The 72,089-nt window shown below is 39.6% G+C and overlaps 3 protein-coding genes across 3 annotated transcripts; 2 read left to right on the top strand and 1 right to left on the bottom strand.

Moving 5' to 3' along the window:
• The first annotated feature begins 12,442 nt into the window (after positions 1-12,442).
• On the top strand, positions 12,443-13,366 carry Vmn1r129 (vomeronasal 1 receptor 129). Its single transcript, NM_001166725.1, has one exon. The coding sequence runs from the start codon at positions 12,443-12,445 to the stop codon at positions 13,364-13,366; it is 924 nt and encodes a 307-aa protein (NP_001160197.1).
• A 10,071-nt stretch (positions 13,367-23,437) lies between these two features.
• Vmn1r128 (vomeronasal 1 receptor 128) lies at positions 23,438-24,361 on the bottom strand. Its single transcript, NM_001166739.1, has one exon. The coding sequence runs from the start codon at positions 24,359-24,361 to the stop codon at positions 23,438-23,440; it is 924 nt and encodes a 307-aa protein (NP_001160211.1).
• Positions 24,362-53,872: 29,511 nt separating this feature from the next.
• On the top strand, positions 53,873-54,790 carry Vmn1r127 (vomeronasal 1 receptor 127). Its single transcript, NM_001166726.1, has one exon. It carries the CDS (start codon positions 53,873-53,875, stop codon positions 54,788-54,790), a length of 918 nt encoding a protein of 305 aa, NP_001160198.1.
• Positions 54,791-72,089: the final 17,299 nt, after the last annotated feature.

Here is a 72,089-nt window from a genome sequence, read left to right as displayed (position 1 = left end):
CAACCACTCTGGAAATCAGTCTGGCAGTTCCTCAGAAAATTGGACATAGTACTACCGGAAGATCCTGCAATTCCTCTCCTAGGCATATACCCTGAAGATGCTCCAACTTGTAATAAGGACACATGCTCCACTATGTTCATAGAAGCCTTATTTATAATAGCAAGAAGCTGAAAGAACCCAGATGTCCCTAAACAAAGGAATGGATACAGAAAATGTGGCATATTTGCACAATGGAGCTACTAAAAACAAGGAATTCATAAAATTTTTAGAGAAATAGGTAGATCTAAAGTATAACATCCTAAGTGACTTAACACAATCACAAAAGAACACACATGATATACACCCACTGTTAAGTCGATATTAGGCCAGAAGATCCAAATACCCAAGATACAATTTGCAAAATATATGAAACTCAAGAAGAAGGAAGACCAAAGTGTGGACACATTGATACTGTTTAGAATGGGGAAGAAAATACGCATGGGAGGAGTTACAGAGACAAAGTTTGGAGCAGAGACTAAAGGAATGACCATCCAGAAACTGCCTCACCTGGGGATCCATCCCTTAAACAACCACCAAACCAGATACCATTGCAGATGCCAACAAGAGCTTGCTGACAGGAGACTGGTATAGCTGTCTCCTGAGAGGCTCTGCCAGTGCCTGATTAATGTAGAAGTGAATGCTCAGTCATCCATTAGATGGAGCACAGGGTCCCCAATGAAGAAGCTAGAGAAAGTACCCAATCAACTGCAGGTGTTTGCAGCCCCCTAGGAGAAACAACAATATGAACTAACCAGGAATCCCAGAGCTCCCTGGGACTAAACCATCAATCAAAGAAAATTCATTACGGGACTCGTGGCTCTAGCTGTATATGTAGGAGAGGATGGCCCAGTCGGTCATCAATCCGAGGAGAGGCCCTTTGTATTGTGAAGGATCTAAGCTCCAGTATAGAGGAATGCTTGGGCCAGGAATCAGAAGGGGGTGGATTGGTGAGCAGGAGGAGGGGGTAGATGTTAGGGGATTTTGTGGGGAGAAACTAGGAAAGGGGATAACATTTGAAATGTAAATAAAGTAAGAAAATATCTAATAAAAATAAAAGTGATGAATTCATGAACTTCTTAGGCAAATGTGTCGTACTAGAAAATATTATCCTGAGTGAGGTAACCCAATGGCAAAAGAACACACGTGGTATGTACTCACTGATAAGTGGATATTAACCCAAAGCTAAGAATAACCAAGATACAATTCACAGACCATAGGAAGCTCAAGAAAAATGGAGACCAAAGTATGGGTGCTTCGGTCCTTCTTAGAAGGAGAACAAAATACCCACAGGGGCAAATATGTAGATAGAGAGTAGAGCAGAGACTGAAGGAAAGGCCATCCAGAGACTGTCCCACCTGGGGATTCATCCCATATAACTTACCAAACCCAGACACCTTTGTGGATGCCAAGAAGTGCATCGAGAAAGAGGCTGGTATGGCTGTCTCCTAAGTGACTTGCCAGAGCCTTACAAATACAGAGACAGATGCTCAAAACCAATCACTGGACTGAGAGTGGGGTCCACAACAGAGGAGTTAGAGAAAGGACCAAAGGAGTTGAAGGGGATTTCAACCCCACAGGAAGAACAATATCAATCAACTAGTCCCCCAAGAACACCCAGGGACTAAGCCATCATCTAAGGAGTACACAAAGCTCCAGCAGCAGAAGTTGCAGAGGATGTCCTTGTCATGCATCAGTGGGAGGAGTGGTTCTTGGTCCTATGAAGGCTCAATAGATGGCCAAGTGTAGGGGAACTGAGGACAAATAGGTGGGAGTTGGTGGGTGGGTGGGTGGAGGAACACCCTCATATAAGCAGGGGGAGAGGGGATGGGATAAAGGGCTTGTGGGGGAGGGAGATAACGTTTGAAATGAAAATGAAGAAAATATCCAATAAAAACTTATTAATACCTGAAAAAGTTACAAAAAATAGAATTAAAGAACTTTACATTATTCATCATGAGATGTCTACAAGGGGTACTGTCCAACTAATATGGTACTGGTTTATTTTAACTCCTTTGAAATATGCATGTGAACCCTGAGATTACACCTCACACCAGTCAGAATGGCTAAGATCAAAAATTGAGGTAACAGCAGATGCTGGCGATGATGTAGAGAAAGTGGATGTGGAGAAAGAGGAACACTCCTCGATTGTTGGTGGGATCTAGCTTGTAAAATCACTCTGGAAATCAGTCTGGCAGTTACTCAGAAATATTAGACATAATACTACCAGAAGATGCAGCAATACCTCTCCTGGGCATATATCCAGAAGTTGTTCCAACTGGTAAGAAGGACACATGCTCCACTATGTTCATAGCAGCCTTATTTATAATGGCCAGAAGCTGATAAGAATCCAGATGTCCCTCAACAGAGGAACGGATACAGAAAATGTGCTTCATTTACACAATGGATTACTACTCCGATATTAAAAACAATGAATTTATGAAATTCTTAAGCCAATGGTTGGATCGGGAGGGTATCATCCTGAGTGAGATAACTCTATTACAAAAGAAGTCTCTTTTTTTCCAATTTCTTTTTTTAATTAGGTATTTATGTCATTTCAATATCCAATGCTATCCCAAAATTTCACCCCAAGCTCCCCCACCCACTCCCATTTCTTGGCCCTGGCATTCCTCTGTACTGAGGCAGAAAAAGTTTGCACGACCAATAGGCCTCTCTTTCTACTGATGGCTGACTAGGCCATCTTCTGATACATATGCAGCTAGAAACACGAGCTCTGGGGGTTACTGGGTAGTTCATATTGTTGTTACACCTATAGGGTTGCAGATCCCTTTAGCTCCTTGGTTACTTTCTCTAGCTCCTCCATTGGGGGACCTGTGATCTATCCAGTAGCTGACTGTGAGCATCCACTTCTATGTTTGCTAGACCACGGAATATTCTCACAAGAGACAGCTCTATCTTGGTCCTTTCAGCAAAATCTTGCTAGTGTACACAATGGTGTCAGCATATGGAGGCTGATTATGGAATGGATCCCCGGATATGGCAGTCCCTAGATGGTCCATCCTTTCGTCTCAGCTCCAAACTTTGTCTCTGTAACTCCTTCCATGGGTGTTTTGTTCCCAATAATAAAAAGGGGCAAAGTGTCCACACTTTGACATTCTTTCTTCTTGAGTTTCATGTGTTTAGCAAATTGTATCTTATATCTTGGGTATTCTAAGTTTCTGGGCTAATATCCACTTATCAGTGAGTACATATCATGTGAGTTCTTTTGTGATTGGATTACCTCACTCAGGATGATGCCCTTCAGGTCCACCATTTGCATAGGAATTTCATAAATTTGTTCTTTTTAATAGCTGACAAGTACTCCATTGTGTAAATGTACCACATTTTCTGTATCCATTCCTCTGTTGAGGGGCATCTGGGATCTTTCCAGCTTCTGGTTATTATAAATAACGCTCCTATGAACATAGTGGAGCATGTATCCTTCTTTCCAGTTGGAACATCTCAGGATATATGCCCAGGAGAGGTATTGCAGGATCCTCCGCTAGTACTATGTCCAATTTTCTGAGGAACCACCAGACTGATTTCCAGAGTGGTTGTACAATCTTGCAATCCCACCAATAATAGAGGAGTGTTCCTCTTTCTCCACATCCTCACCAGCATCTGATGTCACCTGAATTTTTTTATCTTAGCCATTCTGACTGGTGTGAGGTGGAATCTCAGGGTTGTTTTGATTTGCATTTCCATGATGATTAAGGATGTTGAACATTTTTTCAGGGGCTTCTCAGCCATTCTGTATTCCTCAGGTGAGAATTATTTGTTTAGCTCTGAGCTGCATTTTTAATGAGGTTATTTGATTATCTGGAGTCCACCTCTTGAGTTCTTTATATATATTGAATATTAGTCCTCTATCTGATTTAGGATAGGTAAACATCCTTTCCCAATTTCTTGGTGGACTTTTTGTCTTATTGACGGTGTCTTTTGCCTTGCAGAAGCTTTGCAGTTTCATGAGGTCACATTTGTTGATTCTTGATTTTACAGCACAAGCCATTACTGTTCTATTCAGGAATTTTCCCCCTGTACCCACATCTTCGAGGGTTTTCCCTACTTTCTCCTCTATAAGTTTCAGTATCTCTGGTTTTATGTGGAGTTCCTTAATCCACTTAGATTTGATCTTAGTACAAGGAGATAGGAATGGATCAATTCACATGCTTCTACATGATAACCGCCAGTTGTGCCAGCACCATTTGTTGAAAATGCTGTCTTAATTCCAATGGATGATTGTTGCTTCCTTGTGAAAGATCAAGTGACCATAGGTGTGTGGGTTCATTTCTGGGTCTTCAATTCTATTCCATTGGTCTACTTCTATGTCGCTATACCAGTACCATGCAGTTTTTATCACAATAGTTCTCTAGTACTATTTTATGTCAGGCATGGCGATTCCACCAGAGGTTCTTTTATCCTTGAGAAGAGATATTGCTATCCTAGGTTTTTTGTTATTCCAGATGAGTATGCAGATTGCCCTTTCTAATTCGTTGAAGAATTGAGTTGGAATTTTGATGGGGATTGCATTGAATCTGTAGATTACTTTTGGCAAGATAGCCATTTTTACTATATTGATCCTGCCAATCGATGAGCATGGGAGATCTTTCCATCTTCTGAGATCTTCTTTGATTTCTTTCTTCAGAGACTTGAAGTTCTTATCATACAGACCTTTCACTTCCTTAGTTAGAGTCATGCCAAGGTATTTTATAATATTTGTGATTATTGAGAAGGGTGTTGTTTCAATAATTTCTTTCTCAGCCTGTTTATCCTTTGTGTACAGAAAGGCCATTGACTTGTTTGAGTTAATTTTATATCCAGCTACTTCACCGAAGCTGTTTATCAGGTTTAGGAGTTCTCTGGTGGAATTTTTAGAGTCACTTATGTATACTATCATATCATCTGCAAACAGTGATATTTTGACTTCATCTTTTCCAATTTGTATCCCCTTGATCTCCTTTTGTTGTCGAATTGTTCTGGCTAGGACTTCAAGTACTATGTTGAACAGATAGGAAGAAAGTGGGCAGCCTTGTCTAGTCCCTGATTTTAGTGGGATTGCTTCCAGCTTCTCACCATTTACTTTGATGTTGGCTACTGGTTTGCTGTAGATTGCTTTTATCATGGTTAGGTATGGACCTTGAATTCCTGATCTTTCCAAGACTTTTATCATGATTAGGTGTTGGATCTTGTGGAATGATTTTTCCGTGTCTAAGGAGATAATCCTGTGGTTTTGTCTTTGATTTTGTTTATATAATGGATTACGTTGATGGATTTCTGTATATTAAACCATCCCTGCATCTCTGGAATAAAACCTACTTGGTCAGGATGAATGATTGTTTTAATGTGTTCTTTAATTCTGTTAGTGAGAAATTTATTGAGTATTTTTGCATCAATATTCATAAGGGAAATTGGTCTGAAGTTCTCTATCTTTGTTGGATCTATCTGTGGTTTAGGTATCAGAGTAATTGTGGCTTCATAGAATGAGTTGGGTAGAGTACCTTCTAGTTCTATTTCGTGGAATAGTTTGTGCAGAACTGGAATTAGATCTTCTTTGAAGGTCTGATACAACTCTGCACTAAAGACATCTAGTCCTGGGCTTTTTTTTTTTTTAATGACTGCTTCTATTTCTTTAGGGGATATGGGACTGTTTAGATTGTTAACTTGATCCTGATTTAACTTTGGTACCTGGTATCTTTCTAGAAATTTGTCCATTTTGTCCAGATTTTCCAGTTTTGTTGAGTATAGCCTTTTGTAGAAAGATCTGATGGTGTTTTGGATTTCTTCAGGATCTGTTGTTATGTCTCCCTTTTCATTTCTGATTTTGTTAATTAGGATGCTGTCCCCGTGCCCTCTAGTGACTCTAGCTAAGGATTTATCTATCTTGTTGATTTTCTCAAAGAACCACCTCCTCGTTACCTTTATTCCTTGAATAGTTCTTCTTGTTTCCACTTGGTTGATTTCACCCCTGAGTTTGATTATTTCCTGCCGTCTACTCCTCTTGGGTGAATTTGTGTTGTCAAGCTGCTAGTGTGTGCTCTCTCTAGTTTCTTTTTGGAGGCACTCAGAGCTATGAGTTTCCCTCTTGGAAATGCTTTCATTGTGTCCCATAAGTTTGGATATGTTGTGGCTTTATTTTCATTAAATTCTAAAAGGCCTTTAATTTCTTTCTTTATTCCTTCCTTGACCAAGGTATCATTGAGAAGAGTGTTGTTCAGTTTCCAAATGAATGTTGGCTTTCCATTATTTATGTTGTTATTGAAGATCAGCCTTAGTCCATGGTGGTCTGATAGGATGCATGGGACAATTTCAATATTTTTGTATCTGTTGAGGCCTGTTTTGTGACCAATTTTATTGTTATATTTGGAGAAGGTCCTGTGAGGTTCTGAGAAGAAGGTATATCCTTTTGTTTTAGGATAAAATGTTCTGTAGATATCTGTTTAGTCCATTTTTTTGTAACTTCTGTTAGTTTCACTGTGTCCCTGTTTAGTTTCTGTTTCCATGATCTGTCCATTGATGAAAGTGGTGTGTTGAAGTCTCCCACTATTATTGTGTGAGGTGCTATGTGTGCTTTGAGCTTTACTAAAGTGTCTTTAATGAATGTGGCTGCCCTTGCATTTGGAGCATGGATATTCAGAATTGAGAGTTCCTCTTGAAGGATTTTACCTTTGGTGAGTATGAAGTGTCCCTCCTTGTCTTTTTTGATAACTTTGGGTTGAAAGTCGATTTTATTCGATATTAGAATGGCTACTCCAGCTTGTTTCTTCAGACCATTTGCTTGGAAAATTGTTTTCCAGCCTTTCACTCTGAGGTAGTATCTGTCTTTTTTTTTGAGATGGGATTCCTGTTAGCAGCAGAATGTTGGGTCCTGTTTGTGTAGCCAGTCTGTTAGTCTATGTCTTTTTATTGGGGAATTGAGTTCATTGATATTAAGAGATATTAAGGAAAAGTAATTGTTGGTTTCTTTTATTTTTGTTGTTAGAGTTGGCATTCTGTTATTGTGGCTGTCTCCTGTTTAGTTTGTTGAGGGATTACTTTCTTGCTTTTTCTAGGGTGTGATTTCCGTCCTTGTATTGGTTTTTTCTGTTATTATCCTTTGAAGTGCTGGATTCGTGGAAAGATAATGTGTGAATTGGGTTCTGTAGTGTAATACTTTGGATTCTCCATCTGAGTTAATTGAGAGTTTGACTGGGTATAGTGGCCTGGGTTGGCATGTCTGTTCTCTTACAGTCTGTATAACATCTGTCTAGGCTCTTCTGGCTTTCATAGTCTCTGGTGAAAAGTCTGGTGTAATTCTGATAGGCCTGCCTTTATATGTTACTTGACCTATCTCCCTTACTGCTTTTAATATTCTCTCTGTATTTAGTGCATTTGTTGTTCTGGTTATCATGTGTCAGAGGAATATCTTTTATGGTCTGGTCTATTTGGAGTTCTGTAGGCTTCTTGTATGTTCATGGACATCTCTTTCTTTAGGTTTGGGAAGTTTTCTTCTATAATTTTGTTGAAGATATTTGCTGGCCCTTTAAGTTGAAAATCGTCATTCTCATCTATTGCTATTATCCGTAGGTTTGGTCTTCTAATTGTGTCCTGGATTTCCTGGATATTTTGAGTTAGGATCTTTTTGCATTTTGCATTTTCTTTAATTGTTGTGCCGATGTTCTCTATGGAATCTTCTGCACCTGAGATTCTCTCTTCCATCTCTTGTATTCTGTTGCTGATACTTGCATCTATGGTTCCAGATTTCTGTCCTAGGGTTTCTATCTCCAGTTTTGCCTCACTTTGGGTTTTCTTTATTGTATCTACTTCCCTTTTTAGGTCTTGGGTGGTTTTATTCAATTCCACCACCTGTTTGGTCGTGTTTTCCTGCAATTCTTTAAGGGAATATTGTGCTTCCTCTTTAAGGTCTTCTACCTGTTTAGCTGTGTTCTCTTGTATTTCTTTAAGTGAGTTATTAAAGTCCTTCTTGATGTCCTCTACCATCATCATGAGATATGCTTTTAAATCCGGGTCTAGCTTTTCAGGTGTGTTGGGGTGCCCTGGACTGAGCGAGGTGGGAGTGCTGGGTTCTGATGATGGTGAGTGGTCTTGGTTTCTGTTAGTAAGATACTTACGTTTGCCTTTTGCCATCTGGTAATCTCTGGAGTTAGTTGTTATAGTTGTCTCTGGTTAGAGATTGTTGCTCTCATGTTTCTGTTAGCCTCTATCAGCAGATCTGGGAGACTAGCTCTCTCCTAGTTTCAGAGGTCAGAGCACTCTCTGCAGGCAAGCTCTCCTCTTCCAGGGAAGGTGCACAGATATCTGGCTTTTGGACCTCCCTCCCGTCCGAAGATGAAGACCCAAAACAGGACCTGTCCCAGATGCTGTGTTACTTTGGCCTGTCACAGAAGTTGTTAGCTTCTGTAGTCCACACTCTCACAAGCACAGACTAGTCTCGAAGGATCTGGGAACCAAGATGGCTCCCCCAGGTACTCCTGTAAAGCCCTCCTAGGCCGGGCAGTCACCTATCCTCTGGCAGGGAAGGTGCCCGGATTTCTGGAGCCCGAAAAGGGGCCTGCCTCAGAAGCTTGTGGCTCCCATGTGTCCCAGAAGCTGTTAGCTTCTGTAGTCCACACTCTCACCTGTGCGGACTAGTCTCGGTGGTGTCCAGGAACCAATATGTCTCCCGCAGATGCTCAGGCCAAGAAGTCTCTTGATATGGACTCACTGATAAGTGGATATTAGCCCAGAAACTTAGAGTACCCAAGATACAAGATACAAAGCACATGAAACTCAAGAAGAACCATAGTGTGGATGCTTTGTCCCTCCTTAGAATGGGGAACAAAATACCCATGGGAGTAGTTACAGAGACAAAGTTTGGAGCTGAGACAAAAGGATGGACCATCCAGAGACTGCCCCACCCGGGAATCCATCCCATAATCAGCCACCAAACACAGACACTATTGTATATGCGAGGAAGATTTTGCTGAAAGGACCCTGAAATAGCTCTCTCTTGTGAGGTTATGCAAGTGCCCAGCAAATACAGAAGTGGATGCTCAAAATCATCTATTGGATGGAACGCAGGTCTGAAGGGGTCTGCAACCCTATAGGTAGAACAACAATATGAAGTAACCAGTACCCCCAGAGCTCGTGTCTCTAGCTGCATATGTAGAAGAAGATGGCCTAGTTGGCCATCATTGGGAAGAGAGGTCCCTTGGTCTTGCAAACTTTATATGCCCCAGTACAGAGGAACGTCAGGGCCAAGAAGTGGGAGTGGGTGGGTAGGGGAGCAGGGTGGGGGGAGGGCATGGAGGTCTTTAGGGATAGCATTTGAAATGTAAAGGAAGAAAATATCTAATAAGAAATTGAAAAAAAAAAGAAATATGCATGTGAACATATTACAGGAAGCCCCAACAGTACAATGTTACTGTACAGATTTTCGAAAGACACTTAGTGTTAGTTATTCCTCTCAATATTTCCTCATCTACTTTCCCTCCTACACACACCCAAATCTAACCCTTCATCTTCCATTATCACCCTTTCACCCTTTATAAGACTGTATTCGACAAGCCATGACTCTTAAAAATTCCTGACTTTGAAAGTTATTCCAATATAAGTATGTATTAGGCTAATAAGCCATATGTAAATTGTGGAACACGAGTCTGTGGGAAACCAGACCTTCAACAGCTCCCACCCTGAGAATCAATTGACCCTTTGTTGGGAGCTGAGCCACCTCCTCCTCACACAAGGCTGATAATGAGAATCAACTGACCCTTCTCTTGGACAGACACCTGGGGCTGTTTGGGCAGAACCAGCATCCAAAGATAAGCCACAAGATATTTCAAGCCTGCACTTAGCATCTGCCCCAGATGTCCCCCCTCTCTCTGTGATTTGATCCCCCTCAGACACTCCCTATTTGCTCTCACTGTGTGCTGATAATCAGGCTTCAAGCCTCCATTAGAGTAGACCTTGACAACCCTTTGCTTGATCTCGCTCCCTTTTCTTGCCCATTTCTATTTCAGGCTTGATCCCCCTTGATCCCCGAATAACTAGGTCCCACAGGTCGGGATAATAAATGTCAATTAGCCAACACAAATTTTACAGATGAAATCATGGATATGTACTCATCCTAGACAAACATAAGGTATCTGAGCAATTAAAGATAAGTTATTCTTACTTTTTGTCCTATTTCCACATATATCCCATTCTAAATACTGGTACTTTCATTTGTAAAAATATTGTACAGTGATATCTTAATTCTCACACATGAAAGTATAAGTTCATTGTGCCTGAGACAATATTGTTACAGGCTTAAATATCAATAAAGGTTTGGAACATACAATTCTTAGATTTATAACCTGAATTTTTACTTTTCATCATTGAAAATCAAGACTAAGTCCCTAGTTTTTTATTATACCTAGAGCAGAAATGAGTTGGAGCTATTTATTTCTTCATGATTGCTCAATCCATATCTTTGCTTGTATGTCCCGGATTACTTAATTACAAATGAAATTCTCTAGATACTACCAAATTACATTAGACCTGTGATAAGGATTCATGAATATATCAGAAAACAAGGCATGATCTAGCTGAAAATAAGTGAATATGGGAATAACCCCAGGATTCAGGTGGGAAAGACCAGTTTCATTTAATAAATTCGTCATTTATAAATGTCCTGGGTCCAACATGGGAAAAGTTGTAATGAAGCAACTTCCTGGGAAATTACAGAATCTGAATGACACATTGCCAGTTTTCTGAGAGGACTTGGTGTCAGAATAATTTTGCAGAAGTGAAATAGTAGGGAGGAAAGTACTCTGTAGAAACTCATATAATGAGTCCCTTGTTCTACCCTGGAGCGCCCCAATTCACATCTGATGACAAACTCAATTCAGAACTTAGATTCTCCCGAAGGAAACATGAAAACCCTTCCCTAACTTTTGCCCAGGTACTCATTAACATATAACAAACTTCTAGACATCATCAGTAAGCATCAGAAAAGAATGGAGATTTGCTCTGGGGATAAATGATAAATAATAGACTCTCTGAAGGATGGCATGTCCCAGTGCCCTATTATTTTATGAGACTGGAAACCTGGACTTGTTAGGTTACCTTCACAGCATTGCATGGAGAATAAGAAACCATTCTGAATTTCATTGCATTCTTTCTCAGGCAAAGAGTGACAAAGAGAAGTTCCTCAATTAAAGCACTACGAAATATACTTCTACAGAAACTATGCTCTGCAGCTGGCCTTCAGATGATCATCTTCATCCTGACTGAGGCTCAGAAGGTGGAATTCATCTACCATAGACTTCTGCTTAAAATTCTTTTCTCTTTTCTTCAGTGAAAAGTGTCTTCTGAAGCCAACATGAAACATTATTTCTTTCTGAAGTCTGCAGTTTGATTTAAGTAGGTTAATATTTTGCTTTCATCTCAAAGAAATGTCTGTGTCCCAGATTAGTAATTAACTGTAACATGTATGTGAGATGTTGAATTTTATCTGGTACATGGAGACCCTTGTGTTCCTAAAGAAAATATATAAACAAGTAAAATGCAGGCTAAGCATTAGCTTGCAAAGGGTACAAGACTGACTGTGTTAATAATTTTCGAGGGAAGCTGGAGATGACACAGCTAAGACTCTAGCACCTGACATTTTAGAACAAAAATTAAGGTCAGAAAAACTATGAATAAATGAAACTTGTTAGCAAGTTGGGGTTTTTTTCACATGGCATAAACATATGTAAGCCTGTGTTCATCTGTGTGATCAGAAGACAGTTGACTCTATCAGAAATATGTGGTGGCTTTTGTGTGTGTGTGTGTCTGTGTTTGTGTGGATGAATAGTATAAAATTTTCTCAAAAGCCAACATCTTAATTTTCTACAGCAGAATTCTGTTACACAACTTTATTATTATGTACAATCTTACATGTTATTCCCATACACACTATTTTTAATATGTTACTATAACATAAGGATATTCAATTAATTATTTTTATGTTGCATTTATATATTCTTTCATTTTTTATTGATTAAGGTACATTCCATTTGCAGCTTCCCCTCCTTGCTAATTGAATTCTGATGATGGATTCACAAATTCATACTAGACTCTTTACTGTCTGTATTCATATACAAAGCCCATGGTTTGTTAAAATGTGTGTTATTGTGCTCTTGACCTACTGAACCAATAAAGATGTAGTTGCAATACAAAATGTATCTTGAGTCAGGAGTAATTCAATACGTATAATATTTTACTTGAGTTATTATACATGCATTGTTTTCCCTGCAATTTACCTGTAATGTGTAACTAGAATACTGTCTCACTTATCAAGTGAAGAAATTGTCACAAATCAATTGGTAAGTGTGGAAAATAGAACAGAGACCCACAGAGAGTACTGTTCTATCTATTCATCACTGTAGGATTGGGAAAAGCCCTCTCCATGTCTGCTCATGGTAACTCCCTGAAAACCACTGAAGAAGTGGCTCTTCAGATCCTCTTGCTTTGCCAGTTTGGGGTTGGGACTGTGGCCAATGTCTTTCTGTTTGTCCATAATTTCTCCCCAGTCTTGACTGGTTCTAAACAGAGGCCAAGACAGGTGATTTTAAGCCACATGGCTGTGGCCAATGCCTTGACTCTATTCCTCACTATATTTCCAAACAACATGATGGCTTTTGCTCCCAAAACTCCTCCAACTGAACTCAAATGTAAATTAGAATCCTTCAGTCACCTGGTGGTAAGAAGCACAAACTTGTGTTCCACCTGTGTCCTGAGTGTCCATCAGTTTGTCACTCTGGTTCCTCTTAATAGAGGGAAAGGTAAACTTGTACTCAGAGCAAGTGTCACAAACATGGCAAGTTATTCTTCTTGCAGTTGTTGGTTTTTCAGTGTCTTAAGTAACATTCACATTCCAATTAAGTTCAGTGGTCCACAGATAACAGACAATAACACTGACTCGAAAAGAAAGCTGTTCTGTTCCACTTCTGGATTCAGTGTGGGCATTGTCTTCTTGCAGTTTGCGTATGATGCCACATTCATGAGCATCATGGTCTGGACCAGTATCTCCATGGTACTTCTCCTCCGTAGACATCGCCAGCGAATGCAGCACATCCTCACTCCCAATCAGAACCCCAGAGGCCAAGCTGAGTCCAAAGCAACCCATACTATCCTGATGCTGGTGTTTACATTTGTTAGCTTTTATCTTCTAAATTGTATTTGTATCATAGTACATGCCCTTTTTATGCATTCTCATTTCTTCGTAAGGCTTGTCAGTGAGATTTTAACTGCAATCTTCCCCAGTATCTCTCCTTTACTGTTGATCTTCAGAGATCCCAAGGATCCTTGTTCTGTGCTCTTCAACTGTTGAAAATCAGAGTGGCTAAAAAATGCATAATACAAAAGACAGCTTCACTAATACGATTAAGGACTTTATTCCATAAATATGTATTCAACATTTTGTATGAACAAGGTGTGATGCTCTCTGCTGTAATTTTAAAAGAATAAGGCTATACACCTCTGTTGATGTGAAATGATTTCTGGTTGGAATCTGACTGACATGGTAAGTGAGTTATTCACTACCCTCTGTACTTTTGTATATAACTGCCTCCTGCTGCAGGCTGGTCTAAAACTGATGCAACCTATCTTCCCTAAACAGTTTAATGTGTTAAATGGTCCTGATCAAATGCATATTCTCGCTCCTTCTTAGTTAATACTTTAAACTTCGGATAAGAACAGAATCCATCTCTATATTTCCCTATTTGAATAAATGAGAGTGCTTTGCTATGATTAAATATTTTCAAGGATGAAATTTATATAAATAGTAAGTATATTGCATGTCATTCCATTTTAGTTAGGAGATATATGCTTAGCTACCTTGGGTCCTACTCAGGTGAGAGTCAAGCACTGAAAATCAAAACTTTGTGCTCTCTAGAGCAATATAATCTGCTGATCACATCAAGAGTAAATAGGAAAAAAGGCAAAAACAGCTCACGTTCCGAAACTTTCAGAGATTTAAAGTCTTAGGACCAGGGAGGAATCCAGGATCCACACTAGAGATCTTCTCCTGAAAGACTTTGGTAAAGACTTCACTCTGCGTCATGGTGAAATTGTTTTCCAATCATCACAAACACCTACCAATCAGACAGGAGATAAGATATATCAGAACAATGGTTGAGGCAAAGTTGTCACTCCATCAATCAGTGGCTTTCTCAGTCACAAAATTATTTTCTCAGAATATCAAAATCAAGCATCTAATATTTTCAGCTACCTGAGAATGACCCAGGCAAGAAAGACCACAAGATAAATATCTGGAGTGCTTATACCTGTCAGTGTGATGAAACTTATAATCTGACTTGTGGTACTTAGTCCTATGAACAAAGAATATTTTACCATTCATTTTTTGTTCATGTGTATTGGGTATGTATGTATTTATGGGGATTCCCTCCTCTTAAGGAGAATAGGTGTCATACCCCTAGAGCTGGAGTTACAAACTGATGTAAGTCTACAAATATAATTTCTCAGAATCGAGCTCTGATCCAATGTAAATGTGGCCAGGGTTCTAACCTGCTGATCCATCCCTCGAGGCCCACAATGAGAAATTTATCCAACACACTTAACTCTTCACTTCCAATTTGGGGGAGTAGGAAATCGTAATGAAATGTTGAAAGAGCTTGAAATAATAGAATAGGAACCAACAGTTTGTATGTTCTATATTGAGGATAGATTCACACTGAGTTATGAAATTAATACTGAGACTCTTCATGTACATTTTCACAGACCTCTACCAACCATAAAAATGACAATCCCACAACACCAAGTCTTGACCATACCACTGGCCATAATAAGAATCAGCAAGACAGCTCAGCAGCTAAAGCACTCACAGCTTAGAAATGATTATCCCAGGTCCTACCTAGTGGAGAGAACAAACTCATACAATTGTACTCTGCCTTCCTCAAATCTGTGCTTGAACATGTCCACAATCCGAAGAGAAGAAAAGTATATTTTCTAAGTTCAGTTTAATCAGTTCAGTGTATCCTATAACACTGATCTCTGCCTGTTAATCTGTGTATCCCCTTACTTCTAAGCATTATTTTGGGATACTTTGTTGGGTTCTATTATCTACCACCCGTCAAAAACTTTTCAATTCAATTACTTCCAACAAACTAACACCCAGTAGTAGAGGAAAAAGTTAGAGAGGAAAATGAGTCTAGACCTCTTAATGCTATGTCCTTCTTATATTAAGTGGGATGTGAGGACTGCAAGCAGAGCAGAACTCCATAACATCATGAAGTTCTTGGGGCCATGACACAACAAGATTAACCCATGTGGCTGTGGTAATCAGTGGGGTGACCACATTCCCTGAGTTCTAAAGCCATTGGTCATTCCTACTGCATGACCCTTGGCAATATTTGGACATCAGGAAAAAGGAAATGAAAACTACATTGGGATTCTAACACCTATTACAATGGCCAAGATCAACAACACAGGTGACTGCTCATGCTGGCAAGGGTGTGCAATAAGGGAAAGGCTCACCCATTGCTGGTGAAAGTAAGAACTTGTACAGTCACTATGGGAATAAGAATAGAGGTTCCACAGAAAGTAGGCAATAGATCTATCTCACCACTCTTGGATATATACCTGAAGGGCACTTCATCCTACTACAAGGACATGTGCTCAACCATGATTTTTTTTTTTTGCTGCTCTATTCATTCACAATATGAATAAATCTGTTATCAACCAAGAAGTGTCAACAAAAGAAAGGATAAAAAGTATGGCACATTAGCACAATGGAGCATTACTCAGCTGTTTAAGAACAGGCATCATGATGTTTGTAGGAGAATTGCGGTATGTATTCACTTATACAAACATTCCTCTTACCTGGATTTGCTTGGTCAGCTGATGGAGCTCTGTGAGAAGCTCTGCAATTCGATAATCAGCAGACACAAGGGCCATGGGATGGGCCTGTGAAGGGCATCTGGTCAGAGAGGGGGAATGAAGGGAAAGCTATCATTGCCTGCTATGGGTTGGACAGTATTTCTGCTATGTAAAGTCCTGGTCCATGAATGACCTATTTGGAAAGCCACAAGTAGAATAAAACCTTTAAGAGTGACTGTGTCCTTATAAGAAGCAGCAAACACATACAGAGGGAAGACAGCCATATAACCACAGAGGCAGAGATTGGAGTGATGTGGCTTTGAACTTGAGAGTTTTTACTTGGCTTTCAGAGTAGCCAGAATGATAGCCAAGGACCACCACACACTACTTTAAATAAGACTTTATGTGAAGATGGTTTCCAAATCAAAGGAATATTATTTTCTTATTACAGTACAAAGATAAATTACACACACACACACAAACTTGCTCATAACAAAGTAAATGTATTATAGTGGTATTGTGATGAAAATAAAATGTTTTTATTTAACAAAAAGTAATCCGGGCAGTGGTGGTCCAAGCCTTTGATCCCAGCACTTGGGAGGCAGGGGCAGACAGATTTCTGAGCTTGTGACCAGCCTGGTCTACAGAGTGAGTTCCAGTACAGTCGAGGCTATACAGAGAAACACTGAGTTTATCACTCTCATCACAACCACCAACATCAATATCACGATCACCACCAGCAGCAGCATCTCACCATTCCCACTTTACCATCCTGATCACCATTACCATAGCCACCATTACCATCACCACCATTATCACATTTTTCACCATCATCACCATCACAGGCATCACTATTATCAATCACCATCACTTATACATAGTTATTAGCCATTAAATAAATAATAATCAACCTACAAAGGAGATTGATACATAAAAATGTTCTAGTGAGGGACACGAGGATTTCATGAAAGGAGGGAAGAGATTGACTCTTCTGAGTGGACTAGGGGGATGAGTTGGAAAAGGGCCAGAAGTGCAAGGAGACATAGGGTTGAGAGATGGAATGAAGAGAAAGAGCTGGAATTGGAGGGCATATGAGAGATGTTATGAAAACCTATGGCAGTGGAAATTTCTAACATATAGGAAAGTGATCCTACTGAAATTTTCTAATAACTGAGGATACAGAGTCCCAACTGACCACCTCTTTTCAACTAAGTGGTCTTCAAGAATTCAAAATTGACATGATTGATTTTTATGTAAAAGTTTAGATTTGTGATTCCTTTAAGCTTTTTTCAGATTATTTTAGAGATAAATAATAAAATTCTTGTCCCTTTCTTTGTAATTTCTGCCTTCCAAGAAGAGAAACTTGATGAGAAAACTGCCTTGCTTGTGTACACTTTGTGAATTTATAATAAGTTCCTTACTTATAAATGTACCTAGGTTATATGCCAGCAAGATTTTGATGAAGGGACTCTGGTATATCTGTCTCGTATGAGGCTATGCCAGTGCCTGGCAAATACAGATGTGGATGCTCACAGTCATCTGTAAGATGGAACACAGGGCCCCCAATGGAGAAGCTAGAGAAAGCACCCAAGGAGCTGAAGGGGTCTGCAACCCTATTGGTGGAACAACAATATGAACTAACCAGTACCCCCAGAGCTTATATCTCTAGCTGCATATGTAGCAGAAGATGGCCTAGTCAGCCATCACTGGGAAGGGAGGCCCCTGGTATTGCAAACTTTTTATGTCCCAGTACACAGGAATGCCAGGGTCAAGAAGCAGGAGTGGGTTGGTAGGGGAGCAGGGCATGGGGGGAGGGTATAGGGAACTTTCGGGATAGCATTTGAAATTTGAAATGTACATAAAGAAAAATCTAATAAAAATAAATAAAATCTAAAAAAAAATGTACCTGGGTGTTTTGGGGATAATTTGTTTTCTTTACCTTTACGATATAATGTTATTTCTCATAACAGTATTGTGTAACACACTGTTTTTCATAATCATTTACTAGAAGAAAACTAAAACATACTCACATTGTAGTTTTATACTGCTTGAAAATTTTTGCTGGGATATATAAGCTATGGAAGAAGGAATAAAAAGTGGAGAGCTGAAAATTGTTCCTTTTATACAAGAACTATGTGTATGTGTGTATATGTGTAAAGTTTGTTTGAGTGGAAGTTTGGAACAAAGTTCATTGAGCGGAAGTATCTGTATATATACATATATATAAAGCTTGTCTGGGTGTGTGTTGGAGCTTGCTCCATCCACCAACTGTTTTTATATATGTAAGTGTGTGTGAAAGGCTCGGTTAGTTAGTGCTTGCTCTAACTATTCCATGTATTAATGTGTATGTCTCTCTGTAGGTCTGTATGCATGTAAGTTTGTATGAACATATGTATGTATGTATGTATGTATGTATGTATGTATGTATGTATGTATGTATTTGTATGAGTTATTGGACTACTTTATTTCAGCCATGCAGTGTGTGTGTGTGTCTGTGTGTGTGTGTGTGTGTGTGTGTGTGTGTACTGAGGCATCATCTTGCTGCATTTTTCCTTTGATGTATATAAGGTGTCCTTCTCCATCTCTTTTCATAACTTCTGGTTGAAAGTCTGTTTTATTAGATATTATAATGGCTAGGCCAGCTTGTCTCCTGGGTCCGTTTGCTTGGAAAACCTATTTCCAGTCCTTTACTCTGAGGCAGTGTTTATTTTTGTTGCTGAGCTGTATTTCTTGTATATAGTAAAATCATGGATTCTCCTTGCCTATCTACTCTATTTGTATTGGTGACTTGAGTCCATTGCTGATAGGAGATACTAATGCCCAATGATTGTTACTCCTTGGTGTTTTGTTGTTGGAGGTGTTATTGTCTGTATATAATTCTATTCTTTTGGTTTTGCTGTTCAATGATTAAGTTCTTATGTTTTCCTGGGTAGTTAAACTCCTTGAATATAAGTTTTCTTTCTTATATCTTTGAAGGGCTCTATTAGTAAATAGATATTTCTTAAATTTATTTTTGTCATGGATTATGTTTACTTTTCTATCTATGGTAATTGAACATTTTCGTGGATTGATACTGTGGTCTCTTAAGGTCTGCAAAACTCTTGTCCATGCCCTTCTGGCTTTTAGAGCCTCTGATGTGAAGTCAGGTGTAATTCTAACAGGACTACCCTATATGCTACTTGTCTTTTTCTCCCCTTCATCTTTTAAATTTCTTTCTTTGTTATGTACATTTAATGTTTTATTATATGGTGGCAGGATTTTCTTTGTCATCAAATCTATTTTGGTTCTTGTAGTTTTATAGTTATCTCTTTCTTTAGGTTAGGGATGTTTTGTTCTATGATTTTGTTGAGTATATTTTCTGTGCCTTTGAGCTGGCATTATTCTCCCTTTATTTCTACCATTCTTAGTTTTTGTCTTTTCCTAGTGTCCCAAATTTTCTGAGTGTATTGTATTAGAATCAATTTATTTGGCATTTTCTTTGACCAATACAGCAATTTTTCTATTGTATCTCTGATGGCTGAGCTTCTCTCTTCTTTCTCTTGTAGTCTGTTGATGATGCTTGTGGCTTGTAATTATCTTCTCTAGGTTTTCTTTCTCCAGGGTTGGCTCCTTTTTTTGTTTTCTGTATTACATTTATTTCCATTTTCAGGTCCTGAACAGTTTTATTCATTTCCTTCACCTGTTTGGTTGCATTTTCCTGTATTCTTTCATATTTATTTGTTTGCTTTTTAAATGCCTGTTTGATCCTGTCTTCCTGTATTTTAAAAAGATATTTACTTATTTCCTCATCAAAGGCCTCTATCTTCTTCATACGATGAGATGTAAGGTCATATTCTTGCTCTTCAGGTGTGTCAGGGTACCTAATGCTTGCTAGAGTAAGATAGCTAATTACCGGTGGTGCCATATTTCACTGGCTTTTCCTTATCATATTTTAGCTCATCCTTTAGCCATCTTGTTGTCTCTGGTATTAGCTGTCCTGGCCATACAAGGTCACAGTAGGCCTCTGGGACTGATTGTACCACTTGGTAACAGGTCTACCAGGAGGCATGCAGAGCTGTGGACAAGGGTGTGGAGTGCAGGTTCTCAATTGCATGTAGAAGTGTGGACAGGAAGATAGGGCATAAAAAGAATGGAGAGAATTGGGCAGACCTCACAGCTTCTGGGAGTAATAGAGTTCAGCACATGGGAAATAGGAGAGTGAGTTGTTCTTGGTTGTTCTGGATGTCAGTAGGCCTCCTGGTGACAAGGACCAGCCTTGGCTTAGAGGGGGGTTCTGAGGAAGTGGTGTTTGGGAGCAACAAAAAGAATGGCTTGAAGTCAGTTCTGGGGTACAAGCTGATAGCCTTGTGTTCTGCTAAGACAGCTTTCTGAAGATGACCAGAGAGATAACCTCTAACAGACAATAGCCCATTCTTTTATTTTCATGTCAATGCAATCATGCACCCCACATACTCTTTTGATTACATCACAAATTTTGAACTTAGCCCCTTATCCGCTAAGAAAAGACAGCAAGCACATTTTTCTTAACATGGCAAACAAACTCAGAAATCTGCTTGCTTTGTAAGAACATACAATAAGCTATGAGATCATTACTCCCTCATGCTGGGTCTAAATTTCCTCTGTTCCAGGATGTCCTTGAACTCAGAAACCTGCTTGCTTTTGTGTCTGCCCGCCTTTGCATCTTTCTGACAAGCTTGCTCATAGTGCAACTGCTTCTGTACTTTTTTTGGTACATGAAACCCCTCTTGTAACTCATATTACATCTTTATTTTTTGAATAGTTGAGAAATCCTGTTTATATATTTTTAAATTCATGTATTCAGTGTTCTTTCCTATATCATTAAGGGCTGCTGTGAAAGCCACAGCATTTATAGTTTTTGCTAAGGCATAAACTTACCCTCCCATCCTAAGAGGTATTAACCTTCCCAGAAAGGACAATCCACAATAAACTTGTCAAGTATCATATTTCCTGATAACTGTCAACACTTGTGGAGTCCTATGTCCTACTGGCTCCATCCCAGAGTTGCGATCATGTCCCACCATCACCCTCATGACCATGCAGGACTCAGCATCCTGGAAGGCAGGCAGAACTATGGGCCAGGGAGAGGAGTATGGATCAGAGATTGCAGACTGGTGTGTGGAACTTTAGATGGAACAAAGAAAGGCCATGCGTTTATTTGTTTGTTTGTTTGTTTATCTATCTATTTATTTATTTATTTATGCATGTTTTCTTGAAATTTTACCTGCTAATTTCTGCCCTTTGCAAAGTTATCTCATTATAATTCATGCCTCCTTTGAATTTTCTTAACATTTCAGTATTTGTTCTTTATTTTGATTGATGTGATAATTTTCATTTTGTCAAAAACCCAGTTATGTTACATGAATATGTTTTTGTTTTAATCTCTGATATGGGATATGGGGCTGTTTCCAATTGTCCACAACGAATAATTATGAGTGTCTCATGCTTTAGGAGGGGTATGATTTTTTCCAGCTGCAGACAGTTTTAGTTTGGAATTCTTGGGGGTCTTGAGAAGGTATTTGTGTGAGATCCCCAAGATGGCCTGTGGTGGCTCCTGCTTTGCCTGCTGCTGTCAGTCCCCTTTGCTGCTGTACCTGCTCCTGATTTTGCTATTGATGAATTATTGTTTGGCTGTCTTGTTTGACTTCTGGTTAGATATATCATGATGATAGATTTTGGACTTACCAAAACCAACATCAGAGGTCTACACTCCTTTTCCTCTCTAACTATTCTTTACTACTGAGTGTTGGTTGGAAATATTGTGCTGAAAAAACTGTTGGAAGGGTAGTAGATAATACAGTCCAATAACGTACACCAAAATAATGCTTAGAGATAAGGGTATATACAGATTAACAGGCAGAGATCAGTGTTATAGGATACACTGAACTGATTAAAGTGAACTTAGAAAATACACTTTTTTTCTTTTCAGTGTGTGGACATGTTCAAGCACAGATTTGAGGAAGGCAGAGTACAATTGTAGGAATTTGTTCTCTCCACTAGGTAGGACCTGGGATAATCATTTCTAAGTTGTGAGTGCTTTAGCTGCTGAGCTGTCTTGCTGATTCTTATTATGGCCAGTGTTATTATCAAGGCTTGGTGCTGTGGGATTGTCATTTTTATTGTTGGTAGAGGTCTGTGAACATGTACATGAAGAGTCTCGGTATTAATTTCATAACTCAGTGCAAATCTATCCTCAATATAGAACATACAAACTGTTGGTTCATATTCTATTATTTCAAGCTCTTTCAATATACCTGATATTGATGATTTCCTACTCCCCCAAATTGGAAGTGAAGAGTTAAGTGTGTTGGATAAATTTTTCAGTGTGGGCCTCAAGAGATGGCTCAGCAGGTTGGAAGCCTGGCCATATTTACATTGGATCAGAGCTCGATTCTGAGAAACTATCTTTGTAGGCTTACATCAGTTTGTAACTCCAGCTCTAGGGGTATGACACCTATTCTCCTTAAGAGGAGGGAATCCCCACAAATACATACATACCCAATACACATGAACAAAAAAATGAATGCTAAAATATTCTTGTTCACAGAAGTAAGTACCACAAGTCAGATTATAAGTTTCATCACACTGACAGCTATAACCACCCCTGGTATTTATCTTGTGGTCTTTCTAGCCTTGGTCATTCTCAGGTAGCTGAAAATATTAGATGCTTGATTTTAATCTTCTGAGAAAATAATTTTGCGATTGAGAAAGCCACTGACAGATGGAGTGACAACTTTGCTTCCTCGTTGTTCTGATATCTCTTGTCTCCTGTCTGATTCATAGGTGTTTGTGATGATTGGAAAAACAATTTCACCATGGCTCAGAGTGAAGTCTTTACCAAGGTCTTTCAGGAGAAGATCTCCAGTGTGGATCCTGGATTCCTCCCTGGTCCTGAGACTTTAAATCTCTTAAGGCTTCTGAGCAGGAGCTGTCTATGCCTCTTTTCCTATTTACTCTTGATGTGATCAGCAGATTGTACTGCTCTAGAGAGCACAAAGTTATGTTGTTCAGTGCTTGACTCTCACCTCCTTAGGGCCCAAGGTACAAAGCATATATCTCCTAACTAAAGTGGAATAACATGCAATATATTTACTATATACAAAATGTTCATCCTTGAAAATATTTAATTAGAGCAATGCATCCTTGTTTGTTCAGATAGAGAAATATAGAGAGGGATTCTGTTCTTGTCCGAAGTTTGAAGTATCAACTAAGACGGAGCGAGAGTATCAGTTTGATCAGGACCATTTAACACATTAAACTGTTTACTGAAAATTGGTTGCATCAGTTTCAGTCCAGCCTGCAGCAGAATGCAGTTATATACAGGAAAACAGAGAATGGTGAATAAGTCACTTACCATGTCAGTAAGATTCCAACCAGAAATCATTTCACATCAACAAATGAGTATAGCCTTATTCTTTTAAAATTACAGCAGTGAGCACCACACCTTGTTCATACAAAATGTTGAAAACATATTTATGGAATAAAGTACTTAATGGTATTAGTGAAGGTGTCTTCTGTATTTGGCAGTATTTAGGGGCTCTTATTTTCAACATTTGAAGAGCACAGAAAAAGGATCTTTAGGATCTCTGAAGATCAACAGTAAGGGGCAGATATTGGGGAAGACTGCACCCAGAACCTCACTGACAAGCCTTATGAAGAGACGAGAATGTATAGAAAAAGCATGAAAGATGATACAAATACAATTTAGAAGATAAAAGCTAACAAATGTGACCACCAGCATCAGGATAGTATGGGTTGCTCTTGTCTCAGCTTGGCCTCTGGCGTCCTGATTGGGAGTGAGGATGTGCTGCATTCGCTGGTGATGTCTATGGAGGAGAAGTACCATGGAGACACTGGTCCAGACCATGATGGTCATGAATGTGGCATCATGGGAAAACTGCAAGAAGACCATGCCTACAATGAATCCAGAAGTGGAACAGAACAAGTTGCTTTTAGAGTCAGTGTTATTGTCTGTTATCTGTGGACCAGTGACCTTAATTGGAATGTGGATGTTACTTAAGACACTGTAAAACCAACAACTGTAGCAGGAATAATTCCACAAATTTGGGACACTTGCTCTGAGTATAAGTTTACCTTTACCTCTATTAACAGGAACTAGAGTGACAAACTGATGGATACTCAGGACACAGGTGGAACACAAATTTTTGCTTCTTGCCACCATGTGACTGAAGAATTCTAATTTACATTTGAGTTCAGTTGGAGGAGTTTTGGGAGCAAAAGCACTCATGTTGTTTGGAAATATAGTGAGGAATAGAGTCAAGGCATTGGCCACAGCCATGTGGCTTAAAATCACCTGTCTGGGCCTCTTTTTAGAACCAGTCAAGACTGGAGAGAAATTATGGACAAACAGAAAGACATTGGCCACAGTTCCAACCCCAAACTGGCAAAGCAAGAGGATCTGAAGAGCCACTTCCTCAGTGGTTTTCACAGATTTACCATGAGCAGACATGGAGAGGGCTTTACAGGACCCTGGAGTGATGATTAGGTAGGACACTACTCTCCTCGGGTCTATGTTTTATTGTCCACACTTACCAATTGATTTGACACAATTTCTTCACTTGATAAGTGAGACACTATTCTATCACACTACAGGCAAATTGCCTGAAAAACAATGAATGTATAATAACTCAAATAAAATTTTATACTGATTTTATTACTCCTGCCTCAATGTAAATTTTGTATTGCAACTACATCTTTATTGGTTCAGTAGGTCAAGAGCACAATAATACACATTTTACCACACCAAGGTCTTTGCATATGAATACAGACAGTAAAGAGTCTACTATGAGTCTGTGATTCTATCATCAGAATTCAATACAATTAGGAGGGAGGAAAGGCTTCAATTTGGATGTAATTAAATCAATAACAAATAAAAGAATATATAAATGCAACATAAAAATAATTAATTGAATTTCGTATATTATAGTAACATATTAAAAATAGTATGTATGGGAACAATATGATATTGCACTCAATAATAAAGTTGTGTAAATAAATTCAGTTGTAGAAAATTAAGTTGTTGGCTTTTGAGAAAATTTTATAATACTCATCCTCAAAATTAAAAAAAAAACACCAAATACTTCTGATAAAGCCACCTGTGTTGTAATGACACAGATGAACATAGGCTTACATATGTGTCCTCCATATGAAAAAAAACTACGTGCTAACAAGTTCCATTTATTCATAATTTTACTGATCATAATTTTTGTTCTAAATGTGAGGTGCCAGAGTCTTACCTGCATCATCTGCAGATTCCCTCCAAAATTATTAACACAATCCCTTTGCAGTAATATAATATGATATAATATAATATAATATAATATAATATAATCCCAATACAATTTGCAAGCTGATGCTTAGTCTGCACTTTACTTGTTTATATGTTTTCTATAAGAGCAGGAGGGCCTCCATCCACCAGGTATAATTCATTATCTCACATGTATATGTTACACTAAATGCTGTTTTCTCCTGAGTACTAATCTAGGACACAGACATTTCTTTGAGATGAAAGCAAAATATTAACCTATTCAAGTTAACCTGCAGACTTCAGAAAGAAATAATGTTTCATGTTGGCTTCAGAAGACAATTTTCACCGAAGAAAGGAGAAGAGAATTTTAAGCAGAAGCCCATGGATGGAAGAATCTCACCTTCTGAGCCTCAGTCAGGATGAAGATGCTCATCTGAAGGCCAGCTGCAGAGCACAGCTCCTATAGAAGCATATTTCCTAGTGCCTGAATTGAGGAACTTCTCTGTGTCACTCTTTGCCTGAGAAAGAATGCAATGAAATTCGGAATGGTTTCTTATTCTCCACGCAATGCTGTAAAGATAACCCAACAAAGTCCTAGTTTCCAGGCTCATAAAATAATAGGGCACCGGGGCATGACATCCTTCAGAGAGTTTATTATTGTATCATCTGTGGCATCCGCACATTTGTCTGCATGGTGTCTTTGGGATACCTCCAATGAAGGAAAATCATTTATCCCCAGAGCAAATCTTCATTCCTTTCTGATGCTTGCTGATGATGTCTAGGAGTTTGTTAGATGTTAATGAGTACCTGGGCAGAAGTTAGGAAAGGGTTTTCATGTTTCCTTTGGGATAATCTAAGTTCTGAATTGATCTCTTGGTCAGATGTGAATTAGGGCACTCCAGGGTAGAACAAGGGACTCATTATATGAGTTTCTATAGAGTACTTTCCTCCCTACTATTTTACTCTTGCAAAATTATTCTGACACCAAGTCCTCCCAGAAAACTGGCAATGTGTCATTCAGATTCTGTAATTTCCCAGGAAGTTGGTTCATTACAACTTTTCCCATGTTGGACCCAGGACATTTATAAATGATGAATTTATTAACTGAAACTGGTCTTTCCCACCTGAATCCTGGGGTTATTCCCATATCCACTTGTTTTCAGGTAGATCATGACTTGTTTTCTGATATACTCATGAATTCTTATCACAGATCTAATATACATTGATAGTATCTAGAGAATTTCATTCGTAATTAAGTAATCCTGGACATACTAGCAAAGATATGGATTGAGCAATCATTGAGAAATACATAGCTCCAACACATGTCTGCTCTAGGTATAATAAAAAACTCGGGATTTAGTTTTGATTTTCAGTGATGAAAAGTAAAAATTCTGATTATAAATCTAAGAATTGTATGTTCTAAACATTTATTGATATTCAAACTTGCAACAATACTGTCTCAGGCACAAAGGACTTATACTTAAACGTGTGAGAAATAAGATATCATTGCACTTTATTTTTCAAATGAAATTACCAGTACTTAAAAGAGATATATGTGGAAATAGGACAAAAAGAAAGAATAACTGGTCATTAATTGCGTAGATACCTTAGGGTTGTCTAGGACAAGCACATATCCATAATTTCTACTGTGAAATTTATATTGGCTAATTGACAATTACATATCATTTATTAGCCTAATAAATGATTATATTGAAATAACCTTCAAATTCAGGAATTTGTAAGAGTCATGGCATGATGAAAAATGAGGAGGTAGAATACAGTCTTATAAAGGATGAAAGGCTATAATGGAACATGAAGAGTTCGATTTGGGTGTGTGTAAGAGAGAAAGTAGACCAAGAAATATGGAGAAGAATAACTCCGACTAAGTGTCTTTTGAAAACCTATACAGACACTTGCTGCTATTGGGGCTTCCTGTAATACATTCACTTGCATATTTCAAAGGAGTTTTAATAAATCAGCACTATACTAGTTGGACAGTCCCTCACGTAGACATCTCATGATAAATAATGTAAGCTTCTTTGATTTTTATTTTTTGTAATTTCTTTTTATTTGGGTATGAGTAATTATTTTGGATATTTTTTATCTATATTGTACATGTTATACCCTTTCATGGTCCCCCCCCCCCGGAAACCCTCTATCCCATCCTCCCTCCCCCTGCTTTTATGAGGATGTTCCTCCACCTACCCACCAACTCCGACCCCTCAGACCTCAGTTTCCCTACACTGGAGCATCTATCGAGCTTTCATAGGACTGAGAACTACTCCTCTCACTGATGCATGACAAGGACATCCTCTGCAACTTATGTACCTGGAGCTTTGTGTACTCCTTTGTTGATGGGTTAGTCCCTGGGAGCCCTTGGGGGACCAGTTGGTTGATGTTATTCTCACTGTGGGGTTGCAATCCCCTTCAACTCCTTTGGTCCTTTCTCTAACTTCCCTATTGAGGACCCTGTGTTTAGTCCAATGGATGGTTGTAAGCATCCATCTCTGTATTTGTAAGGCTCTGGCAGGGTCTCTCAGGAGACAGCCATATCAGGCTCCTTTCAGCATGCACTTCTTGGCATCCACAATAGGGTCTGGGTTTGGTAACTAACTGTATATGGGATGAATCCTCAGATGGGTCAGACTCTGGATGGCCTTTCCTTCAGCCTCTGCTCTACTCTACTTTCATATTTGCTCCTGTGAGTATTTTATCCTCCTTCTAAGAAAGACTGAAGCACCCACACTTTGGTCTTCCTTCTTCTTGAGATTCCTGTGGTATGTGAATTGTATCTTGGTTATTTGGAGCTTTTAGGCTAGTATCCACTTATCAGTGAGTACATAACACTTGTGTTCTTTTGAAATGGAGTAATCTCACTGAGGATATTTTCTAGTTCTATCCATTTGCCTAAGAATTTCATTAATTCATCCTTTTTACTACCTGAGTAGTACTCCATTGTGTAAATGTACCACATTTACTGTATCCATGTCTCTGTTGAGGGACATCTGGATTCTTTCCAGCTCCAGGCTTTTATAAAAGGCTGCTATAAAAATAGTGGAGCATGTGTCCTTATTACAAGTTTGAGCATCCTCTGGGTATATGCCCAGGAGTGGTATTGCTGGGTCCTCAGGTAGTACTATGTCCAATTTTCTAAGGAACTGCCAAACTGATTTCCAGAGTGGTTGTATCAGCTTGCAATACCACCAGCAATGAGGGAGTGTTCCCCTTTCTCCGCATCCTCGCCAGCATCTGCTATCACCTGAGTTTTTTATTTTAAACTTTCTGAATGGTGTGAAGTGGAATCTCAGGGCTGTTTTGATTTGCATTTCCCTGATGACTAAGGATGTTGAACATTTCTTTAGATGCTTCTCATCCATTTGATATTCCTCAGTTGAAAATTCTTTGTTTAGCCTTGTATCCAATTTTTAATTGGGTTACTTGATTTTCTGTAGTCTAACTTCTTCAGTTCTTTGTATATATTGGATATTAGCCCTCTATTAGATGTAGGATTGTTAAAGATCTTTTCCCATTCTGTTGGTGGCCTTTTTGTCCTACTGACAGTGTCCTTTGCCTTACAGAAGTGTGTAAACTTCTCTTTCAGGTTTAGGTGATTTCTTTTTCTAGTTGCTTGCCAATTAACTCCCAAAGCACTATCTAAGCCACAACCAAAACTCACAGGCTATTACCCCTGGTGCTGGTAATTCTCCAAAACTTAGTGGCTGAAGACAGCACATACTAAACACACAGAACATGAAGAAATCAAACTGGCACTTACTTTGAAGATTTGTATGCCGCCCATCTGTCCATAGGTGGTATAGAAACAGGTTGAAAAGTTAAGTGGAAATCATTCTTTAAAGGTGCCACATACAGTACTGCAGGAGAAAAGGACTCAGCAATACCATCCTTCTGTGAACCCTGACATGTTCAGCAATTATGGGCTTGATGAGATCTATCCATTGATTAAAGCTGGAAGAAGCTGAGGAGGAGGGCAACCCTATAGGAAGACCAGCAGTCTCAACTAACCTGGACCACAGAGATGACTCAGACACTGAGCCACCAACCCGGCAGTATATACCAGCTTATGTGAGGCACCCAACATGTATATACAGCAGAGTACTGTGTAATCTGGACTAAGTGAAAGAAGATGCCCCTAACCCTGGAGAGACTTGAGGCCCCAGAGAGTGGAGAGGGTAGAGGTGGAGACATCCTTTTAGAGAAAGGGGACAAGGCATGAGATGAAGAATAGTCAGAGGGCAAACCAGGAGGGAGATAAAGACAGAATTATAAAAAAAAAAAAGTTTGAAGAAGAAAAACATAGAAAAAAAATGTTATAGAAGAGACCAACTACTTTCTTCTTAGGCTACAGACCCTGTCCACAAGCTAGAACTCATAAATGTCACTGTTTATATTTTCTGTGGGCAGATGGATACTAGGAGGGAATCCAGGACTGTTTCCCTTAATGGAACTAGAACTGAAATATTTTTTTAATTTTATTTTTTTTAATTAGGTATTTTCTTCATTTACATTTCCAAGCTATCCCAAAAGTGCCCCATACCCTCCCATGCCACTACCCTACCCACCCACTCCCACTTCTTGGCCCTGGCTTTCCCCTATAATGAGGCATATAAAGTTTGCAAGACCAATGAGCCTCTCTTTCCAATGATGGCTGACTGACCATCTTCTAATACATATGCAGCTAGAGACAGAAGCACCGGGGGTACTGGATAGTTCATATTGTTGTTCCGCCTATAGGTTTGCAGATCCCTTTAGCTCCTTGGGTACTTTCTCTAGCTCCTCCATTGGAGGCCCTGTGATCCATCCAGTAGCTAACTGTGAGTATCCACTTCTGTGTTTGCTAGGCCCCGGCATAGTCTCATAAGAGACATCTATATCAGGGTCCTTTCAGCAAAATCTTGCTAGTGTATGCAATGGTGTCAGCTTTTGGATGCTGATTATGGGATGGTACCCTGGATATGGCAGTCTCTAGATGATCCATCCTTTCGTCACAGCTCCAAACTTCGTCTCTGTAACTCCTTCAATGGGTGTTTTGTTCCCAATTCAAAAAGGGGCAAAGTGTCTACACTTTGGTCTTCATTCTTCTTGAGTTTCATGAGTTTCCCAAATTGTATCTTATATCTTGGGTATTCTAAGTAACTGGGCTAATATCCATTTATCAGTGAGTACATATCATGTGAGTTCTTTTGTGATTGGGTTACCTCACTCAGGATGATGTCCTCCAGGTCCATCCATTTGCATAGGAATTTCATAAATTCATTCTTTTTAATAGCTGAGTACTACTCCATTGTGTAAATGTACCACATTTTCTGTATCCATTCCTCTGTTGAGGGGCATCTGGGTTCTTTCCAGCTTCTGGCTATTATAAATAAGGCTTCTATGAACATAGTAGAGCATGTGTCCTTCTTAATGGTTGGAACATCTTCTGGATATATGCCCAGGAGTGGTATTAAGAGATGCTCCGGTAGTACTATGTCCAATTTTCTGAGGAACCGCCAGACTGATTTCCAGAGTGGTTGTGCAAGCTTGCAATCCCACCAACAATGGAGGAGTGTTCCTCTTTCTCCACATCCTCGCCAGCATCTGCTCTCACCTGAATTGTTGCTCTGAGGCATTCTGACTGGTGTAAACTAGAATATCAGGGTTGTTTTGATTTGAATTTCCCTGATGATTAAGGATGCTGAACATTTTTTCAGGTGATTCTCAGACATTCGTTATTCCTCGGTTGTGAATTCTTTGTTAAGCTCTAGACCCCATTTTTGAATAGGGTTATTTGATTTTTTGGAGTCCATCTTTTTCAGTTCTTCATATATATTGGATATTAGTTCCATATCTGACTTAGGATAGGTAAAAATCCTTTTCCAATCAATTGGTGGACTTTTTGTCTTATTGACGGTGTCTTGTGCCTTACAATTGTGCTTTGCAATTTTATCAGGTCCCATTTGTTGATTCTCAGTCTTACAGCACAAGCCATTGCTGTTCTATTCAAGAATTTTTCCCCTGTGCCCATGTCTTCAAGGCTTTTCCCCACGTTCTCCTCTATAAGTTTCACTGTCTCTGGTTTTATGTGGAGTTCCTTGATCCACTTAGATTTGACCTTAGTATAAGGATATAGAAATGGATCAATTAGCATTCTTCTACATGATAACCACCAGTTGTGCCAGCACCATTTGTTGTCTTTTTTCCACTGGATGGTTTAGACTCCCTTGTAAAAGATCAAGTGACCATAGGTGTGTGGGTTCATTTCTGGGTCTTCAATTCTATTCCATTGGCCTACGTCTCTGTCGCTATACCAGTACAATGCAGTTTTTACCATAATTGCTCTGTAGTACAGCTTTAGGTCAGGCATGGTGATTCCACCAGAGGTTCCTTTATCCTTGAGTAGAGTTTTTGCTTTCCTAGGTTTTTTGTTATTCCAGATGAATATGCAGATTGCCCTTTCTAATTCATTGAAGAATTGAGTTGGAATTTTGATGGGGATTGCATTGAATCTGTAGATTGCTTTTGGCAAGATAGCTATTTTTTACTATATTGATCCTGCCAATCCATGAACATGGGAGATCTTTCCATCTTCTGAGATCTTCTTTAATTTCTTTCTTCAGAGACTTGAAGTTCATATCATACAGATCTTTCACTTCCTTAGTTAGAGTCATGCCAAGGTATTTTATATTCTTTGTGACGATTGAGAAGGGTGTTGTTTCCCTAAAATCTTTCTCAGCCTGTTTATCCTTTGTTTAGTGAAAGGCCATTGACTTGTTTGAGTTAATTTTATATCCAGCTACTTCATTGAAGCTGTCTAACAGGTTTAGGAGTTCTCAGGTGGAATTTTTAGGGTCACTTATATATACTATCATATCATCCTCAAAAGGTGATATTTTGAATTCTTCATTTCCAATTTGTATTCCTTTATCTCCTTTTGTTGTCGAATTGCTCTGGCTAGGACTTCAACTACAACGTTGAATAGGTATGGAGAAAGTGGGTAGAATTTTATTGAGTATTTTTGCATCGATATTCATAAGGGAAATTGGTCTGAAGTTCTCTATCTCCATTGGGTCTTTATGTGGTTTAGGTATCAGAGTAAATGTGGCTTCATAGAATGAATTGGGTTGAGTACCTTCTGTTTCTGTTTTGTAGAATATCTTGAGAAGCTCTGGAATTAAGTCTTCTTTGAAGGTCTGATAAAACTCTGCACTAAACCCATCTGGTCCTGGGTTTTTTTTTTTTTTTTTTGGTTGGGAGACTATTCATGACTGTTTCTATTTCCTTAGGGGATTGGGACTGTTTAGGTCATTAATCTGATCCAGATTTAACTTTGGTACCTGGTATCTGTCCAGAAATTTGTCCATTTCTTCCAGGATTTCCACTTTTGTTGAGTATGGCATTTTTAGTAGGATATGATGGTGTTCTGGATTTTCTTGCACCCGGGGATCAATCCCATAATTGGCCACCAAATGCAGTCACTATTGCATATGGGAGGAAGATTTCCCTGGAAGGACCCACCCTGATATAGCTATCTCGAGTGAGGCTATGCGAGTGCCTGGCGGATACAGTAGAGGTTGCTCACAGTCACCTATAGGATGGAACACAGGGCCTCCAATGGAGGAGCTAGAGAAAGTACCCAAGGTGCTGAAGGGTTCTGTAACCCTATAAGTGGAACAACAATATGAACTAACCAGTACCCCCAGAGCTTGTGTCTCTAGCTGCATATGAAGCAGAAGACTGCCTAATTGGCCATCATTGGAAAGAGAGGACCCTTGATCTTGCAAACTTTATATGCCCCTGTACAGGGGAACACCAGGGCCAAGAAATGGGAGTAGGTGGGTAGGGTAGTAAGGAGGGAGCACAGGGTATGTGGGATTTTCAGGATTGCATTTGAAATGTAAATGAAGAAAATACCTAATAAAAAATTGGGAAAAATGTTGGGTCCTGTTTGTTTAGCCAGTTTATTAGTCTATGTCTTTTTATTGGGGATTTGAGTCCATTGATGTTAACAGAAATTAAAGAAAAATAATTGTGGCTTCCTGTTATTTTGTTGCTAAAGTTGGGATTCTGTTCCCTCTTCTTTAGGTTTGTTGAAGGGTTACTTTCTTGCTTTTTCTATGGTGTAGTTTCTGTCCTTTTGTTGGTGTTTTCTGGTTATTATCCTTTGAAAGACTGGATTCATGGAAAGATATTGTGTGACTTTGGTTTTGTCATGGAATACTTTAGGTCCTCCATCTATGGTAATTGAGAGTTTTGCTGGGTATAGAAGCTTGGGCTGGCAATTGTGTTCTCTTAGGGTCTGTCTAGGATCTTCTGGCTCTCATAGTCTCTGGTGAGAAGTCTTGTGTAATTCTAATAGGCCTGCATTTATGTTACTTAACCTTTTTCCCTTACTGCTTTTAATATTCTATCTTCATTTAGTGCATTTGTTGTTCTGATTATTATGTGTCGGTAGGAATTTCTTTTGTGGTCCAGTCTATTTGGAGTTCTGTAGGCTTCTTGTATGTACATGGGCATCTCTTTCTTTAGGTTTAGATAGTTTTCTTCTATAATTTTGTTGAAGATATTTGCTGGCCCTTTAAGTTGAAAATATTCGTTCTTATCTACCCCTATTATCTGTCGGATTGTGTCCTGTATTTCCTGGATGTTTTGAGTTAGGATCTTTTTGCATTTTGCATTTTCTTTGATTGTTGTGCCCATGTTTTGTATGGAGTTTTCTCCACTTGAGATTCTCTCTTCCATCTCTTGTATTCTGTTGCTGATGCTCTCACCTATGGTTCCTGATTTCTTTCCTAGGGTTTATATCTCCAGAGTTGTTTCACTTTGGGTTTTCTTTATTGTTTCTACTTTCCTTTTTAGGTCTTGGATGGTTTTGTTCAATTCCATCACCTGTTTGGTTGTGTTTTCCTGTAATTCTTTAGGGATTTTTGGGTTTCCTCTTTATGGACTTCTATCTGTTTAGCAGTGTTTCCTGTGATTCTTAAGTTCTTCTACTGTTTAGCAGTGTTCTCCTTATTTCTTTAAGTGAGTTATTAATGTCCTACTTAAGGTCCTCTACCAGCATCATGAGATATGATTTTGAATCCTATTCTTGTTTTTTTTTTTTCTGGTGTGTTGGGGTATCCAGGACTGGCAGAGTTGGGAGTGCTGGGTTCTGATGATGGTGAGAGTTCTTGCTTTCTATTGATAAGATTCTTACATTTGCCTTTCATCATCTGGGAATCTCTGGTATTAGTTGTTATAGTTGTCTCTGGCTGGAGCCTGTTTCTCCTGTGATTCTGTTAGCCTCTGTCAGCTGTCCCGGGATCCCAGCTCTCTTCTGAGTCTCAGTTGTCAGAGTACTCTCTTCAGGCAAGCTCTCCTCTTGCAGGGAATGCACATAGAAGTCTGGTATTCAGACCTGCCTCCTGGCTGAAGATGAAGGCCCAAAACAGGGCCTGTCCCAGAAGATGGGTTGCCTCTGCAGTCTGTACACTCACCTGCACAGACTGGTCTCTGAGGGACCCAAGACACAAGATGTTTCCCTCACCTGCTCTGGAGGTCAGAGCCCTCCCAGGTGATGACCTCTCCTATGGCGGGTAAGGTGCCCTGATGTCTAGAGCCCGAGAGGGGGGTCTGTCCCAGAAGCTGTGTTGCTTCTGCCTGTTCCATAACCTGTTTTGCTTCTGCAGTCTGCTCACTCACTCTCAGCAGTCTGTGAGCTGATCTGTGCAGATTGGTGTCAGAGGGACCTGGGAAACAAGATGGCTCCCTAACCTGCTCTGGGGATCAGAGCCCTCCCAGGCGGCCACCTCTCCTCTGGCTGGGAAGGTGCCTGGATGTCTGCAGTCCAAAACAGAGCCTGTCCCAGAAGCTATGTTGCTTCTGCCTGTCCCAGAAGCTATGTTGCTTCTGCCTGTCCCAGAAGCTGTTTCTTTTCTGCAGTCCACTTGCTCACCCTCAGCAGTCTGCGAGTTGGTCTCAGAGGGACCAGGGACACCTTAATTTCATTTTTTTACTTATTCACTTTACATCCTGCTCACTGCCCCCTCCTGGATACCCCTCCTACATTCCTTCCACATTCCCCCTCCTCTTCTCCCCTGAGCATGTTAGGGCCACCTGCGTATTACCCCCTGTCCCCCCAACTTTGGCATTTTAAGTCTCTGTAAGGTTAGAACATCCTCTCCCATTGAGGCCACACAAGGCAGCCCAGCTACAAGGCAGCCCAGCTAGAACATATTCCACGTACAGACAACAGCTTTTGGGGACACACCCTGTTGGAGTTCTCCAAGACCCACATGAAAACCAAGCTGCACATTTGCTACATAAGTGCAGGGAATATAAGGTCCAGCCCTTTATATTCTTTGCTTGTTGGGTCAGACACTGAGAGACCTAAGGCTTAAGATTAGTTGACTGTTTTCCTGTGTACTTCCTATCCCCCTTCAGGGCATGCCATCCTTCTTTCTATTCTTCCATAAGAATCCCCAAGTTCCAACCAATGTGTGGCTATGGGAGTCTGTTATTTGTCTGAGTCAGCTGCTAGGTGTAACCTCTCAGAGAAGAGCATGCTCCTGTCTGCAAGCATAACAGAGCATCATTCATAGTGTTAAGGGTTGGCACTTGTCCATAGGATGTGTCTCAAGTTGGGCTGGTTATTCCTTTGCCTCAGCCTCTGCTCCAACTCCTGTGGCTTCATTTCTTGTAGACAGGATCAAGTTTGGGTTGAAAGTTTTGTGGGTGAGTTAGTGTCTCTATCTACTTGGTGTCTGGAGTTCCTGTCTGGCTACAGGAACTAGCCACTTCAGGTTCCATATCCCCAATGTTGTGAGTCATAGCTAAGGTCACACCCCCCCCCATTGATTCCTGGCTGTCTCCCTTATTCTGAGTCTCTGCCTCATCGTGGAGATGCCCCCACCCCCTCATATTAACCTTAAAATACAGGTACCATGCTAAATTCCAGACCCAAAGTAGCAAAACAAGAAGGAAGGCCCAAACTAGGAAGCCTGAATCTCACTTAGAAGGAGGAATAGAATAGTCCTGAGAGGCAGATGGAGGGAGTGGGGATGGGGAAGGGATGAGGGTTTAGGATTAGGCATGGGGAAGGACAGAAGAGATGGTCGTGAAAATGAATGAAAACAATGTTTTTTAGGTAAGCATAGTGATACCAGCACTGGGGAAACAGGCGGTGAGGACAGCTGAGCTAAGGTGTAGGATATGCTGTAAATGTCTCACAGAAAGTGAGTAAAGATAAAGAAGGAACAGAGTTACTATGAACAATTATGAGATCAGTGACTATGACATTGATTACACCAGTGTTCATAAATGTAAGAAAACTCAACACTAAGTTATAATGCATGAATAAGAAATACACATGATTAAGCACATAAACAGTGAGTGGGAGAAACAGCCACAAGAAGGAGGTGTGGAAGGTGTACGGGTGTGTGTGTGTGTGTGTGTGTGTGTGTATGTATGTATGTATGTGTGTGTGTGTGTGTGTGTGTGTGCATGTGTGTGTGTGTATGTTGGAGGGGCCCTTCACCCTGCAGGGAATTATGCTGTCTCTTCATTCTCAATACATTCCTCTCTTTTTATCCCTGGGGACTGATGACAGAGAAGTAGTCATTGCTGTAAAGAGACACAAATGACTGTCCACAAAACTTGGGATGGTGACATGTCTCAATGAGAGAAGGGGCTTACTGCCATGCCTGACAACCCAAAATCCCCATAGGAGAAGTGAGAGGATAATTTTCCACGAATAGTCCTCTGATCTTAACATGTGCGCAGCAGCAAGCACCTGGTAAAAACACATGCAGATTTGTAAATATTTTTCCATTAGTAAACAGAATTGTTTGTTTTTGTGCCAGACTGGACAAATCTGCGTTTTCCGAGGAATCACAGACATTATTGCAAGATGTAGAAAAGAAAAATAATAATCTGAATATTTTGTATTATCCCTGGTTTGAAGAGGAATGCAACAAGAGGGGTGTTCGTCTGGTATGGCACAGCAGGAATTGATCTGTGACAAAGGCTTATCCTCTGTTATGTTTCTCCCATATACCCTGCCCCAAGTTGCACACCATGGTAGTGATAGCTGTTTCCAGGGCTGTTCTTCCACCTTGTCCCACTCCCACCCATCTATACATCTCCCTACACCACTTTGCAATGTTTATATTACAAGCAAATTCAATAAACACTAAGCGTGTTTGAAAACATGGATGTTTCTTCAATGAATGTGTTGTAGTGGTTGTGATATTTGTAGCATGTCTTCACTAGGTGTCTTTCTCAGCAGCGAACATCCACGTGGACTTCTGTGGGTAGTTCATGCCAAGATTCTAAAAGACATGAATATCACTGTGCAGAAAGTGCGAAGCGGGAAGATAATGTCTAGAATCCCCAAAGGTTAAGATTTGGATCAATAATTTTGGGAAAAGAAGTTCAAAAATTCTTTTCTAAGTTCTAGGGATCAGATCTAGGACTCACTCTTGGGGTTGGGCAATGATAAATTAAGTGATTAAAAGTATTTCTTGCTCTTCAGAACCAGAGTTCAAACCTCAGCAATACACTGTGTGCCTCTCAACTGCCTGGAACTCCAGCTCTAGGGTATATGATATGCTTTCCTGGCCTCCACAGGTACCTATGTGCATGTACATACAGAGATGTACATATACATACAAATAATAAACCTTGGAAACATCATAGTTTACATTTTAACTGTTATTCACTATGGTGTTTGCTATAAGTTACAATGAATAGGTCAGTCTTGCTTAAATATTATATTTTAAAAATAAATAATCTAAGTCAGTACTTTCCAGCTTGTGGTTCGTGATATCAGATATTTACATTATGATTCATAACCGTAGAAAAATACAGTTATATCCACCGCATAATCAGCATCCAAACGCTGACTACATTGCATACACTAGCAAGATTTTATCGAAAGGACCCAGATGTAGCTGTCTCTTGTGAGACTATGCCGGGGCCTAGCAAACACAGAAGTGGATGCTCACAGTCAGCTAATGGATGGATCACAGGGCTCCCAATGGAGGAGCAAGAGAAAGTAGCCAAGGAGCTAAAGGGATCTGCAACCCTATAGGCGGAACAACATTATGAACTAACCAGTACCCCGGAGCTCTTGACTCTAGTTGCATATGTATCAAAAGATGGCCTAGTCGGCCATCACTGGAAAGAGAGGCCCATTGGACACGCAAACATTATATGCCCCAGTACAGGGGAACGCCAGGGCCAAAAAGGGGAAGTGGGTGGGTAGGGGAGTGGGGGTGGGTGGGTATGGGGGACTTTTGGTATAGCATTGGAAATGTAAATGAGCTAAATACCTAATAAAAAATGGAAAAAAAAGAAAAATACAGTTATAAAGTAGTAATGAAATAATTTTATGGTTGGCAGTCACCACAACTTGAGCAATTGTATTAAAGTGTTGCAACATTAGGAAGGTTGAGAAATAATATTATTATGAATAATATTTAAATTGTTTCTTTTTAAAACATACACATTTTATGGTTATATGTGCACCTGGGTATGTGTATTACACCATGTGTTTACAGAAGCTCTTGGGGATCAAGAGGGTGTCAGGTCCTCTGAAACTGTAGCTACAGGTGAGTATGAGCTGCATGTGGGTGCTAGAAAGTTGGACCTGACCCACGTCCTCTGTAAGGTCAGTGTTAATAATGTCTGAATCATCTCTCCAGTCTTTAAATTATTTTTTACAAAACTAAAAAATATATTATCAGTTCAGTTGAGCTTTCTTAATAGAAATAATTGACTTATTCCCACACTACTATTCAGCTTCAATATAACTCTGATACATTTAACTCAATGTTGATTTCTTCAACAGAATAGAATGCCTCCCCTTTAATTGTCTTGTTTTCCATTAATTAATTTATTTATTAACTTAACATCCCAGTCTTGGCCCCACTCCCTCCTGTCTTCGAAAGCCCATCCTGCAAGTCCCTCCCTGTGAATCCTTTTTGTTGTTGTTGTTGTTGTGCACAAGAGTGAAGATACCTGTCAATGCCACAAGAGGGCACTAGATCCCTCGCAGCTGGAGGCCCCTGTGAGGGCTTGGTGTGCGTGCTGGGAAATAGAAATGGCTATTTAGGAAGACCAACATGTAGATACTTAATTCATCCTTAGAATAGGGAACAAAATACCCATGGAAGGAATTACAGAGACAAAGTTTGGAGCTAAGATGAAAGAACCATCCAGAGACTACCCCACCCACGGATCCATCTCATAATCAGCTACCAAAAGCAGACCCTATTGCAAATGCCAGGAAGATTTTGCTGAAAGGACCCTGATATAGCTGTCTCTTTTGAGGCTATGCCAGTGTCTGGCAAATACAGAAGTGGATGCTCACAGTCATCTATTGGATGGAGCACAGGGTCCCCAAAGGAGGAGCTAGAGAAAGTACCGAAGGAGCTGAAGGGGTCTGCCACACTATAGGTGAAACAACAATATGAACTAACCAGTACCCCCAGAGCTCATGTCTCTAGCTGCATATGTATCAGAAGATGGCCTAGTTGGCCATCATTGGGAAGAGAGGCCCCTTGGTCTTGCAAAATTTATATGGCCCTGTACAGGGGAACTCCAGGGCCAAGAAGTGGGAGTGGGTGGGTAGGGGAGTAGGGCAGGGGAGGGTATAGGAGACTTTAGGGATAGCATCTGATATGTAAATGAAGAAAATATCTAATAGAAATTGAAAAAAAATAAGAAATGGCTATCTTCTGCAATAGCCTCACATGGTGTGAACAGCTGAGCTGTAGCTATACCCCACCTGTTGCAAGCTCTAATTAGACAAGTGTTGACTCTTTCTATGGGTTCCTTTTAACTATAGATGTTAAGCTCTCAGGGAGGCATACACTTCTCTTCTGCTGGTCCCTTCCAACAGTAATAGATCCATCATCATCATAGATGTTTGAAAGAGACATTAAAATGATGGTGCATGGACTGGAGGGTTGCCCAGTGCTTGATAGCTGGATTTGATTCTCAGCACCTACATGGAGGCTCATCTCCTACTCAAGCACCAACATGTGGTACACAGACACACTTGAAGGCAAAGCACTCATATATCAAATAATAAAAATAAATACAAATTACTTTAATGATAATTTATTATTAATACTTTGCTTGTAATTAACAATCTCAAACTAGGTACAGACATGTCTGCCTGTTTGTTCACAGAGCAAAATAATTATTTTGCTCTGATTTTGTAATGTGACACAGAAGACAACTCAAAAACCATAGCATTCTAATGCTCATTCCATTGCTGTAGTAAAACACTGATGAAAATCAACATGAGGAGGGAAGGGTTTTATTTACCTTACAGGTCCATCAAGGGAAACTGAGGCAGGATCTGGAGTAGAGATCACAGAAGAATGATGCTTACTGGCTTAATCTCTATGGCTTGCTTAGAATGTTTTTGTTTTGATTTGTTTTGTTTTTTAATCCAGAGCCACCTCTCCAAGTGTGGCACCACTCTGCATGGGCAGGGTCCCCTCACAACCCATATCATGAATCAAGAGAATGTCACCATAGACTGGTGTACAGGCCAATATGATGGAGGCATTTTCTCCATTGAGTTTTCCTGTTCCCAGTTTACTTAAACTTGTTTCTAGATGACAAAAAAGTACAGATAGGTTTTATTTTTAAGCACAAGTAACTAACACTCATAGTTCCTGAAAGATTTACAGTCTTCCAACTTATAGCTAGGCTGTGGTAGTACCCACATTTAATGCCAGCACTTGGGGAGCTCAGGCACTCACTCTGTTGAGTTCAAGGCCAGCTTCCTCTACAGAGCAAGTTCTAGGACAGCCAGGACTACACAAACTTTATCTGGTACTAGAAGAGGGTCAATCAACAACCTTCCAACCAGGGGAGGTGACCCAGATCCAGATTCAATATTTTCCCCCTGTAGACTGTCAATGGCTTCACTTTGAGCCAAAGTGAATAGATTCTTCCAGTCACCAGAAATTCCTGTCATGCTAAGATGGAAATGAAGTCAGAAAATGAGCAAATATTGCACATGCACAGGCAAGCCTGTTATTCTGTCACCTCATCAATCCAGTTGGTATTTTCTCCCAAGACCAAACTAGTCCTCCTACAATTGTCTGCTTCATACCAACTGTCAAAACGACCTTGAGCACAGAAGGACTGGAACAAGTGATGATATAGAGCTGGTGACTGTGAGTGTCAGAAATGCTAGATGGGAAATCCTGGTCTTGGAACTTTCATGGAAAAACCGAGGAAGTTTCTTCTCATACCTGAACCTCGGTCCTCTGCTCCTCAGTGTTGAAAAATGGCAACCATGTGATAGAACAGCACATTACAAAACGCACTGAGGGTTTGCCAGTGTCCTTGAAGTATTTTTTCAACCAAGGTATGTAGTACAGTAATGGAACTATTACACAATATATTATCAGAAAAATACCCATTAGTGCTGGGAGCCTCCTGGCCCAGGGAGAGTAGTAGTGGAGTCACAGAGTAGGACTCTGGTAATGGTTTTAAAGTCTGAGGGTCTCAGGGCTTTCTAGCTCGCTGACTGTACTGAAATGCTGATAACTTTTAAAAGGTTCTAAAAACTTCCTTGCTCTTTCTGAGGGTAAAAGGCTGCAGCTTAGGAGAGTGACACCAGTAGCCTGACAGTGGGGGATTAAGTAATGTGGTCTTTCTTCTATCTCAACGGGAACTGCACAGCTCTAACTTAGCCTGCTGGTCAGAAGTCACAGGAAGAAAAAGGGACACTTAGAGAAGTGGTTATAGAGTTTATTACTAAGTTGTAAAAATTTTCCTATGAAAGCTATCTAAGGGGAAAAGCAGAAAGATCCTAAGTGGGGAAAAGGAAAATATTCTAGCAAGGAAAAATTCTTCTAGGGAGGGGGAAAGGGAAAAATTCTCTTCTCTTTGTCCTCAGTGCTTACACATCCTTCAGAATACATGATCACCTGTTACAAAGTTCATCACAAGTTCACACAAAAAAATCAAATCATAAATTGAAATAGAAGTTTATTTATAGCAATGAATGTTTACAGGCATATCCATTGGGAGTAATTATCTGGCTAAACATCTATCACCTGTCTCAGCTCCACAGGTTCACTGAAGGTTTAAAACCATAACTAAGTGATTAGTGAAGTTTTATATAGATAAACCCAGTCAATATTTTATCTTCTGTTCTAGCACCTATAATAAATCGTTAGTTCCCTTTTATGACCTTTGTTTAATTATTTTACAACTTCTTGGAATGTGCTTTGAGATGGAGAAAGTCTGTTTACTATCTAAGAGCAATTAACTGGTGACACATGGGAAACTGGCAGAGTTCTCTTTGCAGTTTTGACTATCAGAAAAAGACCTAATGGCAGTCCCACTGTAAAAGAGCTTAATGATCACTGATATAATTTTAGGAATTCTTATAGGGTCATCATTAAGAACTCATCTATTTGTCTATATAGCATCACTACTTGACAGTACATTTTCATGGATCTACAGAGATCTGCTTTAGAGGGGTGTGCTATTACTTAGTGATTGTTATATATGTTTAATAATAACAGGAAAAGCATATTAATAGCAGGAATCTTTCTTAAAATGAATCCCTTACAGCCTTGCCTAATAAGGGCAAACCTGTCACAGATTATATAATAATCTGAAGCAGGAGGCCATCTCAGGAAGATAGTTATTAGCTTGCTAATAACTATATAACATGCTATTATATAATTATCTGCTAGTTATTAGCTTGTCCCATTATGGTTCCTGACACATAAGGAAAACAGATGTATTCTGTCTCACTTTTCTCCATGTTGGGTTTTGTAATCCATTTCTGCTGAAATACATATAGTCCACCACCAAACACCTCCCAGTTCTAATTTTTGGGTCATATATGAACTACTAATGCCCAGCACCCTTCTCCCTCCACATCAGCAACATGCTCTTCCATTCTACAGTTATTTTATGTTTTCTTAAGGTAACATAAGTCCATTGTGTACATATCTCTGGTGTTAACTTTTGTCACTCGGCATAATGCCACTGGAATCCATCCCAGTTGAAGCATGTGTAAATAGGTTCTATCACTCATGCACAAAATTGTATCTGTCAATTGATATTGTAATCCTACAAAAACCCTCTGAACTGAAAAGTCTTGTTATGGTGACCATGTCTCTAGTTTCTTACAGACGTAGATAATATCACTGAGATCTGAATCATCTAAGTATATAATCAGGACTTATCCATTTTACAAGCAGAGCCAGCAGGGCATAGGTATCTCCCATTCCTTCTCTGCTTAACCATGGTTCTATAAGGCATCTCAGTAATGGATTTATGGGCTATGACTCTTCTGAAAGAAATTGTTGAAATGTGATGCTAACTTCCAAGCACATTGGATTCCATGTCTCATGCTTTATGCAAATATTGAAAAACTTCCCATTTCTACAGTACAACTTCGACACTGTATCTCCTCTCACCTTTTCTCAGCAATGGTATATTGGAGACACAGTCATCTCCTGGACTTCTCATTGTTATACTGTTGGACATTCTATTCTCTTTCAGGACTGGAAAGGAACAGTTTTGGAAAGCACAATCAAGTTGTTCTGGACTCAAATGCTTGTGAAGAAATCGACACACCTTTTGCATGCTGCCTCTGAGGTCCTGGACGGTTGGAAAAGAAATTATCAGCAGAGAATTGATACAAGCATTGGCAAGTCACAGGTGATTGAATTCTGACTGAGCTGAATACTCCCTTAGTGTGTGACCTAATATTTGTTTACATCATTTTGTTACATATATATAAATGCTTATATATGCAGCATGTGCATATATATGTACACATATGTGTCTCCACATGTATATATATATATATATATATATATATATATATATATATATATATTCATGTGTACATTTACATTACAGGTGTTTATGTGTGTCTGTGTGTATATGTGTATACGCATCATGTTCATGCAATGCTCACTGAGGCCTAAAAAGGGCAATGGATCTCTTCATTTGTGTTAGAGTTGGCTTGGAGATACCATGTGGGTGCTTAGAATTGAACCCATGTCCTTTTAAATTTCAACCACTGATCCATTACTCCAGCACCACCGTAACCAAGTTTCAGACTCTGTGTTACTTTATAAAGGGATCAATGAGTCAAGGAAAAGAAAAACCCCATTCCTTTGTAAAGTCTACATACCAACAGCCAACTCTCTTTTAAAAGGTGTGTTGTATATATGTTTGTGTCTATTTGTGTAGTGTGTGTGCACGGTGAGTGTATGTGTGAGTGTGTATGTGTATTGTATGTGGTGTATGTGTATGTGGCATATATGAGGTATGTGGGTGTATGTGGTGTGTGTATGTGATATGTATGGTGTGTGTATGGTATCTATGTATGTGTGAGTGTATATGTGTTTAGTGGTTGGGTGTGGGGTGTTATGTGGTAGGTGGGCATGTGTTTGTGAAATGTGTGTGTTGTGTGTATTGAATATGTATGTTTTAGTGTGCATGTATGTGTGTGATATGTGTGATATGAGTGTGTGTATATGTCTGGTATGTATGAGTGTGGTGTATGTGTGTGATATGTATGGTGTGTTTGTATATATGTGGTGTGTGTGTGTGTGTGTGTGTGTGTTTGTGTGTGTGTGTGTGTGTGTGTGTACTTAGCTGTCCATGGAGAACAGAAGAGGCTATGAGATTCCCTTGGAAGTATTGATACAGGCAGATAGATAATTGACATGGGTATTGGGAACCCATCTCAGATCACTGCAAAAGTGGCAAGTGCTATGACCTGCTAAGCCAACTTCAAGACTCTGAATTTTCCTTTTTAACAAATAGATGAATTTTAATTGTAAGTGTACAAAATATAGGATGATGTTATGTTACTTTTATCCATGCGTGTCTTTGTCCTGGGTTCATGTTCACCTGATCAACTATCATCCTTTGCTGTCTTCCTTGCTCCTTCTTACTAGTCTTCCCTTTCACCTGCACAGTCCATTTCATCCCTATTTGCAGCACACACAGCTAAATCTAGATGTCCTATTAGAAGTCACGTGATATTTTCTGCTCTTCCCCATTGCACTCATGGTTTCCCTTGGGGTCCAACTTTTCTATATGGGTGTAATATATGTAATATACATGATAATATAGTATATAAAGATTCCCATCCCTCCTCTCCTCACACTTCTTCTCCCCCACAAATCCCTCATTTCACACTCCCCCACACAACCCCATCCACTCATCCTGTGTTTCTCTTTAGAAAAAGGCAGACCTCCCATGGATATCAGCTAGCCATGACTTATCAAGTTGCAGTAGACTAGGCACACATTATCTTTCCATGAATCCAGCCCTTCAAAGGATAATAACAGAAAAAAAAAAACAATACAAGGACAGAAACCACGCACTAGAAGAAGCAAGATAGAATTCCTTCAACAAACCTTAAAAAAGACAGCCACAAGAACAGAATGCCAACTCTAACAAAAAAAATAATAGGAAGCAACAATTACTTTTCCTTAATATCTCTTAATATCAATGGACTCAACTCCCCAATAAAAAGACATGGACTAACAGACTGGCTACACAAACAGGACCCAATATTTTGCTGCTTACAGGGAACCCATCTCAGGGAAAGAGACAGACAGTACCTCAGAATGAAAGGCTGGAAAACAATTTTGCAAGCAAATGGTCTGAAGAAACAAGCTGGAGTAGCCATTCTAATATCTAATGAAATCGACTTCCAACCCAAAGTTACCAAAAAAGACAAAGAGGAACACTTCATACGCATCAAAGGTAAAATCTTCCAAGAAAAACTCTCAATTCTGAATATCTATGCTCCAAATGCAAGGGCAACCACATTCATTAAAGAACCTTTAGTAAAGTTCACAGCACATGTTTCAGCTCACACAAAAATAGTGGGAAACTTCAACGTAACACTTTCATCAATGGACAGATCATGGAAACAGAAACTAAACAGGGACACAATGAAACTAACAGAAGTTATGAAACAAATGGTTTTAACAGATATCTACAGAACATTTTATCCTGAAAAAAAAAAAGGATATGCCTTCTTCTCAGGACGTCATGGTACTTTCTGCAAAATTAACCATATAAATTGGTCAGAAAACAGGTTTCAAAGATACAAAAATATTTAAAATTGTCCAATGCATCCTATCAGATCACTACGGACTAAGGCTGATCTTCAAGAACAAAATAAATAATAGAAAGCCAACATTCACGTGGAAACGGAATCTTCTCAATGATACCTTGGTCAAGGAAGGAATAAAGAAAGAAATTAAGGACTTTTTGGAGTTTAATGAAAATGAAGCCACAACATACCCAAACTTATGGGACACAGTGAAAACATTTCTAAGAGGATAGCTCTGAGTGCCTCCAAAAAGAAACTAGAGAGAGCACACACTAGCAGTTTGACAACACACCTAAAAGCTCTAGAAAAAAAAGGAAGCAAATTCACCCAAGAGGAGTAGACAGCAGGAAATAATCAAACTCAGGGGTGAAATCAACCAAGTGGAAACAAGAAGAACTATTCAAAGAATCAACCAAACAAGGAGCTTTTACTTTCAGAAAAATTAACAAGATAGATAAACCCTTACCCATATTCATTAGAGGGCATGGGGACAGCATCCTAATTAACAAAATCACAAATGAAAAGGAGGCATAACAACAGACCCTGAAGAAATCCAAAACACCATCAGATCCTTCTACAAAAGGCTATACTCAACAAAACTGGAAAACCTAAATGAAATGGACAAATTTCTAGACAGATACCAGGTACCAAAGTTAAATCAAGATCAGGTTAATGATCTAAACAGTCCTATATCCCCTAAAGAAATAGAAGCAGTCATTAATAGTCTCCCAACCAAAAACAGCCCAGGATTTAGCCAGGGTTTAGTGCAGAGTTCTATCAAACCTTCAAAGAAGACTTAATTCCAGTACTGCACAAACTATTCCACAAAATACAAGCAGAAGTTACTCTACCCAATTCATTCTATGATGCCACAATTACTCTGACACCTAAACCACAAAAAGACCCAACAAAGATAGAGAATTTCAGACCAATTTCCCTTATGACTATCGATGCAAAAATAGTCAATAAAATTCTCGCTAACTGAATCCAAGAACATTTCAAAACAATCATCCATCCTGACCAAGTAGGTTTCATTCCAGGGATGCAAGGATGGTTTAATATACAGAAATCGATCAACATAATCCATTATATAAACAAACTCAAAGACAAAAACCACATGATCATCTCGTTGGATGCTGGGAAAGCATTTGAGAAAATCCAACACCCCTTCATGAAAAAAGTTTTAGAAAGATCAGGAATTCCAGTACCAAACAAAACATGATAAAAGCAATGTACTACAAACCAGTAGCCAACATCAAAGTAAATGGTGAGAAGCTGGAAGCAATCCCACTAAACTCAAGGACTAGACGAGACTGCCCACTTTCTCCCTACCTATTCAATACAGTACTTGAAGTCCTACCCAGAGCAATTTGACAACAAAATGAGGTCAAGGGGATACAATTTGGAAAGGAAGAAGTCAAAATATCACTATTTACAGATGATACGATAATATATATATAAGTGACCCCAAAAATTCCATCAGAGAACTCCTAAACCTGATAAACAGCTTCAATGAAGTAGTTGGATATAAAATTAACTCAAACAAGTCAATGGCCTTTCTCTACACAAAGGATAAACAGGCTGAGAAAGAAATTAGGGAAACAACACCCTTCACAATAGTCACAAATAATATATAATACCTGTGTGACTCAAACTAAGGAAGTCAAAGATCTGTATGATAAGAACTTTAAGTCTCTGAAGAAAGAAATCAAAGATCTCAGTAGATGGAAAGATCTCCCATACTCATGGATTGGCAGGATCAATATAGTAAAAATGGCTCTCTTGCCAAAAGCACTCTACAGATTCAATGCAAACCCCATCAAAATTCCAAGAATTTCTAATTCTTCAACAAATTAGAAAGGGCAATTTGGAAATTCATCTGGAATAACAAAAAACCTATGATACCAAAAACTCTTCTCAATGATAAAAGAACCTCTGGTGGAATCACCATGCCTGACCTCAACCTGTAATACAGAGCAATTGTGATAAAAGCTTCATGGTACTGGTACAGGGGCAGACAGTTGATCAAGGTAATTGAAGACCCAGAAATGAATGCACACACCTATGGTGACTTGATCTTTGACAAGGGAGCTAAAATCATCCAGTGGAAAAAAGACAGTATTTTCAACAAATGATGCTGGCTCAACTGGCAGTTACCATGTACAAGAATGCGAATTGATCCATTCTTATCTCCATGTCCAAATTTCAAGTCTACATGGATCAAAAACTCCACATGAAACCAGAGACACTGAAAGTTCTAGAGGAGATAGTGGGGAAGAGCCTCAAAGAATTGGGCACACGGGGGAAATTCCTGAACAGAACAGCAATGGGCTGGTGCTGTAAGATCAAGAATCAACAAATGGGACCTCTTAAAATTGCCAAGCTTTTGTATGGTAAAAGACACTCTTAGTGAGACAAAACAACAGCCAACAGATTGGAAAAAGATCTTTAGCAATCATTCATATATATATATATATATATATATATATATCGTTATATCGTTATATCATTATATATATATATATGTATATGTGTGTGTGTATATATAACTCAACATGTTAGACTCCAGAAAATCAAATAAGCTTATTTAAAAATGGGGTACAGAGGTAAACAAAGAATTCTTAACTAAGGAATACTGAAGGGCTGAGAAGCACCTAAAAAATGTTCAGCATCGTTATTCATCAGGGAAATGAAAATAAAAACAACACTAAGATTCCACCTCACACCAGTCAGAATAGCTAAGATCAAAAGCTCAGGTGACAGCAGATGCTTGCAAGGATGTGGAGAAAGCAAAACACTCCTCTATTGCTGGCGGGAGTACAAGCTAGTACAACCAATCTGGAAATCAATCTGGCAGTTCCTCAGAAAATAGGGCATATTTCTACCAGAAGATCCAGCAATTCTTCTCCTGGGAATATACTCAGAAAATGCTCCAATTTGTAATAAGGACACATGCTCCACTATGTTCATAGCAGCCTTATTTATAATAGCCAGAAGCTGGAAAAAACTAGGTGTCCCTCAACAATGGAATGGATACAGAAAATGTGGTACATTTACAAAATGGAGTACTATGCAGCTATTAAAAACAAGAATTCATGAAAATTTTAGAGGAATGGATAGATCTGGAGGATATCATCATGATTGAGGTAACACAATCACAAAAAGGCACATGTGATATGTACCCACTGATAAGTGAATATTAGCCCAGAAGCTCAGAATACCCAAGATACAATTTGCAAAACACATGAAACTCAAGAAGAAGGAAGACCAAATGTGGACACATCAATCCTTCTTAGAAGGGTGAACAAAATACCCATGGAAGAAGTTACAGAGACAAAGTATGGAGCAGAGACTGAAGGAGTGACCATCCAGAAACTGCCTCACTTGAGGATCCATTCCAAAAACCACCACCAAACCCAGATACTATTGCAGATGCCAACAAGAGCTTGCTGACAGGAGACTGGTATAACTGTCTACTGAGAGGCTCTGCAGTACCTGACTGATATAGAACTGGATGCTCACAGTCATCCATTAGATAGAGGACAAAATTCCCCATTGAAGAAGCTAGAGAAAGTACCCTTTCAGCTGCAGGGGTTTGCAGCCCCATAGGAGGAACAACAATATGAAATAACCAGTAACCCCAGAGCTCCCTGGGACTAAACCACTAATGAAAGAAAATGCATTATGGGAATCATGGCTCTAGCTGCATAAGTAGCAGTAGATGGCCTAGTCGGTCATCAATGGGAGGCGAGGCCCTTTGACTGAGAAGGTTTTAAGCCCCAGTATAGGAAAATTCTTAGGCCAGGAATTAGAAGAGGGTGGATTGGTGAGCAGGAGGAGGGGGTAGAGGATAGGGGATTTTCAGGAAAGAAACTAGGAAAGGGGATAACATTTGAAATGTAAATAAAGAAAATATCTAATATAAATAAATAAATAAATAGATAAATAAATAAATGTGATGAATTCATGAATTTCTTAGCCAAATTATAGAACTATAAATTATCATCCAGAGTGAGGTAACCCAATGGCAAAATAACACACTTGGTATGCACTCACTGATAAGTGGATATTAGCCCAAAAGCTATAAATAACCAAGATAGAATTCACAGACCATAAGAAGCTCAAGAAGAAAGGAAACAAAAGTGTGGGTGCTTCAGTCCTTCTTAGAAGGAGAACAAAATACTCACAGGAGCAAATATGGAGATAAAGAGTAGAGCAAAGACTGGAGGAAAAGTCATCTAGAGACTGTCCCACCTGAAGATTCATCCCATATACAGTTACCAAACCCAGACAAATTTGTGGATGCCAAGAAGTGCATCGAGAAAGAGGCTGGTATGGCTGTCTCCTGAGTGACCCTGCCAGAGCCTTACAAATACAGGGACAGATGCTCAAAACCAATCATTGGACTGAGCATGGGGTCCACAATAGAGGAGTTAGAGAAAGGACCAAAGGAGTTGAAGGGGATTGCAGTCCCATAGGAAGAACAACAATATCAACCAACCAGTCCCCCAAGAGCTCCCAGGGAACAAGGAGTACACGAAGCTCCAGCAGCAGAAGTTGCAGAGGATGTCCTTGTCATGCATCAGTGGGTGGAGTGGTTCTTGGTCCTATGAAGGCTCAATAGATGCCCCAGTGTAGGTGAACTGAGGGCAGAGAGGTGGTACTGGGTAGGTGTGTAGAGGAACACCTTCATAGAAGCACGGGGAGAAGGGATTGTATAGAGGGTTTCCGGGGGGGGGATAACATTTGAAATGAAAATGAAGAAAATATCCAACAAGAACTTATTAATACCTGAAAAAAATTACAAAAAAATAAAATAAAAGAACTTTACATAATCCAACGTGAGGTATCTATGTGGTAAACTGTTCAACTAATATAGTGCTGGTTTTTAAAACTCTTTTGAACTATGCCTGTGAACATATTACAGGAAGCCCCAGAGTACAATGTTTCTGTACATATTTGCAAAAGAAACTTAGTGTTAGTTGTTCCTCTCCATATTTCCTCGTCTACTTTTCCTCCTACACACACCCAAATCTAAATCTTCATCTTCCATTATCACCTTTTCATTCTTTAAAGACTGTATTTTATCTTCTCATATTTTTCAACATGCCATGACTCTAACAAATTCCTGACTAGGAAGGTTATTCCAATGTAATTATGTATTAGGCTAATAAATATGTGTAAATGACAATTAGCCGATATAAATGTTACAGATGAAATCATGGATATGTGCTTGTCCTAGACAAACATAAGGTATCTGAGCAATTAAAGATACGTTATTCTTTCTTTTGGTCCTATTTCCACATATATCCCATTCTAAATGCTGGTATTTTCATTTGTAAAAATTTTGTACAGTGATATCTTAATTCTCACACATGAAAGTATAAGTTCATTGTGCCTGAGACTATATTGCTGCAGGCTTAAATATCAATAAATGTTTAGAACATACAATTCTTAGATTTATAACCTGAATTTTTACTTTTCATCACTGAAAATCAAAACTAAGTCCCTAGTTTTTTATTATACCTAGAGCAGAAATGAGTTGGAGCTATTTATTCCTTAATGATAGCTCAATCCATATCTTTCCTTGTATGAGTTATTACAAATGAGATTCTCTAGATACTACCAAAGAATATTAGACCTGTGATAAGAATTCATGAGTATATCAGAAAAAAAATGTCATAATCTATCTGAAAACAAGTGGATATTGGAATAACTCCAGGATTCAGGTGGGAAAGACCAGTTTCAATAAATTTGTCATTTATGAACGTCCTGGGACAAACATGGGAAAAGTTGGAATGAAGCAACTTCCAGGGAAATTACAGAATCCGACTGATACATTGCCAGTATTTTGGGAGGACTTGGTGTCAGAATAATTTTGCAAGAGTAAAATAGTAGGGAGGAAAGTACTCTGTAGAAACTCATATAATGAGTCTCTTGTTCTACCCTGGAGCGCCCCAATTCACATCTGACCATGAGATCAATTCAGAACTTAGATTCTTCCAAAGGAAACATGAAAACCCTTCCCTAACTTCTGCCCAGGTACTCATTAACATCTAACAAACTCCTAGACATGATCAGTAAGCATCAGAAAGGAATGGAGGTTTGCTCTGGGGATAAATGATTTTCCTTCATTGGAGGTATCCCAAAGACACCATGCAGACAAATGTGCGGATGCCACAGATGACACAATAATAAACTCTCTGAAGGATGTCATGTCCCAGTGCCCTATTGTTTTATGAGACTGGAAACTTGGACTTTGTTGGGTTACCTTCACAGCATTGCATGGAGAATAAAAAACCATTCCGAATTTCATTGCATTCTTTCTCAGGCAAAGAGTGACACAGAGAAGTTCCTCAATCCAGGCACTAGGAAATATGGTTCTAAAGGAGCTGTGCTCTGCAGCTGGCCTTCAGATGAAAATATTCATCCTGACTGAGGCTCAGAAGGTGGGATTCTTCCAACCATAGACTTCTGCTTAAAATTCTCTTCTATTTTCTTCAGTGAAAATTGTCTTCTGAAGTCAACATGAAACATTATTTCTTTTAGAAGTCTGCAGGTAAACTTAAATAGGTTAATATTTTGCTTTTATCTCAAAGAAATGTCTCTGTCCTAGATTAGTACTCAGGAGAAAACAGCATTCAGTGTAACATGTATGTGAGATGTTGAATTTTATCTGGTGGATGGGGCCCTCATGTTCCTACAGAAAAAATATAAACAAGTAAAATGCAGACTAAGCATCAGCTTCCAAAGGGTGTAACAGTGATTGTGTTAGTAACTTTGGAGGGAAGCTGCAGGTGACACAGCTAAGGCTCTGGCACAGGACATTTTAGAACAAAAATTAAGGTCAGGAAAAATATGAATAGACGAAACGTTTTAGCAAGTTGGATTCTTTTTTCCATGGAGGACACATATGTAAGACTATGTTCATCTGTGTGATCAGAAGACAGCTGGCTTTATTAGAAATATGTGGTGGGTTTTTGTGTGTGTGTGCTTGTGTGGATGAGTGGTATAAAATTTTCTCAAAAGCCAATAACTTAATTTTCTACACCTGAACTCAATTACACAACTTCATTAATATGTGTAATCTTACCTGATATTCGCATACAAATTATTTTTAACATGTTACTATAACATAAGTAAATTCAATTAATTATTTTTTATGTTGCATTTATATATTGTTTTATTTTTAATGGTTTAGTTACATCCCAATTGAAGCCTCCCCTCTCTCCTAATTGTATTGAATTCTGATGGTAGAATCACATGTTCAAACTATTCTCTTTCTTGTCTGTATTCATAAGCAAGGACCATTGTGTGTTAAAATGTGTGTTATTGTGTCCTTGAGCTACTGGACCAATAAATCTGTAGTTGTAATACAAAAATTATCTCAAGGCCGGAGTAATAAAATCAGTATGAAATTTAATTTGAGTTACTATATATACATGTTTTCCAGGCAATTTACCTGTAGTGTGATAGAATAGTGTATCACTTATCAAGTGAAGAAATTGTCTCAAATCAATTGGTAAGTGTGGACAATAAAACAGAGACCCGAGAAGAGTAGTGTTCTACCTAATCATCCAGGGTCCTGTAAAACCCTCTCAATGTCTGATCATGGTAAATCCGTGAAAACCACTGAGGAAGTGGCTCTTCAGCTCCTCTTGCTTTGCCAGTTTGGGGTTGGGACCTTGGCCAATGTCTTTCTGTTTGTCCATAATTTCTCTCCAGTCTTGACTGGTTCTAAACAGAGACCCAGACAGGTGATTTTAAGCCACATGGCTATGGCCAATGCCTTGACTCTATTCCTCACTATATTTCCAAACAACATGATAGCTTTTGCTCCAAAAACTCCTCCAACTGAACTCAAATGTAAATTAGAATTCTTCAGTCACATGGTGGCAAGAAGCACAAACTTGTGTTCCACCTGTGTCCTGAGTATCCATCAGTTTGTCACTCTTGTTCTTGTTAATAGAGGTAAACTTATACTAAGAGCTAGTGTCCCAAATTTTGTGAGTTATTCTTGTTACAGTTGTTGGTTTTTCAGTGTCTTAAGTAACATCCACATTCCAATTAAGGTCACTGGTCCACAGATAACAGACAATAACACTGACTCTAAAAGCAACTTGTTCTGTTCCACTTCTGGATTCATTGTAGGCATTGTCTTCTTGCAGTTTGCCTATGATGCCACATTCATGAGCATCATGGTCTGGACCAGTGTCTCCATGATACTTCTCCTCCATAGACATCGCCAGCGAATGCAGCACATCCTCACTCCCAATCAGAACCCCAGAGGCCAAGCTGAGACAAGAGCAACCCGTACTATCCTGATGCTGGTGGTCACATTTGTTAGCTTTTATCTTCTAAATTTTATTTGTATCATCTTTCATACCCTTTTAATGCATTCTCATCTCTTCATACGGCTTGTCAGTGAGGTTCTGACTGCAGTCTTCCCCAGTATCTGCCCCTTACTGTTGATCTTCAGAGATCCTAAAGATCCTTGTTCTGTGCTTTTCAACTGTTGAAAACCAGAGTCACTAAAAAATGCCAAATCCAGAAGACAGTTTCACTAATACCATTAAGACCTTTATTCTTTAAATATGTTTTCAACATTTTGTATGAACAAGGTGTGGTGCTCACTGCTGTAATTTTTAAAGAATAAGGCTATACTCATTTGTCAATGTGAAATGATTTCTGGTTGGAATCTGACTGACATGGTAAGTGAGTTATTCAGCATCCTCTGTTCTCCTGTATATAACTGTATTCTGCTGCAGGCTGGACTGAAACTGATGCAACCAATTTTCACTAAACAGTTTAATGTGTTAAATGGTCCTGATCAAACTGATACTCTCGCTCCGTCTTAGTTGATACTTCAAACTTCGGACAAGAACAGAATCCCTCTCTATATTTCTCTACCTGAACAAATGAGGATGCATTGTTATGATTAAGTATTTTCAAGGATGAAATTTATATAAATAGTAAATATATTGTATGTCATTCCATTTTAGTTAGGAGATATATGCTTTGCTACCTTGGGCCCTACTGAGGTGAGAGTCAAGCACTGAACATCATAACTTTGTGCTCTCTAGAGCAGTACAATCTACTGAGCATATCGAGAATAAATAGGAAAAGAGGCAGAAACAGGTCATGCTCAGAAGCCTTAAGAGGACTAGGGAGGAATCCAGGATCCACACTGGACATCTTCTCCTGAAAGACCTTGGTAAAGACTTCACCCTGGGCTATGGTGAAATTGTTTTTCCAATCATCACAAACCACTAACAATCTGACAGGAGACAAGACATATAGAGCAACGAGGTGGCAACATTATCACTCTGTCTGTCAGTGGCTTGCCAGTCACAAAATAATTTTCTCAGAAGATTAAATCAAAGAACTTAACCATTTCAGCTGCATGAGAATGACCAGGGAAGTGAAGACCACAAGATGAATCCAGGAGTGGTTATAGCTGTCGGTGTGATGAAACTTAAAATCTGACCTGTGATACTTACTCCTGTGAACAAAGAAAACTTTAGCATTCATTTTTTTGTTTATGTGTGTTGGGTGTGTATGTATTTGTAGGGATTTCCTCCTGTTAAGAAGAATAGGTGCCATACCCCTAGTGCTGGGGTTACAAACAGATGTATGCCTATGAATATGGTTTCTCAGAATCAAGCTCTGATCCAATGTAAATGTGGCCAGGGTTCTACCCTGCTGAGTCACCTCTCCAGCCCCAAACTGAGAAATTTATCCAACACATTTGACACTTCACTTGCAATTTTGGAGGAGTGGGAAATCATTAATAACAGCTATATTGAAAGAGCTTGAAATAATAGAATAGGAACCATCAGTTTGTATGTTCCATATTGAGGAATGGATTCACACTGAGTTACAAAATTAATACTGAGACATCCCATATACATTTTCACAGACTTGCACCAACCTTAAACTGACAAACTATGGCACCATGTCTTGATCATAACACTGGCCATAATAAAGTGTATTTTCTAAATTTATTTTAATCAGTTCAGTGTATCCTATGACACTGATTTCTGCTTGCTAATCTGTGTATCTCCTTATCCCTAAGCATTGTTTTGGGGTAGTTTATTGGGTTCTATGATCTTCCAACACTTTTTTCACCCCAATTCCTTCCATCCAACTAACACCCATTAGGGAAGAAAAAAGTTAGAGAGGAAAAGGAGTATAGACCTCTTAATGCTAATTCCTTCTTAGATTATGAGGGATATGAGGGCAGTAAGCAGAACAGAACTTCATAGTAGCATGAAGTACTTGGGGCCTTGCCACACCAAGACTTACCCATGTGGCTGTGATAATCAGTGGGCTGACCATATTCCCTGAGTTTTAAAGCCATTGGTCATTCCTATTGCATGACCCTTAGCAAGATTTGGACATCAAGAAAAAGGAAATGAAACCCACCTTGGGATTCTATCTAACAACTATTAGAATGTCCAAGATCAACAACACAGGTGACTGCTCGTGCTGGCAAGGATGTGCAATAAGGGAATTGCTCAACCATTGCTGATGTAAGTGAAAACTTGTACAGTCACTATGGGAATAAGAATGTGGATGCTCACAGTCAGCTATTGGATGGATCACAGTGCCTCCAATGAAGGAGCTAGAGAAAGTACCCAAGGAGCTAAAGGGATCTGCAACCCTATAGGTGGAACAACATTATGAACTAACCAGTACCCCGGAGCTTTTGACTCTAGCTGCATATGTATCAAAAGATGGCCTAGTCGGCCATCAGTGGAAAGAGAGGCCAATTGGATTTGCAAACTTTATATGCCCCAGTACAGGGGAACGCCAGGGCCAAAAAGTGGGAGAGAGGGGGTAGGGTAGTGGGGGGGGGCTTATTGGGGACTCTTGGTTTAGCATTGGAAATGTAAATGAGGAGAATATCTAATAAAAATATATTTTTTAAAAAAAAATAAAGATTCCACAGAAAGTTGGCATTAGATCTATCTCACCACTCTTGGATATATACCTGAAGGACACTTCATCCTACTACAAGGACATGTACTCAACCATGATTCTTACTGCTCTATTCATTCATAATAGCCAGAACCTGGAAAGAACCAAGAAGTCACAACAAAAGAAAGGATAAAAAATATGGCACATTAGCACAATAGAGCATTACTCCACTGTTTAAAGACAGGCATCATGATGTTTATAGGAGAAACGCTAAAGCTAGAAAAAAAAATCTATCCTGAGTGAGGAAACCAACACCCAGAAAGGTAATTATGGTATGTATTCACTTATACATTCATAGCTATTAAATAAATGATAATCAAGCTAAAAAGGAGATTAATCCATAGAAATGTTCAAGTGAGGGACAAATGGATTTCATGGAAAGGGGAAAGAGATTAGCTATTCTGAGTGGACTAGAGGGGTGGGTTGGAACAGGTATAGGGTTAAGAGAGGGAATCAGTGGAGAGAGAGCTGGAATTGGAGGACATATGAGAAATGTTACGAAACCATATGGCAGTGGAAATTTAGTAACATATATGAAAGCGGTCCTACTGAAATTATCTAATAACTGAGGGTATGGAGCACCCAAATGACCACCTATTTTCAACTAAGGGGTCTTTTCAAGTACAGGGACTATATTGCATTCAACTGAGTTGTTGGCCAAAGATGTCCTGTGGAAATGCCTACAAAACCCAGGATAGGGCTAGAGAGATGGCTCAATGGTTAAGACCACTGGCTGCTTGCTATTACAGAGGTCCTAAGTTCAATTCTGAGCAACCACATGGTGGCTCGAAAGCATCTTCAATGAAATCTGATCCTCTCTTCTGGTGTGTTGAAGACAGATACATTGTACACATATCAATGAAATAAATAAATCTTTTTAAAATAACACACACAGGCTGATGTTAAGATAAAGGTTTGCTCTCTACAAACTGACAGTGAGATACCCATACCTAAGACAACACCCATACACTCCTTCACAATGGAAAAGTAGACCTGGTACCGACATAGGGCCTTTACTCCTATAATAGTGTTTGGTATGGAAAAATACTCTGCAGGCTACCAAAAGAGACACATAAACATCAACTCAGCCACAAAACATTTGGTCTATAATCTGTCCTGCACACAAGATATGTTAATGCAATGGTGGCATGGAACTTTTGGGAGTATCCAACCAATATCAAATTTGTCATAGACAGAACACATACACAGCACTGTCAGGTGACCAATAACCAGAAATTAGATAGTCAACAAACATACCTACGGTAAGACCAAATACTACCTCTCTAAAATAAAATAAAATGAAATAAAATAAAATAAAATCATCAATAATATGACTTCTAATTGTATTTTGCCATATTCATAGATCAGTGTGTTTTTTGCTTATTATCAGAGAAAAATCCTCTTACAGCAGACAGAAACAGATTCAGAGAATCACAGACTGGCATCATGTGGAAAGAGATTTCTCAAAATACACAGCTCTAAATGGAATGTCTCCATCAAATCTCACCTCTCAGAGCTCAGGGAATTCTGAAGAAGAGGAGTCCAGACAGAGTGTAAGAGCCATGGGGATGAAGACACCAGGAGAACTGGACTCAGTAAATCAACTGAGCAAAGTACACATGAATACACAGAGATTGAAACATCAAGAATGGGCCTACAAGGGTTTGCATCAGATTACCTGCATATATATTAAAGCTTTCAGCTTAGTATTTTTATGGAACACCTGAGTGTGTGAACGAATGAGTCACTGATTGCTATGCCTTCCCTCGGGGAACTTTTTGTTCTGTTTTATTGTCTAGACCAGGCATAATGCGATGGATTTTGTCTTATATTATATTCTCTTTTGTCCCATTTTGTTGTCTCTTAGAAAGTAATTATTTTCTTTTATATATATATATTTTAAATTACGTATCTTCTTCATTTACATATCAAATGCTATCCCAAAATTCCCCCATACCCTCTCTCCCCCCACTCCTCTACCCACCCACGCCCACTTCTTGGCCATGGTGCTCCCCTGTACTGGGGCATATAAAGTTTGCAAGACCAAGTGGCCTCTCTTCCCAATGATGGCCGACTAGGCCATCTTCTGCTACATATGCAGCAAGAGACATGAGCTCTGGGGGTACTGGTAGGTTCATATTGTTGTTCCACCTATAGGGTTGCAGACCCCTTCAGCTCCTTGGGTACTTTCTTGAATGGAGGAAGTCTACTCTTTCAGCCTCTGGTTTTCCCTTGCTTTAAAATCAATAGAAATGGATGAGATCCCCAATCGTGGTTTGGCGAAAAGTAATACATTTTAAGAATGTCTTTAGAATGTGATATTCTATTAAGACAAAATATATGCTTATTTTCTTGCAAAAGAACTTTCCATAAATCTCCAGACTAATTGGTTGTCAGGTTTTTTTTTTAATTTTTTTATTAAGTATTTTCCTCACTTACATTTCTAATGCTATCCCAAAAGTCCCCCATACCCTCCTCCCACTCCCCTAGCCAATCCCACTTCTTGGCCCTGGCGTTCCCCTGTACTGAGGCATATAAAGTTGCACGACCAATGGGCCACTCTTTCCACTGATGGCCGGCTAGGCCATCTTCTGATACATATGTAGCTAGAGACACAAGCTCAGGGGGGTACTGGTTAGTTCATATTTTTGTTCCACTTATAGGGGTGCAGATCCCATTAGCTCCTTGGGTACTTTCTCTAGCTCCTCTATTGGAGGCCCTGTGATCCATCCAAGAGCTGACTGTGAACATTAGTTTCTGTGTTTGCTAGACCGTGGCATAGTCTCACAAGAGACAGCTATATCAGGGTCCTTTCAGCAAAATCTTGCTAGTGTATGCAATGGTGTCAGCGTTTGGAGGCTGATTATGGGATAGATTCCCGGATATGGTAATCTCTAGTTAGTCCATCCTTTTGTCTCACCTCCAATTCCTTCCATGGGTGTTTTGTTCCCAATTCTAAGAAGGGTCAAAGTGTCCACACTTTGATTTTCGTTCTTCTTGAGTTTCATGTGCTTTGTATCTTATATCTTAGGTAGTCTAACATCTGGACTAATATCCACTTATCAGTGAGTACATTTCATGTGAGTTCTTTTGTGATTGAGTTACCTCACTCAGGATGATGCCCTCCAGATCCATCCATTTGCCTAGTAATTTCATAAAATCATTCTGTTTAATAGCTGAGTAGTACTCCATTGTATAAATGGACCACATTTTCTGTATCCATTCCTCTGTTGAGAGGCATCTAGATTCTTACCTGCTTCTGGCTATTATAAATAAGGCTGATATGAACATAGTGGACCATGTGTCCTTCTTACCAGTTGGGACATCTTCTGGATATATGCCCAGGAGAGGTATTGTGGGATCCTCCGGTAGTATTATGTCCAATTTTCTGAGGAATCGCCAGACTGATTTCCAGAGTGGTTGTACAAGTTTGCAATCCCACCAGCAATGGAGGAGTGTTCCTCATTCTCCACATCCTCGCCAGCATCTGCTGTCACCTGAATTTTTCATCTTAGCCATTCTGACTGGTGTGAGATGGAATCTCAGGGCTGTTTTGATTTGCATTTTCCTGATGATTAAGGATGCTAAACATTTTTTCAGGTGCTTCTCAGCCATTCGGTATTCCAAATGTGAGAATTCTTTTTTAGCGATGAGCCCCATTTTTAATGGGGTTATTTGAATTTCTGGAGTCAATCTTCTTGAGTTCTTTATATATATTGGATATTAGTCCCCTATCTGATTTAGAATAAGTAAAGATCCTTTCCCAGTCTGTTGGTGGTCATTTTGTCTTATTGACGGTGTCTTTTGCATTACAGAAGCTTTGCAATTTTATGAGGTCCCATTTGTCAACAAGTCATTGCTGTTCTATTCAGGAATATTTCCCCTGTGCCCATATCTTCAAGGCTTTTCCCCACTTTCTCCTCTATAAGTTTCAGTGTCTCTGGTTTTATGTGGAGTTCCTTGATCCACTTAGATTTGACCTTAGTACAAGGAAATAGGAATAGATCAATTTGCATTCTTCTGCATGTTAACCACCAGTTGTGCCAGCACCATTTGTTGAAAATGCTGTCTTTCTTCCACTGGAAGGTTTGTGCTCCCTTGTAAAACATCAAGTGACCATAGGTGTGTGGGTTCATTTCTAGGTCTTCATTTCTATTCCACTGGTCTACTTGTTTGTTGCTATACCAGTACCATGCAGTTTTTATCACAATTGCTTTGTAGTACAGCTTTAGGTCAGGCATGGTGATTCCACCAGAGGTTCTTTTATCCTTGAGTAGAGTTTTTGCTTTCCTAGATTTTTTGTTATTCCAGATGAATTTGCAGGTTGCTCTTTGTAATTTCTTGAAGAATTGAATTGGAATTTTGATGGGGATTGCATTGAATCTGTAGATCTCTTTTGGCCAGATGGCCATTTTTACTATATTGATCCTGCCAATCCATGAGCATGGGAGATCTTTCCATCTTCTGAGATCTTGTTTAATTTCTTTCTTCACAGACTTGAAGTTCATATCATACAAATCTTTCACTTCCTTATTAGAGTCACTCCAAAGTATATTATATTATTTGTGACTATTGAGAAGGGTGTTGTATCCCTACTTTCTTTCTCGGCCTTTTCATACTTTGTGTAGAGAAAGGCCATTGACTTGTTTGAGTTAGTTTTATATCCAGCTACTTCACTGAAGCTGTTTATCAGGTTTAGGAGTTCTCTGGTGGTATTTATAGGGTCACTTTTATATACTATCATATCATCGTAAAAAAGTGATATTTTGACTTCTTCCTTTCCAATTTGTATCCCCTTGATCTCTTTTTGTTCTCATATTTCTCTGGCTAGGACTTCAAGTACTATGTTGAAGAGGTAGGGAGAAAGTGGGCAGCCGTGTCTAGTCCCTGATTTTAGTGGGATTGCTTCCAGCTTCTCACCATTTACTTTGATGTTGACTACTGGTTTGCTGTAGATTGCTTTTATCAGGTTTAGGTATGAGCCTTGAATTCCTGATCTTTCCAAGACTTTTATAGTGAATGGGTGTTGGATTTTGTGAAATGCTTTTTCTGCATCTAAGGAGATGATTATGTGGTTTTTGACTTTGAGTTTGTTTATATATTGGATTACGTTGATGGATTTCCGTATATTAAAACATCCCTGTATCCCTGGAATAAAACTTACTTGGTCAGAATGGATGATTGTTTTAATGTGTTCTTGGATTCACATAGCAGGAATTTTATTGAGTATTTTTGCATTGATATTCATAAGGGAAATTGATCTGAAGTTCTCTTTGTTGGATCTTTCTGTGGTTTAGGTATCAGAGTAATTGTGGCTTCATAGAATGAGTTGGGTAGATTACATTCTGCTTCTATTTTGTGGAATAGTTTGTGCAGTGCTGGAATTAGATCTTTTTTGAAGGTCTGATAGAACTCCGAACTAAATCTATCTGGTCCTGGGCTTTTTTTTTGGTTAGGAGACTATTAATGACTGCTTCTATTTCTTTAGGGGATATGGGACTGTTTAGATCATTAACCTGATCCTGATTTAACTTTGGTACCTGGTATCTGTCTAGAAATTTGTCCATTTCATCCAGGTTTTCCAGTTTTGTTGAGTATAGCCTTTTGTAGAAGGATCTGATGGTGTTTTGGATTTCTTCAGGATCTGTTGTTATGTCTCCCTTTTCATTTCTGATTTTGTTTTGGATTTTGCTTCCTATTATTTTTATTGTTCGAGTTTGCATTCTGTTCTTGTGGCTGTCTTCTTTTAGGTTTGTTGAAAGATTACTTTCTTGCTTTTTCTAAGGCGTGGTTTCTGTCCTTGTATTGGTTTTTTTCTGTTATTATCCTTTGAAGGGCTGGAATCATGGAAAGATAATGTGTGAATTTGTTTGTCATGGAATACTTTGGTTTCTCCATCTATGGCAATAGAGAGTTTGGCTGGGTATAGTAGCCTGGGCTGGCATATGTGCTCTCTTAGTGTCTGTATAATATCTGTCCAGGATCTTCTAGGTTTCATAGTCTCTGGTGAAATGTCTGTTGTAATTCTGATAGGCCTACCATAATATGTTACTTGACCTTTTTTCCTTACTGCTTTTAATATTCTATCTTTATTTAGTGCATTTGTTGTTCAAATTATTATGTGTCAGGAGTAATTTCTTTTCTGGTCCAGTGTATTTGGAGTTCTATAGGCTTCTTGTATGTTCATGGGCATCTCTTTCTTTAAGTTTGGGAAGTTTTCTTCTATTATTTTGTTGAAGATATTTGCTGGCCCTTTAAGTTGAAAATCTTCATTCTCATCTACCCCTATTATCCGTAGGTTTGGTCTTCCCATTGTGTCCTGGGTTTCCTGGATGTTTTGAGTTAGGACCTTTTTGCATTTTGCATGTTCTTTGATTGTTGTGCTGATGTTCTCTATGGAATCTTCTGCAACTGAGATTCTCTCTTCCATCTCTTGTATTCTGTTGCTGATGCTCGCATCTATGGTTCCAGATTTCTTTCCTAGGGTTTCTGTCTCCATCATTGCCTCACTTTGGATTTTCGTTATTGTGACTACTTCCCTTTTTAGGTCTAGTATGGTTTTGTTCATTTCCATCACCTGTTTGGGTGTGTTTTCCTGTTTTTCTTTAACGACTTCTACCTGTTTGGTTGTGTTTTCATGTTTTTCTTTATGGAATTGTAACTCTTTAGCAGTGTTCTCCTGTGTTTCTTTGAGTGAGTTGTTAAAGTCCTTCTTGATGTCCTCTACCATCATCATGAGATATGCTTTAAATCTGGGTCTAGCTTTTCGGGTGTGTTGGGGTGCCCAGGACTGGGTGAGGTGGGAGTGCCAGGTTCTGAAGATGGTGAGTCGTCTTGGCTTCTGCTAGTAAGATTCTTATGTTTGCCTTTCACCATCTGGTAATCTCTGGAGTCAGTTGTTATAGTTGTCTCTGGTTAGAGCTTGTTCCTCTTGTGATTCTGCTAGTCTCGATCAGCAGACCTGGGAGACTAGCTCTGTCCTGAGTTTCAGTGGTCTGAGCACTCTCTGCAGGCAAGCTCTCCTCTTACAGGGAAGGTTCCCAGATATCTGGCCCTCGAACCTGCCTCCTGGCAGTAGTTCTGTTCCACTCACCAGAGGTCCTAAGATCCCATGGAAAGTGCTCTGGGGACCTTGGGTATGTCTGCCGACTCCATGCCCTAGTTGACCAGGTGCTGGCGCCGACCAGATGGGACTTGTGACCCTGGTCAGTCCACCTTTTCTGCTTCCCTAATTAATGCTGTCTCAGGTCCCGTGCGATTGGATTGGAACAGAAGTTGTGTTCCACTCACGAGAGGTCCTGAGATCCCGTGGAGAGTGCTCTGGAGACCTTGGGGTTGTCCACTGACTCCCCGTTCAAGGTGACCCGGTGCGGGCACCGACCAGAAGGGTAGTAATTCTTTTCTTATTAGACATAGAAAAGTTGTAAATATGTAGGGGATGAAAAACTGGAGTGAATAAAGGGAGGAGAAATTATAATCAAGATATATTACATTAGAACAAAATCTATTTTCAGTAAAAATAAACAATATTTTCTTTTGTGTGTATGAATATTCGCTTAAATATATGTCTTTGTACCACATGCATTAATGACACCCTGAGTGGTATGAAAATGGCACTGAATCCCCTTGAACTGGAAACACAGATAGCTGTGAGCCATATGTAGGTATTGACAACTAAATTTGCATCCTATGTAAGAAAAGCATGCAAGGTTAACTTCTCCAACAAAGTGTGATGTTAATAATCACTGAGTGATATTTGGGCAAAGGTAGGGCTTAAGTTAACATGTTTTCAATTTTATTTATCTATACACTTTACAACAAAATATCAGTCCACCCTCTCCTATCAGTACCTCCTTTATCAAATTCTCCCACCATTCTACCTTCTTCTCGTTTCTTGAGAAAGGGAAGCCCTCTTCTGGGTATCACCCTTTCTGAAGCACAGTCAAACCACTTTCCTCATGCCTCACAAATCCCTGATTAACCAACTGAACCCCAAACCAGTCACACATCAATCTCTGCTGAATTTCACACATTCTCTCCCATTGAGACCAGGCAAGTTGGTCCATTTAGGAGCAACAGGGGTGGGAAATGTGTCAACAAACAAAAAGGCAATAGGCTCAGAAAAAGACCGTGAGGGTCCAGTTTTGGGGGGACCCTCATGAAGAGCAAGCTGCTCATCTGCTACATACCTGCAGGGTCCAGTCTCTGCTCAATTTTGACAGCTGATTCAGTCTATGGGATCTCCCAAAGGTCTAGGTTTGTTGACTCTGTTGGGTTTCTGTAGAGTCCCTGTCCTCTTCATGGCCTTCAATCCTTCTCCCAACTCATTCATAAGACTCCAAAACCTTCATCTAATTTTTGGGTATAAGTTTCTGCATCTCTTTCCACTGGCTTGCTGGGTGGAACCTCTCAGAAGACAGTTATGTCAGGTTCCTATCTGCAAGAATAACAGAGCATTATCAATAATGTTAGGGATTGGTTCTTGCCCATGGAATGGGTCTCAATTTGGGTCAGTCATTGGTTGGTCATTCCCTCAGTCTATGCTCTTTATTTGTCACTATACATATAGTAGTCAGGGTACAATTTGGGGCAAAGGTTTTTTGAGTAGTTTGTTATCCTTATCCTTCCAGTGGGAGCTTTGCTTGGCTACAGGAAATGGGCACTTCAGGATTCACATTTCTGACTATTGGAGTCTCAGCTAGAGTCACCCATAGATGCTCTCAAGCCTCTCCCCATCCCCGGTCTCTGGCACATCCTAGAGACTGACCTCCTCAATCACTGATATCACTTATCTCTCCCCTGCTCTACCTGCAGTATTTCTCAGCCACTCAAAATTCCTCCATTGAGAATTCTCTGTTTAGCTCTGTATCCCATTTTTTTCCATTTTTTATTAGGTATTTAGCTCATTTACATTTCCAATGCTATACCAAAAGTCCCCCATACCCACCCACCCCCACTCCCCTACCCACCCACTCTCCCTTTTTGGCCCTGGCGTTCCCCTGTACTGGGGCATATAAAGTTTGCGTGTCCAATGGGCCTCTCTTTCCAGTGATGGCCGACTAGGCCATCTTTTGATACATATGCAGCTAGAGTCAAGAGCTCCGGGGTACTGGTTAGTTCATAATGTTGTTCCACCTATAGGGTTGCAGATCCCTTTAGCTCCTTGGGTACTTTCTCTAGCTCCTCCATTGGGAGCCCTGTGATCCATCCATTAGCTGACTGTGAGCATCCACTTCTGTGTTTGCTAGGCCCCGGCGTAGTCTCACAAGAGACAGCTGCATCTGGGTCCTTTCGATAAAATCTTGCTAGTGTATGCAATGGTGTCAGCGTTTGGATGCTGATTATGGGGTGGATCCCTAGATATGGCAGTCTCTACATGGTCCATCCTTTCGTCTCAGCTCCAAACTTTGTCTCTGTAACTCCTTCCATGGGTGTTTTGTTCCCACTTCTAAGGAGGTGCATAGTGTCCACACTTCAGTCTTCATTTTTCTTGAGTTTCATGTGTTTAGCAAATTGTATCTTATATCTTGGGTATCCTAGGTTTGGGGCTAATATCCACTTATCAGTGAGTACATATTTTGTGAGTTCCTTTGTGAATGTGTTACCTCACTCAGGATGATGCCCTCCAGGTCCATCCATTTGGCTAGGAATTTCATAAATTCATTCTTTTTAATAGCTGAGTAGTACTCCATTGTGTAGATGTACCACATTTTCTGTATCCATTCTTCTGTTGAGGGGCATCTGGGTTCTTTCCAGCTTCTGGATATTATAAATAAGGCTGCCTGAGGCAGCGCCATCTTCTGCTCCAGACAATCAGCCACCTTCCTGATGAGAGCACAGGGGTCCACCTGGCCTGAGAGGTTTCTGCCTCAGGCTCCGGTGGGAGCCGCCTTGGTTCCAGGACTCCAAGGAGGGCAGGCTGCACGGGAGAGGGTGTGGAATACAGAGGCCAGCAGTTTCTGGGAAAGGCGAGAGCCACAGAGCTTCTGAGGCGGCGACATCTTCGGCTCCAGACAACCGGCCACCTTCCTGGTGAGAGCACAGGGGTCTGCCTGGCCCGAGAGGTTTCTGCCTCAGGCTCCGGTGGGAGGCACCTTGGTTCTGGGACTCTGCGGAGAGCAGGCTGCATGGGAGAGGGTGTGGAATACAGAGGCCAGCAGTTTCTGAGACAGGCGAGAGCCAGAGAGCTTCTGAGGTGGCGCCATCTTCGGCTCCAGACAACCTGCCACCTTCCTGGCCAAAGCAACACAACTTCTGGGAAAGATCCTGTTTTAGGCCTTCATCTTCAGCCAGGCAGAGGTCCAAACATCAGATAACTGTGCACCTTCCCTGAAAGAGGAGAGCTTGCCTGCAGAGACTGCTCTGACCACTGAAACTCAGAGGAAAGAGCTAGTATCCCACGTCTGCTGCTAGAGGGTAACAAAATCACCAGAGGAACAATCTCTAAACAAAGACAACAATAACAACTAACTCCAGAGATTGCCAGATGGCGAAAGGTAAACGTAAGAATCCTACTAACAGAAACCAGAACCACTCACCATCATTAGAACACAGAACGTCCACTTCGCCCAGTCCAGGGCACCCTAACACACCTGAAAAGGTAGACCTGGATTTAAAAGCTTATCTCATGATGATGGTAGAGGACATAAAGAAGGAATTTAATAACTCACTTAAAGAAATACAGGAGAACACTGCTAAAGAGTTACAAGTCCTTAAAGAAAAACAGGAAAAGACAACCAAACAGGTAGAAGTCCTTATAGAAAAACAGGAAAACACATCCAAACAGGTGATGGAAATGAACAAAACCATACTAGAACTAAAAAGGGAAGTAGAAACAATAAAGAAAACCCAAAGTGAGGCAACACTGGAGATAGAAAACCTAGGAAAGAAATCTGGAACCATAGATGCGAGCATCAGCAACAGAATACAAGAGATGGAAGAGAGAATCCCAGGTGCAGAAGATTCCATAGAGAACATCGGCACAACAATCAAAGAGAATGGAAAATGCAAAAAGATCCTAACTCAAAACATCCAGGAAATCCAGGACACAATGAGAAAACCAAACCTACGGATAATAGGAGTGGATGAGAATGAAGATTTTCAACTCAAAGGACCAGCAAACATCTTCAACAAAATTATTGAAGAAAACTTCCCAAATCTAAAGAAAGAGATGCCCATGAACATACAAGAAGCCTACAGAACTCCAAATAGACTGGACCAGAAAAGAAATTCCTCCTGACACATAATAATCAGAGCATCAAATGCATTAAATAAAGATAGAATACAAAAAGCAGTAAGGGAAAAAGGTCAAGTAACATATAAAGGCAGGCCTATCAGAATTACACCAGATTTTTCACCAAAGACTATGAAAGCCAGAAAAGCCTGGACAGATGTTATACAGACACTAAGAGAACACAAATTCCAGCCCAGGCTACTATACCCAGCCAAACTCTCAATTACCATAGAAGGAGAAACCAAAGTATTCCACGACAAATCTAAATTCACCCATTATCTATCCATGAATCCAGCCCTTCAAAGGATAATAAAAGAAAAAAAAAACAAGACAAGGATGGGAACCACGCCCTAGAAAAAACGAAGATAATCCCTCAACAAAACTAAAAGAAGACAGCCACAAGAACAGAATGCCAACTTTAACAACAAAAATAACAGGAAGCAACAATTACTTCTCCTTAATATGTCTTAATATCAATGGTCTCAACTCCCCAATAAAAAGACATAGACTCACAAACTGGCTACACAAACAAGACGCAACATTTTGCTGCTTACAGGAAACTCATCTCAGAGAAAAAGATAGACACTACCTCAGAATGAAAGGCTGGAAAACAATTTTCCAAGCAAATGGTATGAAGAAACAAGCTGGAGTAGCCATCCTAATATCTGATAATATTGACTTCCAACCCAAAGTCATCAAAAAAGACAAGGAGGGGCACTTCATTCTCATCAAAGGTAAAATCCTCCAAGAGGAACTCTCAATTCTGAATATCTATGCTCCAAATACAAGGGCAGCCACATTCATAAATGTCCCAACAGGTAAGAAGAACACATGCTCCACTATGTTCATAGCAGCCTTGTTTATAATAGCCAGAAGCTGGAAAGAACCCAGATGCCCCTCAACAGAGGAATGGATACAGAAAATGTGGTACATTTACACAATGGAATACTACTCAGCTATTTAAAAAAAAGGAATTTATGAAATTCCTAGGCAAATGGATGGACCTGGAGGGTATCATCCTGAGTGAAATAACCCAATCACAAAGGAACTCGCACAATATGTACTCACTGATAAGTGGATATTAGCCCAGAAACTTAGGATACCCAAGATATAAGATACAACTTGCCAAACGCATGAAATTCAAGAAGAACGAAGACCAAAGTGTGGACACTTTACCCTTTCTTAGAAATGGGAACAAAACACCCATGGAAGGAGTTACAGAGACAAAATTTGGAGCTGTGACGAAAGGATGGACCATCTAGTGATTGCCATATGCAGGGATCCATCCCATAATCAGCTTCCAAATGCTGACACCATTGCATACACTAACAAGATTTTGCTGAAAGGACCCAGAAATAGCTCTCTCTTGTGAGACTATGCCGGGGCCTAGCAAACACAGAAGTGGATGATCACAGTCAGCTATTGGATGGATCACAGGGCCCCCAATGGAGGAGCTAGAGAAAGTACTCAAGGAGCTAAAGGGATCTGCAACCCTATAGGTGGAACAACATTATGAATTAACCAGTACCCCAGAGCTCTTAACTCTAGCTGCATATGTATCAAAAGATGGCCTAGTCGGCCATCACCGCAAAGAGAGACCCATTGGACTTCCAAACTTTATATGCCCCAGTACAGGGCAACGCCAGGGCCAAAAAGGGGGAGTGGGTGGGTAGGGGATTGGGGGGGTGGGTATGGGGGACCTTTGGGTTAGGAATGAAAATGTAAACGAGGAAAATACCTAATAATAAAAAAAAGTAATAATTGTGGAACTAAAGAATAATAAATAAATAAATAAATAAATAAATAAGGCTGCTATGAAAATAGTGGAGCATGTGTCCTTCTTACCAACAATGGAGGAGTGTTCCTCTTTCTCCACATCCTCGCCAGCATCTGCTGTCACCTGAATTTTTGATCTTAGCCATTCTGACTGGTGTGAGATGGAATCTCAGGGTTGTTTTGATTTGCATTTCTCTGATGATTAAGGATGTTGAACATTTTTTCAGGTATTTCTCAGTCTTTCGGTATTACTCGGGTGAGAATTCTTTGTTTAGCTCTGAGCCCCATCTTTTAAGGGGCTATTTGATTTTCTGGAGTCCACCCTCTTGAGTTCTTTATATATATTGGATATTAGTCCCCTATCTGATTTAAGATAGGTAAAGATACTTTCCCAATCTGTTGGTGGTCTTTTTGTCTTATTGACGGTGTCTTTTGCCTTGCAGAAGTTTTGCAGTTTCATGAGGTCCCATTTGTCAATCCTCGATCTTAAAGCACAAGCCATTGCTGTTCTATTCAGGAATTTTTTCCCTGTGCCCATATCTTCAAGGCTTTGCCCCACTTGCTCCTCTATACGTTTCAGTGTCTCTGGTTTTACGTGAAGTTCCTTGATCCACTTAGATTTGACCTTAGTACAAGTAGAGAGGAATGGGTTGATTCACATTCTTTATGAGACTGGAAACTGGGACTGTGTTGGTTTACCTTCACAGCATTGCATGGAGAATAAGAAACCATTCCGAATTTCATTGCATTCTTCCTCAAGCAAAGAGTGACACAGAGAAGTTCCTCAATTTAGGCACTAGGAAATATGCTTCTATAGGAGCTGTGCTCTGCAGCTGGCCTTCAGATGAGCATCTTCATCCTGACTGAGGCTCAGAAGGTGAGATTCTTCCATCCATGGGCTTCTGCTTAAAATTCTCTTCTCCTTTCTTCGGTGAAAATTGTCTTCTGAAGCCAACATGAAACATTATTTCTTTCTGAAGTCTGCAGGTTAACTTGAATAGGTTAATATTTTGCTTTCATCTCAAAGAAATGTCTGTGTCCTAGATTAGTACTTAGCAGAAAACAGCATTCAGTGTAACATATGCATGTGAGATAATGGATTTTATCTGGTGGATGGAGGCCCTTGTGTTCCTATAGAAAACATATAAACAAGTAAAATGCAGACTAAGCATCAGCTTGCAAAGGGTGTAACAGTGATTGTGTTAGTAATTTTGGAGGGAATCTGGAGAAAATTATGAAACAATGAAACTTGTTAGCAGGTGGGGATTTTTTTCACATGGGGGACACATATGTAAGCCTATGTTCATTTCTGTGATCGGGACACAGGTGGTTTTGCCAGAAATATATGGTGGGTTTGTTTTGTTTTGTTTTGTTTTGTTTTGTTTTGTTTTTTGGCGTGTGGATAAGTAGTATAAAATTTTCTCAAAAGCCCTCAACTTATCTTTCTACAACTGAATTCACTTACACAACTTTATTATTATGTACAGTCTTACATGTTATTCCTATACACATTATTTTTACCATGTTACTATTACATAAGGTAATTCAATTCATTATTTTTTATGCTGCATTTGTATATTCTTTTAATTTTTATTGATTGTGTTACATCCCATTTGAAGCCTCCCCTCCCTTCCAATTGTATTGAATTCTGATCATGGAATCACAGACTCAAACTCGTCTCTTTCATGTCTGTATTCATATGCAAAGCTCACGGTGTGTTAAAATGTGTGTTATTGTATTCCTGATTTACTGAACCAATAAAGACGTAGCTTCAGTACAAAATGTATCTCAAGACGGAGTAATTCAATAAGTATAAAATAACATTCTGA

Source organism: Mus musculus, chromosome 7 (genome assembly GCF_000001635.26).
Source record: "Mus musculus strain C57BL/6J chromosome 7, GRCm38.p6 C57BL/6J".
NCBI lineage: Eukaryota > Metazoa > Chordata > Mammalia > Rodentia > Muridae > Mus > Mus musculus.
This window is presented reverse-complemented; position numbering and strand designations above follow the sequence as displayed.

Excerpts from the sequence above, each read along its gene's own strand:
- Vmn1r129 (NM_001166725.1), top strand. The coding sequence starts at position 12,443 with ATGTCTGCTCATGGTAACTCCCTGAAAACCACTGAAGAAGTGGCTCTT.
- Vmn1r128 (NM_001166739.1), bottom strand. The coding sequence starts at position 24,361 with ATGTCTGCTCATGGTAAATCTGTGAAAACCACTGAGGAAGTGGCTCTT.
- Vmn1r127 (NM_001166726.1), top strand. The coding sequence starts at position 53,873 with ATGTCTGATCATGGTAAATCCGTGAAAACCACTGAGGAAGTGGCTCTT.